Below are 72089 nucleotides of genomic sequence, written 5' to 3'. Positions count from 1 at the left end.
GGTTCTGTAATGTAGAGTCTCTCTGAATACATTCAGATCTCCTATTTATAGGTCACAACTTTTCATTTAGGCATTCCACCACATGCTTGGAGAAAGGTGGAAGGAGGCCATCCTTCACTGTTGGAGTGTTCAACAACATGCATAGATTGTCCTTCATATTGCAGAGCACCCATGGGTCAACATATTAACAAACATTCAAACATTGTGCCTTTGTTACCCAATGATAGTAGAACAATACTAGGACTGCAATACTAGGACAGATATATTTGGGAAATAAGTATTTAATCAGCCACCAATTGTGCAAGTTCACCCACTTGATGAGAAAGGCCTGTAATTGACATCATAGGTAGACCACAACTATGAGAGTCAAAATGAGAAAACAAATCCAGAAAATCACCTTGTCTGATTTGGCAAGATATATTTAGTTGTCAATACTTTGTAATATATCCTTTGTTGGCAATGACAGAGGTCAAACGTTTTCTGTAAGTCTTCACAAGGTTGGCACACACTGTTGTTGGTATGTTGGCCCATTCCTCCATGCAGATCTCCTCTAGAGCAGTGATGTGTTGGGCCTGTCGCTGGGCAATACGGACTTTCAACTCCTTCCAAAGGTTTTCTTTGAGGTTGAGATCTGGAGACTGGCTAGGCCAATTACAGGTCTGTGAGAGCCAGAAATCTTGAATGTTGTCTATGGCATTTATTTTTCTTATTTTACTCATGGCCTGCAGCTAACATCTGGCTGCATAAAAAAATGAAAGGAAAATCTACCCCCCAAAATGTTTTTTTTCAAAGTGATATGGTAAGAGTGGGTGCACACATATTATTTGGTGACATGCATATAACCTGCTGCATGACCAGCTCTACCCTCGCCTATTGTATCCTCATCCAACCCTTGTAGATTGTGAGCCCTCGCCGGCAGGGTCCTCTCTCCTCCTGTACCCCTGTGACTGGTATTGTACTGTACTTGTTTTTATTATGTATACCCCTCCTCACATGTAAAGCGCCATGGAATAAATAGCGCTATAATAATAAATAATAATTATAATAATACATATGGCTCATTGTAACCTGATCAGGCAAACAATTCTGATCCAAAACATCAAAGTGAAGAGAAGGCAGAAAGCAACAGAGTTGATTTTATGCATCTTTTACACGAACATTCAAATGTAAGACATTTTAAATTCAATATCTATACCAAGGCCAAGCAAGAACTTGCTTTATTACTCAGGGTGAATGGCACGCAGCTCTCAGCATGAGATGTGCGCTACTCCACATTTAAGATCTCTGTTGATATCGTACAAGGTTCAAGTCAATGACATAAAAAATGATGTTTTATTCATCAATGTGTAAACTGAATCACAAAATGACAGTCCAGGGAAAAATAACAGCAAAAGAAATATGAAACTGCATAGAAATTTCAGATGAGGCTTTATAACAAGTTGCTTAAAGTTTGGAGATTCAATCACTGATTATTCAATATATTAAAATATCTTACTATTTCCAGTACACTGCTGTTGGCGAGAGTATGTAACAGAATGGTGTGACTTTTATAACAGAATTTTTTAAATGTGTGCATTAATTGTCTCAATAATAAAATGTATAATAATAATTAGAATGCAATCATTTACAGCAGTACATAGTTGTATCAACAGCATGAGTATGAGCACATTCAAGAAATCAGTAGGAAATGTGCTGAAATTTCTGCATTAAATCTGCTGCTTGCTACTTGCCTTCTTCACAAAGTGTCTTTTTTGCAGCCTTTTAGGTAAGAATTTGATGTATTTTTGCAGCAGAGATTAATTCAGGTTTTCCTGCAATTGGGGCAAAAATGTACTATGTCACCCTCCTATACACTGGGTAGTTATCATGTGACCGTTCATGTGCAATTTGCACACTGGGGCACAACACGGACGAGTGCTTTTCGATGTTTTATTTGATAGCATTCAGCCCAGTGTCAATCTATGGGGCAGTACAATCGCAGAATGCAGTGAGTGGCTCTGATAATCGGACCATGCGCACCCATAAAAGTTTATGGGTGGGATTGGAACATCAGACAGCACTCGGATGTCATCTGAGTGCAGTCTGATGTAGGCTCCCAGAGACAATAGAGAAGATGGAGAAATTAAGTTCTACATCATCTCCTCTCCTGTGCAGTGATTCTCTCATGTAAGAGAATCGGATCACACTAAGATGATACTCTTATCAAACTCTGAGAGTGTTTGATCCAAGTGTCAATAGCATAATATGCCCGATTCTCTCTCATGAGAGATTCCACGCCAGTGGCAACATAATTATCCATGTCAGTATGATTACGGCAATACCAAACTTGCACATTTTTTTTTTCTTTTTAGATTAAGTGGAGTAAAAATCTACTATATAATTGTCTAAGGGTCACTTCCGTCTGTCTGTCTGTCACGGATATTCATTGGTCGCGGCCTGAAAACGCCCTCGACCATTGCCACGACCAATCAGCGACGGCCATAATCTGGCAGCGAAATGGCCGCTGCTTTACTGCCCTGCACTCAGCGCTGAGCGCTCACACAGGATTAATGCCAGAGTTAACGGACCGCGGTGTTGTGAATTCTGTTGTCAAGCTCCCTCCTGTGGTCATGAATGGTACTTCGGCTGGTTCTGTCCATGGGCTTCCTCTGTTGGTTGTGAGTGGGGCTGCGGCTTCTGAGTTTCCTTCCACAGGTGACGAGGTTAATTCGTTAGCTGGCTGCTCTATTTAACTCCACTTAGATCATTGCTCCTTGCCACCTGTCAATGTTCCAGTATTGGTCTAGTTCACTCCTGGATCGTTCTTGTGACCTGTCTTCCCAGCAGAAGCTAAGTTCCTGCTTGTTTTTCTTTGTTTGCTATTTTTCTGTCCAGCTTGCTATTTTGATTTTTGTCTTGCTTGCTGGAAGCTCTGGGACGCAGAGGGAGCGCCTCCGCACCGTGAGTCGGTGCGGAGGGTCTTTTGCGCCCTCTGCGTGGTCTTTTTGTAGTTTTTTGTGCTGACCGCAAAGTTACCTTTCCTATCCTCAGTCTGTTCAGTAAGTCGGGCCTCACTTTGCTAAATCTATTTCATCCCTGTGTTTGTATTTTCATCTTTACTCACAGTTATTATATGTGGGGGGCTGCCTTTTCCTTTGGGGATTTTCTCTGAGGCAAGGTAGGCTTTATTTTTCTATCTTCAGGGCTAGCTAGTTCCTTAGGCTGTGTCGAGTTGCATAGGGAGCGTTAGGAGCAATCCACGGCTATTTCTAGTGTGTGTGATAGGATTAGGGATTGCGGTCAGCAGAGTTCCCACGTCTCAGAGCTCGTCCTGTATTATTTGTAACTATCAGGTCATTCAGTGTGCTCTTAACCACCAGGTCCATTATTGTCCTTACCACCAGGTCATAAAAGTACAGGTGGCCCAAAGTATTAATGCATCTCAATAGAGGGATAAGAGAAGTTCTGAGACCATTTTTTTTTCTTTGCAGTGTGTTTTGTTTCTCTTTTCCCCTTTACCTCTGGGTGGTTCAGGATACAAGTGTAGATATGGACATTCAAGGTCTGTCCTCTTGTATGAATAATCTCACTGCACGGGTACAAAACATTCAAGATTTTGTGGTTCAGAATCCGATGTTAGAGATTTGGATTCCAATTCCTGATTTGTTTTTTGGGGATAGATCTAAGTTTCTGAATTTCAAAAATAATTGTTAATTGTTTCTTGCTTTGAAACCTCGCTTCTCAGGTGACCTGTTCAACAAGTGAAAATCATTATTTCTTTGTTACGTGGCGACCCTCAAGACTGGGCATTTTCCCTTGCGCCAGGAGATCCGGCATTGCGTGATGTTGATGCGTTTTTTCTGGCACTCGGATTGCTTTATCATGAACCAAATTCAGTGGATCAGGCAGAGAAAATCTTCCTGGCTCTGTGTCAGGGTCAGGATGAGGTAGAGATATATTGTCAGAAGTTTAGGAAGTGGTCTATACTCACTCAGTGGAATGAATGTGCCCTGGCAGCAATTTTCAGAAAGGGTCTCTCTGAAGCCCTTAAGGATGTCATGGTGGGTTTTCCCATGCCTGCTGGTCTGAATGAGTCTATGTCTTTGGCCATTCAGATCGATCGACGCTTGCGTGAGCGTAAAGCTGTGCACCATTTGGCGGTATTATCTGAGCATAGACCTGAGCCTATGCAATGTGATAGGACTTTGACCAGAGCTGAACGGCAAGAACACAGACGTCGGAATGGGCTGTGTTTTTACTGTGGTGATTCCACTCATGCAATCTCCGATTGTCCTAAGCGCACTAAGCTTTTCGCTATGTCTGCCACCATTGGTACGGTACAGTCGAAATTTCTTTTGTCCGTTACTCTGATTTGCTCTTTGTCATCCTATTCTGTTATGGCATTTGTGGATTCAGGCGCTGCCCTGAATTTGATGGACTTGGAGTTTGCCAGGCGCTGTGGTTTTTTCTTGGAGCCCTTGCAGTATCCTATTCCATTGAGAGGAATTGATGCTACGCCTTTGGCCAAGAATAAGCCTCAGTACTGGACCCAATTGACCATGTGTATGGCTCCTGCACATCAGGAGGATATTCGCTTTTTGGTGTTGCATAATCTGCATGATGTGGTCGTTTTGGGGTTGCCATGGCTACAGGTCCATAATCCAGTATTGGATTGGAAATCAATGTCTGTGTCCAGCTGGGGTTATCAGGGGGTACATGGTGATGTTCCATTTTTGTCTATTTCGTCATCCACCCCTTCTGAAGTCCTGGAGTTTTTGTCGGATTACCGGGATGTATTTGATGAGCCCAAATCCAGTGCCCTACCTCCTCATAGGGATTGCGATTGTGCTATCAATTTGATTCCTGGTAGTAAGTTTCCTAAGGGCCGACTGTTCAATTTATCTGTGCCAGAGCACGCCGCTATGCGGAGTTATGTAAAGGAATCCTTGGAGAAGGGTCATATTCGCCCGTCGTCGTCACCATTGGGAGCAGGGTTCTTTTTTGTGGCCAAGAAGGATGGTTCTTTGAGACCTTGTATTGATTACCGCCTTCTTAATAAGATCACAGTCAAATTTCAGTATCCTTTGCCGCTGCTGTCTGATTTATTTGCTCGGATTAAGGGGGCTTGTTGGTTCACCAAGATAGATCTTCGTGGTGCGTATAATCTTGTGCGTATTAAACAGGGCGATGAATGGAAAACAGCATTTAATACGCCCGAGGGCCATTTTGAGTACCTGGTTATGCCATTCGGGCTTTCCAATGCTCCATCAGTATTTCAGTCCTTTATGCATGACATCTTCCGAGAGTACCTGGATAAATTCCTGATTGTATATTTGGATGATATTTTGGTCTTTTCGGATGATTGGGAGTCTCACATGAAGCAGGTCAGAATGGTGTTCTAGGTCCTTCGTGCGAATTCTTTGTTTGTGAAGGGGTCAAAGTGTCTCTTTGGAGTTCAGAAGGTTTCATTTTTGGGTTTCATTTTTTCCCCTTCTACTATCGAGATGGACCCTGTTAAAGTCCAGGCCATTTATGATTGGACTCAGCCGACATCTGTGAAGAGTCTGCAAAAGTTCCTGGGCTTTGCTAATTTTTATCATCGCTTCATCAGTAATTTTTCTAGTGTTGCTAAACCGTTGACTGATTTGACCAAGAAGGGTGCTGATGTGGTCAATTGGTCTTCTGCGGCTGTGGAAGCTTTTCAGGAGTTGAAGCGTCATTTTTCTTCTGCCCCTGTGTTGTGCCAGCCAGGTGTTTCGCTCCTGTTTCAGGTGGAGGTTCATGCTTCTGAGATTGGAGCAGGGGCTGTTTTGTCGCAAAGACGTTCTGATGGCTCGGTGATGAAACCATGTGCCTTCTTTTCTAGAAAGTTTTCGCCTGCTGAGCGCAATTATGATGTTGGCAATCGAGAGTTGTTGGCCATGAAGTGGGCATTCGAGGAGTGGCGTCATTGGCTTGAAGTAGCCAAGCATCGCGTGGTCTTGACGGATCACAAGAATTTGACTTATCTCGAGTCTGCCAAACGGTTGAATCCTAGACATGCTCGTTGGTCGCTATTTTTCTCCCGCATTGATTTTGTGGTTTCGTACCTTCCAGGCTCTAATAATGAGAAGGCTGATGCCCTGTCAAGGAGTTTTGTGCTCGACTCTCCGGGTGTTCCTGAGCCGGCGGGTATTCTCAAAGAGGGGGTAATTTTGTCTGCCATTTCCCCTGATTTGCGGAGGGTGCTGCAAAAATTTCAGGCTGATAGACCTGACCGTTGCCCAGCGGAGAAACTGTTTGTCCCTGATAAATGGACTAGTAGAGTTATCTCTGAGGTTCATTGTTCGGTGTTGGCTGGTCATCCTGGAATCTTTGGTACCAGAGATTTAGTGGCTAGATCCTTTTGGTGGCTGTCTTTTTCGCGGGATGTGCGTTCTTTTGTGCAGTCCTGTGGGACTTGTGCTCGGGCTAAGCACTGCTGTTCTCGTGCCAGTGGGTTGCTTTTGCCCTTGCCGGTCCCGAAGAGGCCCTGGACGCATATCTCTATGGATTTTATTTCGGATCTCCCTGTCTCTCAAAAGATGTCGGTCATTTGGGTGGTTTGTGATCGCTTCTCTAAGATGGTCCATTTGGTACCCTTGTCTAAATTGCCTTCCTCCTCTGATTTGGTGCCATTGTTTTCCCAGCATGTGGTTCGTTTACATGGCATTCCGGAGAACATCGTTTCGGACAGAGGTTCCCAGTTTGTTTCGAGGTTTTGGCGAGCCTTTTGTGCTAGGATGGGCATTGATTTGTCTTTTTCCTCGGCTTTCCATCCTCAGACAAATGGCCAAACCGAACGAACTAATCAGACTTTGGAAACATATCTGAGATGCTTTGTTTCTGCTGATCAGGATGATTGGGTGTCCTTTTTGCCTTTGGCTGAGTTCGCCCTTAATAATCGGGCCAGCTCGGCTACTTTGGTTTCGCCGTTTTTCTGCAATTCTGGTTTCCATCCTCGTTTCTCTTCAGGGCAGGTTGAGTCTTCGGACTGTCCTGGTGTAGATACTGTGGTGGATAGGTTGCAGCAGATTTGGACTCATGTGGTGGACAATTTGACATTGTCCCAGGAGAAGGCTCAACGTTTCGCTAACCGCCGGCGCTGTGTGGGTCCCCGACTTCGTGTTGGGGATTTGGTTTGGTTGTCATCTCGTTATGCTCCTATGAAGGTTTCCTCTCCTAAGTTTAAGCCTCGTTTCATTGGTCCGTATAGGATTTCTGAGGTTCTCAATCCTGTGTCGTTTCGTTTGACCCTTCCGGCTTCTTTTGCCATCCATAATGTATTCCATAGGTCGTTGTTGCGGAGGTACGTGGCGCCTGTGGTGCCATCCGTTGATCCTCCTGCCCCGGTGTTGGTTGAGGGGGAGTTGGAGTATGTGGTGGAGAAGATTTTGGATTCTCGTATTTCGAGACGGAAACTCCAGTACCTGGTCAAGTGGAAGGGTTATGGTCAGGAAGATAATTCCTGGGTCTTTGCCTCCAATGTTCATGCTGCCGATCTGGTTCGTGCCTTTCATTTTGCTCGTCCTGGTCGGCCTGGGGGCTCTGGTGAGGGTTCGGTGACCCCTCCTCAAGGGGGGTATTGTTGTGAATTCTGTTGTCAAGCTCCCTCCTGTGGTCATGAATGGTACTTCGGCTGGTTCTGTCCATGGGCTTCCTCTGTTGGTTGTGAGTGGAGCTGCGGCTTCTGAGTTTCCTTCCACAGGTGACGAGGTTAATTCGTTAGCTGGCTGCTCTATTTAACTCCACTTAGATCATTGCTCCTTGCCACCTGTCAATGTTCCAGTATTGGTCTAGTTCACTCCTGGATCGTTCTTGTGACCTGTCTTCCCAGCACAAGCTAAGTTCCTGCTTGTTTTTCTTTGTTTGCTATTTTTCTGTCCAGCTTGCTATTTTGATTTTTGTCTTGCTTGCTGGAAGCTCTGCGACACAGAGGGAGCGCCTCCGCACCGTGAGTCGGTGCGGAGGGTCTTTTGTGCCCTCTGCGTGGTCTTTTTCTAGTTTTTTGTGCTGACCGCAAAGTTACCTTTCCTATCCTCAGTCTGTTCAGTAAGTCGGGCCTCACTTTGCTAAATCTATTTCATCTCTGTGTTTGTATTTTCATCTTTACTCACAGTCATTATATGTGGGGGGCTGCCTTTTCCTTTGGGGAATTTCTCTGAGGCAAGGTAGGCTTTATTTTTCTATCTTCAGGGCTAGCTAGTTCCTTAGGCTGTGTCGAGTTGCATAGGGAGCGTTAGGAGCAATCCACGGCTATTTCTAGTGTGTGTGATAGGATTAGGGATTGCGGTCAGCAGAGTTCCCACGTCTCAGAGCTCGTCCTATATTATTTGTAACTATCAGGTCATTCAGTGTGCTCTTAACCACCAGGTCCATTATTGTCCTTACCATCAGGTCATAACACCGCGGTGTAATGCACTCCATTAACGCAGCTATTAACCCTGTGTGACCAACTTTTTACTATTGATGCTGCGTATGCAGCATCAATAGTAAAACGATCTAATGTTACAAATAATAATAATTTTAAAAAAAAGGTTATTCTTACCCTCCGACGTGGGGCGCTGTCCTCAGCAGTGCTAGCGGCAGGTTCTGGTGCCAAGGATGCTATGCAAGAAGGACCTGCCATGATGTCACGGTCATGTGAACGCGACGTCATCACAGGTCCTGCGCTCATACCAACCCTGGGACCAGAAGCTGCCGCGTACACCGCACACAGGCGCCAGGACTACAAGGGGCCTTCGGAAGGTGAGTATATGTTTATTTTTTATTTTAAGTCTTCTTTAACCACGCATATAGTGCCCACATGGCTATATACTACCTGGGCTGTTTTACATACTGCGTGGGCTCTGTTATATACTAAAACGAATAAAAGAGAGAAAATAGCATATGGACGGCACTGCCCCAACTAAATCCATAATCTTCAGGAAAGCCGGTACTAGAAAGCTATATCATGTCAGCAACAGCCATGGCAAAAAAGATATCAGGTGCAAAACCATGAAATAACATATGTGTCCCAGGTAGCAAAAGAAAAAAAGCAGGATGCACTCACCAATCTTCAAAGTAGCAAATTTTATTGAGTCTTCACAATTAAAACTTCATGGCCAGGGGAGAAGAAAAGGAGCTCGTGCAAGCAGGGGAGACGACGGCCGTTTCGCGCGGTCCTTGCGCTTCAACGGGTCTGCATGAGTGAGGGCAGAGTGGTGGATGGGATATGGTGGCCAATAAGCCCACCCCCAACATGAACCCGCCCACACACCTACAACCTCACTCATGTCAAGAAATACAAACTAAAAACATGCACTCGGGTGACATCCGAGTGCAGCCTGAATAAAAACCAGATAAGTTATATACTATTAATCCACATAAATTATGTTTAGGGAAAGAAGAAAAGTTTTTTACAAAAAACAGCAGCGATAAATTTACTTTTTGTTTCCGTTTTAGCACAATGGACAGTCATATTCGTTCCTCTATCAGGAAAAATTGGCACTTGTTGAAGCGCGATAAAGACATAGCTGATATCGCCACAAAAGGTCCCCTAATCGCTAATAAACGCAGCATACGACTGAGAGATAAATTAGTCAGAAATAGAATTGTTCCTAACAATAATAAGAATTGGCTAAATTTCAGTATCCCCAAGGGAAATTTTAAATGTGGACATTGTTCTTTTTGTAGTCAGCATAACACGGAGCGGTTACTGCATATGGGAGGCATAGATCATTGTGTAAAAGATTTTATAACCTGCAAAACCGATCACGTTGTCTATGTTATTTTTTGTCCCTTCAAGTTGTTTTATATAGGGAAAACTATTCGTTCCCTATATATCAGATTTCGTGAACATTGCAGGTCGATAATTACCGGGAAAGGTGTTCCTAGGCTGATTTCACATATCAAAGATGTACATGGAGGTAACGCCGCTGTACTTACATTTGCAGGAATTGAACGAGTGAATGCTCCGGCCAGGGGAGGTAATTGGGACAATCTCCTTCTGAGGCAGGAAGCCAAATGGATTATGCGAACCAACGCTGTGGGACCATTAGGATTCAATGATAGGATAGATATGTCCATTTTTCTGTGAAGGCCCTTTATTATTTATTTTAGAGAGTGAGTTATTGTGTTGCATATATTTATATAAAAAAATCTTTTTTGCATAAAAAAATCTTTTTTGCATAAAGCTTAAAATACCGACTGTAGGATATCTTACAATTGTTTATATCGCTGCTGTTTTTTGTAAAAAACTTTTCTTCTTTCCCTAAACATAATTTATGTGGATTAATAGTATATAACTTATCTGGTTTTTATTCAGGCTGCACTCGGATGTCACCCGAGTGCATGTTTTTAGTTTGTATTTCTTGACATGAGTGAGGTTGTAGGTGTGTGGGCGGGTTCATGTTGGGGGTGGGCTTATTGGCCACCATATCCCATCCACCACTCTGCCCTCACTCATGCAGACCCGTTGAAGCGCAAGGACCGCGCGAAACGGCCGTCGTCTCCCCTGCTCGCACGAGCTCCTTTTCTTCTCCCCCGGCCATGAAGTTTTAATTGTGAAGACTCAAAAAAATTTGCTACTTTGAAGATTGGTGAGTGCATCCTGCTTTTTTTCTTTTGCTACCTGGTACACATCTGTTATATACTACATCTCTGTGCTGTATAATATGAAGCTGGGTAATATACAACGTGACTGTGCAATATACAACGTGACTGTCCAATATACTATGTGGCTGTGCAATATACTACGTGCTCTGTGCTATATACTACGTAGCTGTGCAATATACTATGTGGCTGTGTCGGTTCTGTTATATACTACGTTGACTGTGCAATATATTATGTGGCTCTGTTATATACTACGTGGCAGTGCAATATACTACGATATACGACGTGGCTATGTTATATACTACGTGTCTCTGTTATATACTACGTGGCTGACCAATATACTACGTGCCTGTGCAATACACTACGTGACTGTGCAATACACTACGTGGCTATGTTATATACTACTTGACTGTGTTATATACTACGTTGCTCTGCTATATACTACGTACGCTGTGTTACATACTACGTAGCTCTGTTATATACTACATAATGCTGTGTTACATACTACGTAGCTCTGTTATATACTACATATGCTGTGTTACATACTACGTAGCTCTGTTATATACTACGTCGGTTGTGTTATATACTACGTCACTATGCAATATAGTACGTAGCCTGTGCTATATACTACCTACATATTCTAGAATACCCGATACGTTAGAATCGGGCCACCATCTAGTTTACAATAAGGCTGGAGTCACATGAGGGTATGAAAACATCAGTCCAATGTTGATACAGAAAAGTAGGACGAGTGTCATTCGAGTACAATGCAATTTTTCTCAACTAGCATCCTTATCACACCCATATGAAATGTGTTTTTAACATCTTTTACATACAGTAATTCTGTAAATAATTTAATGCTAGTTCTCTAAGTAATAAAGTAATCTTATACACACCAGAAAAAAATAAAAATAAACATACTAGCGCTTACAAGCTGCAGGTGACTAAAGCTGCTGGTAATTCAACAGCCTGTGTGTATTAGAATATCTCTACAGTAATTGGAAAAATAGCAAAAGAAAACTACAACACTACTGGAAAATGGTAAGTATATAATGCTCCTATAGTGTGAAGCAGTATGTGATAGAAATCAGAAGTGTGGATAGATCATATAGGATTTTGCTTAATATTCAGCTCTGGCAAAAATGAAGAGACCACTGCAAAACGTTCAGTTTGTCTGATTTTTCTCTTTATGGGTATATTTTTGAGCAAAGTGTAATTTTTCTTTTATTCGATAAAATATTGACAACATGTCTCCAAATTTCCAAGCAATAAATTTTGCATTTATTTTCTGAAAAGGAAAAATGGTCAGAATTAAAAAAAAAACAGTGCTTTCAGACCTCAAATAATGTAAAAAAAAAAGGTCATAATCATTTAGAAACAACAATACTAATGTTTTAACTCAGGAAGAGTTCAGAAATCAATATTTTGTGGAACAACCATGATTTTTAATCACAGCTTTCATGCGTCTTGGCATGCTTTCCACCAGTCTCACACTGCTTCTGTCGCAAAAATTTAAGGGTTCTTCTTTGTTTGATGGCTTGTGACTATTCATCATCCTCTTGATTACATTCCAGAGGTTTTTAATGGGGTTCAGGTCTGAAGATTGGGCTGCCCATGACAGGGTTTTGATGTGGTTGCCTCTTAATTTTTTCGAGAGCTGTATGCTGATAGGTAGCTGATGCAATGGCTGCTTATATGACTCTCTATGCTAATGGCAGTAGGTGACATCAATAGCGATAGAAGCTCACAGCACAAAGTGAATGAAGTAAACAAGCATAAAAAGATTCAGAGTGCCCAAAGAGGTCCTCAGACCAATCACAGAGAGGACCATCAGCTGCTAGATCTTATATAGGAGTTGGCGACAAGATGGCTATTGAAATTGCTATGAGTGCAGTACGTATTGTGGTAAAGATCTTGCAGCTTCCATCATGGCACTGACTGTTGACAAGGTCCTGATTGAGCAGGCGGTATTTTGCGGGAAAGTCCTTCCATTGTATCGCAATGCATAAAGCGAGGACTCGGCTGCTGTGGTGAGCAGAGACGTCAGTAAGATTATCACAGTTCCCAACTGCTGACAGATCAGCACTTGAATCTTGAGAACCGCTTATCCGATTCTCACAGACAATCGCAGCATGCTGTGATTTTTTTTCGCAGTCCGATCCGAGCTGAGAAAAAACTTGCAGATGAGCACTGACCCATTTACTAACATTGGGCAGAGTGCACTGTTTTCTCACATTGCACTCGTCTGATTCATACGCTAGTGTGAGAGATCCCTAAAAAAATATCTTTTGTCACCGCTTTCTAGGACTGTTTTAATGTTGTTTTATTTTTTACAGTGTTCATTTTTTAAAAAAAATTATATTTTAACATATTGAACTTTTGATATGCCACAGCACAAAAATAAAACATTTTTTTTTTATTTCATAATTTTAAAATACAAAAAATCTATTTTTTCATTTCATAGTTTTAAAACAGGTATAAGTGGGGGTGTTCTGCATATTTTGGGGGGATTTTGGTGATATCTTTAAAAACTCTCACTTTTCACTTTACTTTTGAGTTCTGACTGAGGACTTGAACCCGTGTTCAATCACTTGCTCTTTGCAGTATATCAGTATATATACAGTAATGTAATATAAAGTGAAAATAAACTGTTCCAATATTACATCAACAAAAGCTACATTAAATTGGTAAGCCAAGGAGATCATGTCAATGAAATGCTGCTGTCAGTGTCTGTTAACAGCAATTTAAAGTATACACAGCAGTAATTGGAGCTAGTTCTGATCACTCTTGTTAACACTTTTTTGTGACTCTGTAATGAGTTCAGCATCCTGTGTATGTAGTGCACTCATGTGCTCGCTACATATGTTACACCCAACATGCACTGTATATGGCATGGTGGAAGTCAGAAAAGGAATAAATAACTGATCCTTTAATTCTCAGGGAAATAAGTCTCTGCTTGGCTATCCTTCTCTGCTCTCCCCATAGAAAATATTGTATTTGTAGCAAAAGTTAAGTTGAATGGACAACAGATTGTGCCATATTAACTGTCAGTTGACTTACCAGTTTTGTTATGCGTCATTACTAGTGTTGAGCGATACCTTCCGATATTCGGAAACATCGGTATCGGATTGGATCGGCCGATATTCAAAAAATATCGGATATCGCCGATACCGATACCCGATACCAATACAAGTCAATGGGACAAAAATATCGGAATTAAAATAAACCCTTTCTTGCCTTGTAGGTTAATTCTATATGAAGGAATACAACTAAGAATAATGTATGATGTATTGGGGAGGTGGAGGAGACATTAAAGGCATAGAGGTTTAGCCCAATCAAATGGAATAGCAGGAATTTTTTTTTTTAAGACGTTCGGAGTTACAAAAATATTGACTATGTTAAGATTTTTTATATTTTGTCAGATATTTATGTTTCACTAATTCCATGCTCTTCACCTTCTTTTTTACTTCTCCCACACTTTCTTCTTCATCATCCTCAGCAGCAGCATCTTTTCCATCAACTTCTTCTTCACCTTATTCATCTTCTTCTTCACCTTCTTCCTATTATTCTTTTTTTTTCATTCTTCATATTCTTTTTATTCAACTATTATTATTCTTCTTCATATTCTACTTCTTCATTTTCTTCATATTCTACTTCTTCTTCATCATATTCTTATTTGTGACAGGCATTCTTGTAGTTGTTATCTATAAAAGTTTGAAGATTACACCTTCCGTTCAGCCTGTCACAAAAGAGTTACAACAGGATTTGTTCGCATTCAGTTTGGCCTGCAGCAGCAGGCTTTTTCCAGGGGCACCACGAGGAGGAACGGACTCACCCCCATACACTGCTTAGTCATCTTCTGCTTACAATTTAGATAATATATTTTGCTCTGATTTTTAGTCTTAAGCTTAATGTTCTTCTGCTCTTTGTTCTGCAGCTTCTCCGGGGTCGTCATCTTCTTCGGGGTGGTCTTCAGGGTCGTCGTCTCCGGGGTCATTGTCTCCAGGATCGTCGTCTTCTTCGGGGTGGTCTTCAGGGTTGTCGTCTTTAGGGTCTTGAACTTTGAAATGTAGCAGAAGGTACAAGAAGGCTGAGGAACTGCCGAGAACCAGCTGACGGTACTGGAACCCGGATGGCTACCCGAAGATCCAAGAGCCTATGGAATTACCGAGGACCAGCTGACGTTACTGGAACCCGGTTACTAAGCAGGAGGTACCCGTGCCAGAAAGCACTACCAAGGACCACCAGATATTGGTGGAACTTGGATACTCAGAAGGAGGCACCTAAGCAAAAGACTCTGCCCAGAACCAGCTGACGGTACTGGAACCAGAGGGACCTATTCAGGTTGTCTTCCTAAGAACCAGCTAATGGTGCTGGAACTCAGATAGGTAGCAGAAGGTCCACAGGAAAAAACAAAATTGCTAGGCCGCGAGCCGGCCGTAGTTACCAAAAACCCACAGTCCTACAGGGGGAGCTTGTCCTATTGGCACTACGGAACCAGCTTTGATTGCCAGTTCCTGCAGCCCACATAGGAAGCACCTAAACTGCAGGCACCATAGAGTTGGCTAACCCGACCGCAATTGGAGGCAAAGTAACCTTGACACTACCCGGAAACAGCTGGCGTGCTGAAACCAGGCTGGGCAGGAGGGAGAACCCGTGCCAAAGAATCTTCTGAGCAGCAACTAGCTGTGTTGGAGCCCAGGGATTACATGACAAACAGAGTGTAGGCAGAGGCCTAATTGGAGCAAGTTGAAAGGGAACCTTTAACCCCCCAGGCGTTTGCAGCTAAAAGAGCCACCTTGTGCAGCTCTAATGCTGCAGAAAGTAAAGGTGGCTCTTTTAATTATGCTCCTTGCACACGCTGAAGTTAAAACTTATAAAATGGGCGGGACTTTCCTTCTTAATGAGACGCAGCACAGCCATCATTCATACCCCCTTGGCGCCGGGTGCAGCCTTCAGAGTGTTATTTGTTTATGTCTCGGAGCCTGCGCTGTTATGTTATCCCTTGGCCATGCGCAGTTAGTGCTGCCCGTCTTCTGATATCATTTGATGTCAGGCTGACTGCGCCTGTGCGGTCGCGCTGCCCAAGATCCCGCCCTGCAGTGTCTTCTGATTTATTGACACTGCGGGGCCGGGATTCTTGGGCATGCACAGTGCATATCTTCGCCTCTTACTCATCTCCTTCCGCCTTCTTCAGACTAGGCAGCACCAGCTGATCCCCAATCACATGCCACGGCCGTGATGCCGCATAGTCTGAAGAAGGCGGAAGAAGATGAATGAGAGGCAAAGATATGCACTGCGCATGCCCATGAATCCCAGCCCTGCAGTGTCTTCTGATTTATTCCCACTGCGGGGCTGGGATTCATGGGCATGCGCAGTGCATATCTTTGCCTCTCACTCATCTCCTTCCGCCTTCTTCAGACTGTGCAGCATCAGCTGATCCCTAATCACATACCACGGCCATGATGCCGCACATTCTGAAGAAGGTGGAAGGAGATGCGTGAGAGGTGAAGATATGCATTGTGCATGCCCATGAATCCCAGCCCCGCAGTGTCTTCTGATTTATTCACACTGCCGGGCTGGGATTTATGGGCATGCGCAGTGCATATCTTTGCCTCTCACTCATCTCCTTCCACCTTCTTCAGACTGTGCAGCATCAGATGATCCCTAATCACATGACACCACTGACGCCGCACAGTCTGAAGAAGGCGGAAGGAGATGAGTGAGAGGTGAAGATATGCACTGTGCATGCCCATGAATCCCAGCCCCACAGTGTGAATCAATCAGAAGACACTGTGGGTCATGATATCGGGAAGCACGGCCGCACAGGCGCAGTCAGCCTGACACCAAATGATGTCAGAAGAGCGGAAGCACTAACTGCCCAAAGTTTAACATAACAGCGCAGGCTCCGGGCCAGGTTCCAACAATGCTTCTCAGGCAGCGCAACCGCAGAGGGCAGTCAGCCTGTCATGAAATGATGTCAGAAGACGGGCAGCACTAACTGCGCATAACCAAGGGATAACATAACAGTGCAGGCTCCGGGACAGAAGCAAACCACGGTCAGGAGGCGGTGCATGGCACCAAGGGGGTATGAATGACGAGTGTGCCGCATCTGATTAGGAAGGAAAGTCTCTGGCACTTTCACGGTATGAGTGGGCACATTTTATAAGTGTTTAGTTCAGCGTGTGCAAGGAGAATAACTAAAAGAGCCACCTTGTCCAAATGCAGCATTAGTGCTGCACAATGCAAAAAAAGAAGAAAATGCGGCAGCACTCACCAATGTGTGTGGTCCAATCCTTTATTAAGACATGATTAAAACGGCGTCTTCACGGCTCGGGAGAGGGTACAAGGGAGTGAGCAGGGACGACGACGATCGTTTCGCGCTATCACAGCGCTTCAACAGGTCTGAGGCAATGGGAGATGACGCCGGCAGAAGTAGGTGAGTCAAGACAAACCACTCCCATCGAACGCCCATATCACCTGTGCCACGGTACAATTAAGACTCATACAAAACATGCAAGTAGTGAGTTAAAAACAAAACCAAAAACAGAGCAAACCAGAATATAAAACAAGGCCGAACCAAAAACAGAAACTGAGAAGCGCATAAAGATTACATTATAATAAATGTCCACGGGAAAACCTATGTACGCTAATGACCTAAACTTAAAAGGAAAATTGGTACCCGAGTCATCTAAATACATCGCATGAGTGAGTTAGATATGGAATCAAAGTGCAGCCAAAAAAACATAAGTAAAAAAGAGAGGGGAGAGGAGAAGAACATTCATAAGGGCCCGCTTGAAAAATCACAAAAAAACAGACATATCAAGACGGTCATTAAAGCCGGCAGGACCCATAGCCTGTGTGCGTATTATCCACCTTACTTCCTGTCTTAGTAATAATTTCTGTAAATCTCCTCCTTGTACTGGTACAGATACCCTCTCTATGCCTGCAAAAGTGAGAACTGCAGATTTACCCTCATGAAAATCCCTGACATGACTAATAAGTCTGGGAACACCCTTCCCTGTCCGAATGGATCTGACATGTTCCCTGAAGCGTACATACATCTGACGTATCGTTTTACCTACATAGAACCTCTTGCAAGGGCAAAAAAGCACATAAACGACATAGTCAGTTTTGCATGAAATAAAATGTTGAACCGTATGTTTCACAGGACCTATATTCAAAGCCCGTCCAGTAACATGATGTGTGCAAAAGTTGCAATGCCCGCAACGAAAGTTGCCCTTTAGAGTCGATTGATCCAGCCATCTTACCTGTGGACCTGAGGTCCTATTTCGAACCAGCACATCTCGAATACGCGTGCTGCGCCTGTTGGAGATCAGAGGACCTCCAGCCGCCCTGTACAAGAGATCCATCGGACCAAACCGAATACAGAAAATAAAACGCGGTGCCAGCGGAGTATTACTACCAGAATCCTGTGCATAAGGAGAGCCGCTAACCCGACTCAACGCCATCTGTAATATTGTATTGTCACTGTTCTGAATTGTGACCAGTACATCTAAAAATTCTAAACTCTCACTCCCAAAAAGAGAAGTAAAACGCATCCCCATAGTGTTGTCTGTATTCAAGTAGTCAACAAAAAGTTTAAACTCCTCCTCCGTTCCGTCCCACACCAAGAACACGTCATCAACGTACCTTAAAAAAAGTCTAATTCAGAACGGTGACATTTGTACATCCATTCATCGTAAGCCCACAGCTACGAATTCGGTCTTACATTTCAATAGTTTCCACCCCCCTCACACTAAACGCTCCCTCCCATACAGTCAATTGCTCCGCACACATAGAGTTAACAGTACTCGGGGAGGTTTTGAGCGACAGTCTAGAGAACTACGTCAGAGATTATGGGACAGAGGCTACCCTAATACAATATAACAGACGGCGTTGAGTCGGGTTAACGGCTCTCCTTATGCACAGGATTCTGGTAGTAATACTCTGCTGGCACCGCGTTTTAATTTCTGTATTCGGTTTGGTCCGATGGATCGTGAATTAAGGGCCTCAATTAGGTGGCATTGGCACGTCCTAGAGAGAGACAAGGATCTCTCGGTCAGGGCGGCTGGAGGTCCTCTGATCTCCAACAGGCGCAGTACGCGTATTCGAGATGTGCTGGTTCGAAATAGGACCTCAGGTCCACAGGTAAGATGGCTGGATCAATTGACTCTAAAGGGCAACTTTCGTTGCGTGCATTGCAACTTTTGCACACATCATGTTACTGGACGGGCTTTGAATATAGGTCCTGTGAAACATACGGTTCAACATTTTATTTCATGCAAAACTGACTATGTCGTTTATGTGCTTTTTTGCCCTTGGAAGAGGTTCTATGTAGGTAAAATGATACGTCAGATGTATGTACGCTTCAGGGAACATGTCAGATCCATTCAGACAGGGAAGGGTGTTCCCAGACTTATTAGTCATGTCAGGGATTTTCATGAGGGTAAATCTGAAGTTCTCACTTTTGCAGGCATAGAGAGGGTATCTGTACCAGTACAAGGAGGAGATTTACAGAAATTATTACTAAGACAGGAAGTAAGGTGGATAATACGCACACAGGCTATGGGTCCTGCCGGCTTTAATGACCGTCTTGATATGTCTTTTTTTTGTGATTTTTCAAGTGTGCCCTTATGAATGTTCTTCTCCTCTCCCCTCTCTTTTTTACTTATGTTTTTTTGGCTGCACTTTGATTCCATATCTAACTCACTCATGCGATGTATTTAGATGACTCAGGTACCAATTTTCCTTTTCTGTTTAGCTCATTAGCGTACATAGGTTTTCCCGTGGACATTTATTATAATGTAATCTTTATGCGCTTCTCAGTTTCTGTTTTTGGTTCTGCCTTGTTTTATATTCTGGTTTGCTCTGTTTTTGGTTTTGTTTTTAACTCACTACTTGCATGTTTTGTATGAGTCTTAATTGTACCGTGGCACAGGTGATATGGGCGTTCGATGGGAGTGGTTTGTCTTGACTCACCTACTTCTGCCGGCGTCATCTCCCATTGCCTCAGACCTGTTGAAGCGCTGTGATAGCGCGAAACGATCGTCGTCGTCCCTGCTCACTCCCTTGTACCCTCTCCCGAGCCGTGAAGACGCCGTTTTAATCACGTCTTAATAAAGGATTGGACCACACACATTGGTGAGTGCTGCCGCATTTTCTTCTTTTTTTGCATTACGTATAGCTTTTTTCATGCGAGCACCTCCATTTTTCCACGTCAGGCTCTCCATTTATACCGCACTTGGACTGTGGTCCGCTCTAGGTCAGGCAGGCTGTGCAGCACTACTTTTTTTTGATACTACATTAGTGCTGCACAAGGTGGCTCTTTCAGTTACAAATGCCTGGGGGGACAGATTCACTTTAATTTCTGTAGAAGTGTGAGTTTGGAGGGAGCAGGAGCAATTGCTGGATGCACAGCAGGGGAATAGCTGGTGTTACTGACCCCCAATAACAGAGGAGCAACTGTTGACTGTGCTGACAGCACTTCCGGGCAGCAACTGGCGGAGGTGGAGCCCAGGGTCAATGCAAGAAACTGTCAGGAGAACTTCCTGCATACACAGCAGGGGAGCAGCTGGCGTTACTGAACCCCAATAACAGAGGAGCAACTGTTGACTGTGCGGATAGCATTTCCGGGCAGCAACTGGCGGTGTTGGAGCCCAGGGTCAATGCAAGAAACTGTCAGGAGAACTTGCTGCACACACAGCAGGGGAACAGCTGGCATTACTGAACTCTAATAACAGAGGAGCAACTGTTGAATGTGCGAACAGCGCTTCCGGGCAGCTACTGGCGGTGTTGGAGCCTAGTGTCAATGCAAGAAACTGGCAGGAGAACTTGCCACACACACAGCTGGGGAGCAGCTGGCGTTACTGAACCCCAATAACAGAGGAGCAACTGTTGACTGTGCAAACAGCGCTTCCGGGCAGCTATTGGCGGTGTTGGAGCCCAGGGTCAATGCAAGAAACTGGCAGGAGAACTTGCCGCACACACAGCAGGGGCACAGCTGGCGTTACTGAACCCCAATAACAGAGGAGCAACTGTTGACTATGCGGACAGCACTTCCGGGCACCAACTGGCGGTGTTGGAGCCCAAGCAATCAAGGAGAAGCAGAGTGTAGGCCGAAGCCTGCAATCTAGGCAGTTTAATAACTGTTGTGTCAGCGTGGAGGTAGCAGGAGCTATTGCCGGATACACAGCTGGGGATCAGCTGACGTTACTGAAACCCAATAACACGGCAGCAAGTGTTGACTGTGCAAACGGAACTTCCGAGCAGCAACTGGTGGTGTTGGAGCCCAGGGAATCGAGGAGAAGCAGAGTGTAGGCCGAGGCCTAATTGGAGCAATTTAACAGGGAACCTTTAACCCCCCCAGACATTAGTAACTGAAAGAGCCACCTTGTGCAGCAGTAATGCTACACAATGAAAAGGTGGCTTTTTAGTTATGCTCCTTGCACACGCTGAAGTAAACACTTATAAAATGTGTCCCCTCATACCGTGAAAGTCCTGGAGGCGGGACTTTCCTTCCAAATCAGATGGGGCACAGTTTTTGTTCATAACCCCTTGTCGCCGGGTGCCGCCTCCTCAGCGTTGTCCCGGAGCTTTCGCTATTATGTTAAACCTTGGGCACACGCAGTTAGCGATGCTCGTCTTCTGACATCATTTGTTGTCAGGCTGACTGCACATGTGCAGGCGCTCTGCCCGAGATCCCGCCCTGCAGTGTCTTTTGATTGATTCACACTGTGAGGCTGGGATTCATGGGCTTGCGCAGTGCATATCTTCGCCTATCACCCATCTCCTTCCGCCTTCTTCAGACTGTGCGGCGTCACAGCCGTGGCACATGATCAGGGATCAGCTGACGGCGCACAGTCTGAAGAAGGCGGAAGGAGATGAATGACAGGCAAAGATATGCACTGCACATGGCCATGAATCTCAGCCCCTCAGTATGAATAAATCAGAATACACTGCGAGGCTGGATCTCGGGCAGCGCGGCCAAACAGGTGCAGTCAGCCTGATACCAAATGATGTCCGAATACGGGCAGCGCTAACTGCCCATGCCCAAGGTTTAACATAACAGCGCAGGCTCCAGAACAGACTCAAACAACACTGAGGAGGCGGTGTCCAGAGACAAGGGGGTATGAATGACAGCTGTGCTGCGTCTCATTACGAAGGAAAGTCCCACCTCCGGGATGGTTTTACGGTATGAGGGAACACATTGTATAAGTGTTAACTTCAGCATGTGCAAGGAGCATAATTAAAAGAGCCACCTTTTCCTTGTGCAGCATTAGTGCTGCACAAGGTGGCTCTTTCAGTTACAAACGCCTAGGGGAGACAGTTTCCCTTTAATTTCTGTAGTATTGTGAGTGTGGAGGTAGCAGGAGCAATTGCCAGATACACAGCTAGGGATCAGCTGACGTTACTGAACCTCAATAACACGGCAGCAAGTGTTGACTGTACAGACAGCACTTCAGGCCAGCAACTGGTGGTGTTACAGCCCAGGGATTACAGTAGAAACAGAGTCTAGGCCGAGGCCTAATTGGAGCAAGTTTCAAATCTGTAGTAGTGTGAGTGTGGAGGTAGCAGGGGCAATTGCCAGATACACAGCAGGGGAGAAGCTGATGTTACTGAACCCCACTAACACAGGAGCGAGTGTTTTTCTCTGTGCAGACGGCACTTCTGAGCACCAACTGGCGGTGTTGGAGCCCATGGTCAGTCAGGGTGTAGGCCAAGGCCCAATTGGAGTGAGTTTAATATCTGAAGTCGTGTGAGTGTGGAGGTAGCAGGAGCTATTGCCGGATACATAGCAGGGGGGCAGCTGACGTTACTGAACCCCACTAACACAGGAGCGAGTGCTTTTCTCTGTGCAGACAGCACTTCCGAGCATCAATTGGCGGTGTTGGAGCTCAGGGTCAATCAGGGTGTAGGCCGAGGCCTCATTGGAGCAAGTTTCAAATCTATAGTAGTGCGAGTGTGGAGGTAGCAGGAGCAATTGCCGGATACACGGCAGGGGAGCAGCTAACGTTAATGAACCCCACTAACACAGGAGCGAGTGTTTTTATCTGCGCAGACAGCAATTCCGAGCAACAACTGGCGGTGTTGGAGCCCAGGGTCAATCAGGGTGTAGGCCGAGGCCTAATTGGTGTGAATTCAATATCTGAAGTCGCGTGAGTGTGGAGGTGGCAGGAGCTATTGCTGAATACACAGCAGGGGAGCAGCTGACGTTACTGAACCCCACTAACACAGGAGCAAGTGCTTTTCTCAGTGCAGATGGTACTTCCAAGCACCAACTGGCGATGTTGGAGCCCAGGGTCAATCAGGGTGTAGGCCGAGGCCTAATTGGAGCAAGTTTCAAATCTGTAGTAGTGTGAGTGTGGAGATAGCAGGAGCAATTGCCAGATACACAGCAGGGGAGAAGCTGATGTTACTGAACCCCACTAACACAGGAGCGAGTGTTTTTCTCTGTGCAGACAGCACTTCTGAGCAACAACTGGCAGTGTTGGAGCCCAGGGTCAATCAGGGTGTAGGCCGAGGCCTAATTGGAGCAAGTTTCAAACCTATAGTAGTGTGAGTGTGGAGGTAGCAGGAGCAATTGCCGGATACACAGCGGGGGAGCAGTTGACGTTACTGAACCCCAATAATATGGCAGCAAGTTTTGACTGTGCAGACGGCACTTCCAAGTAGCAACTGGCGGTTTTGGAGCCCAAGGAATCCAGGAGAAGCACAGTGTAGGCCAAGGCCTAATTTGAGCACTTTGAAAGGGAACCTTTAACCCCCCAGGCATTAGTAACTGAAAGAGCCAACTTGTGCAGCAGTAATGCTGCACAAGGAAAAGGTGGATCTTTTAGTTATGCTCCTTGCACACACTGAACTAAACACTTATTAAATGTGTCCCCTCATACCATTAAACTGTCCCAGAGGTGGGACTTTCCTTCATAATGAGATGAGGCAGAGCCGGCATTTATACCCCCTTGGCGCCGGACGCCGCCTCCTCAGCATTGTTGGAACCTGGCCCGGAGCCTGCGCTGTTATGTTAAACTTTGGGCAGTTAGTGCTTCCGGTCTTCTGACATCATTTGGTGTCAGGCTGACTGCGCCTGTGCGGCCGTGCTTCCCGATATCACGACCCACAGTGTCTTCTGATTGATTCACACTGTGGGGCTGGGATTCATGGGCATGCGCAGTGCATATCTTCGCCTATCACTCATCTTCTTTCGCCTTCTTCAGACTGTGCGGCGTCACAGCCGTGGCATGTGATTAGGGATCAGCTGACGGCACAGAGTCTGAAGAAGGCGGAAGGAGATGAGTGACAGGCAAAGATATGCACTGCACAAATGTCATCTGCAACAGTGTCAAAAAATGACCAGGCACTGCAAGTCTTGGGAGCACCCATTTTGGCTTTTGGAAGAGGCATGCTCCTAATGGGTGCCGAAGTGGAGGCTACAGGCAACGCAGTCTTCCCCCTCCCTCTCCCTCTTTGGGTCGTTCGGGGAATCTCTTCCTCAGAGCTGCTCCCACCACCTTCCTGTACCTCACACCTTGATAGGTCAAGGACCTCATCATCTACACTACCCTATTCCACCAACTGCTTCTCCTGGGTAGTCTCTGCAGCACAGTATGCACCAGAAAGTGGCACTGAGTCTCATCATCAGATGCATACTGAGGTGTGCTGACCGGAGGCACTGGCCCACCCACCTCTTCAGATTCAGAGAGACAAATTGTTGGGCATCACTGCAAACTGCCTCTTCCATTTCTCGAATGCTGCTTGGCTGGCCCCCTCTTTCCAAGCCAAGAGATTCAGAGAACAGAAGAAGAGATGGCTTCTGTCCTGGGCTTTCTGACTGCCTGGGCAATTTGGCAGGTGGTGAAGAGACAGATGGGTGCTCTTCAGTGCTCTGTGCCTGAGAGGATGTGCCAATTGAAGTCTATGCATTAGCTGCCATCCATCCGACAATGGCTTCAATTTGTTCATCCCGCAGCAGCGGGGTACGGCGATCTCCTACAAAGCTGCACATGAAGGACTGTTCCCTGCTGAAATTGGGATGATGAGTCACCGGTGCCCACAGCAGGCACAGAATCCCCACGTCCTCTCCCTGCTCCACGCCCACGACCACGTGCCTTACTCCCTGCCTTCTTCATCTTGGTAGACTGATAAAGATATGCAGAAAAGTACTAATGGCTTAGTGTGCTTATTCCTGAACAGCTCCTAACAGGTATTAGAAACACTAATTTTCTAAAGAGTGGACTAGACTTTAATATGAGCTAATGTGGCCTACACAACTGTAAAGTGGAGTGTTTGGTGAACTTTATTAACTTTTTGTTTTTTTCGCAGAACAGACTACAGAGTGAGCTGCACTCTCACACAGACCATGCAGACAGCCGTGAACGGCGCTGCAAGGCCAAAAAATGCTCCTCTATGTACTCCTATATAGTGTTTTTCCACAATCTAGCAGGATATGGATGGAAACCCACTAATAGGATAAATTTGAAAAAATGTGCAGCAGGCAGCACTAATTGAAAAAGGGACAATGGAACAGTATGAGGCAGTGATGAACCCTGAGCTGACTACAACTGGCTGTGGCAGCAGAACAGACAACAGCATGAGCTGCACTCACACAGAGACCTTGCAGACAGCTGTGAACAGCGCTGCAAGGCAAAAACAAGGTTCTCTCATAGCGCTTGCTAAATTAGCCTGGGTAAAGCACAATGAAGCAAATTGCTATCTCAAAACTGGCCCTCCGTCAGAACACAGCATCCTATCCCTAACTGAATTCACAGCAGAGTGATCCCAAAATGGCGGCAGCGACTTTTGTAGTGCATTATGACATTTCAGCAGCCAATCACAGCCATGCCAGTAGCTACATGTCTAAAATGCAGAACAGGATGTGCCCATACTTCTAATTATTCATCATTGGCTGAGTTTTGGCTCTTTGAATTATGGAAACTTCCGATTCCGGTATCCGATATACTGAAAGTATCAGAACTCGGTATCGGAATTCCAATACCGCAAATATCGGCCGATACCCGATACTTGCGGTATCGGAATGCTCAACACTAGTCATTAATCTTCCTGTAATCCTTCATGTTGTGATGAATAATACGACAATTGCTTTATTTCTCAAGCAAAACAGTTAGTTCTCCTACTATGTCTGGGACATGATGATTCTGCTGAAAGCTGAAGTCTGTAACAGGAAACACAAACATACTTGATCACGTCAAGAGTTCATGTTTAAGTCCAATCGTAGGAGATAGCTGATAGCGATCACTTATCTCATGGGTTTGAAACACTGGGGTGCCAAAGTTTTATAAAACAATAATGATGTGTAGTTTTAGCTCAGTTTTGGAAGGCAAAAGCAGGACTAACTGCAATAAAGATAAAGTGGAGGAAATAAGTATTTTATCCCTTGCTGATTTTGCAAGTTTGTCCACTGACAGACATGAACAGTCTATAATTTTAAGGGTAGGTTAATTTTACCATTGAGAGATAGAATATCAAAAATAAAATCAAGAAAATCACATTGCATAAATTATATAAATTTATTTGTACTTTACAGTGAGAAATAAGTATTTGATCCTCTACCAACCATTAAGAGTTCTGGCTCCTACAGACCAGTTAGATGCTCCTAATCAACTTGTTACCTGCAGTAAAGACAGCTGTGTTACATAGTCACATTTATAAAAGACTCCTGTCCACAGACTGAATTAATCAATGAGACTGTAACCTCTACAACATGGGCAAGACCAAAGAGATTTTTAAGGATTTCAGAGACAAGATCATAGACCTGCACAAAGCTGGAATGGGCTACAAAACCATAAGTAAGATGCTGGGTGAGAAGGAGACAACTGTTGATGCAATAGATCTGGGGCACCATGCAAAATCTCACCTCAAGGGGCAACCTTGATCATGAGGAAGGTGAGAGATCAGCCTAAAAGTACAGGGGGAGGGACTTGTTAATGATCTCAAGACAGCTGGGACCACAGTCACCAAGAAAACCATTGGTAACACATTACATCACAAAGGTTTAAAATCATACAGTGCCTGCAAGGTCCCCCTGCTCAAGAAGGCACATGTACAGGCCCCTGTGACGTTTGCCAATGAACACCTGAATGATTCTGTGAGTGACTGGGAGAAGGTGGTGTAAGGTCTTTGGCATTAACTCAACTTGCCGTATTTGGAGGAACAGAAATGCTGCCTATGACCCAAAGGACACCTTCTCCACTGTCAAGCATGGAGGTGGAAACATTATGTTTTGAGGGTGTTTCTCTGCTAAGGGCACAGGACAACTTCACTGCATCAATGGGAGAATGGATGGAGCCATGTACAGTAAAATCCTGAGTGACAACTTCCTTCCCTCCACCAGGACATTAAAATTGGGTCGTGGCTGGGTCTTCCAGCAAGACAATGACCCAAAACATACAGCCAAGGCAAAAAAGGAGTAGCTCAAAAATAAGCACATTAAGGTCACGGAGTCTCCAGACCATAATCCCATAGAAAACTTATGGGGGGGAGTTGAAACTTCTCCTAGTTGCTAAGCGACAGCCTCAAAATCTTAATAATTTAGAGATGATCTGCAAAGAGGAGTGGACCAATATTCCTCCTGAGATGTGCACAAACCTCATCATCAACTACAAAAAATGTCTGACTGCTGTGCTTGCCAACAAGGGTTTTGTCACCAAGTATTAAGTCTTGTTTGCCAGAGGGATCAAATACTTATTTCTCACTGTATGCAATGCAAGTAAATGTATACAATTTGATTTTCTTGATTTTATTTTTGATATTCTATCTCTCAATGTTAAAATTAACCTACCTTTAAAATTAAAGACTGTTCATGTCTTTGTCAGTGGGAAAACTTACAAAATCAGCAAGGGATAAAATATTTACATCCCCCACTGTATACATTTGTAATGATTGTCTAATTCATCTGCTCATCTCAACTCATCTTTGAAGATCTGAAGCTTTTAGCTCTGATTACAAAGGCATATGCTGCAGGTGAAACAATTCCATAGGAGAAAGCCTGTTGTTTTCCAATCATGCAACGTCTAGAGAGTAACATCCCTCACTGTGGTGTCCTTGAAACAAATAGTTTGATTCCTTCTTGCATATTTTCACATATAATATAGCACTCAGGGTGCCATTTTAAAGAAGTCAGTTTTGTTTTAAAGCACAATTTCACCGCTATCATTTTTTATTTGAAAAGTATCAAAACACATAACAGTGAAATAAAAATCTTCAAGTCCCCTGGTGGGACAAATAAAAAATAAAATTATGGTTCACAGAGTTTAAAAAAAAGCTTGCTGCTTCCTTAAAAATGGAATTGAATGTATTTAAATATGACTGTTCAATGTAAGTACCCCATAAAAAAAAAAAATATATATATATATATATATATATATATATATATATATATATATATATATATATATATATATATATATATATATTATTAATATAATCAAAACAACCAGTAAAAAAAAGTTAACATTAAATGTAACCCAAATGAATTAAATTCACCTTGATTTTTTTGACATTTCTAAAAAATTGGGATGTTTTGTAATTAACTTCATGTAACTCCAAGAAAATGGTGGCTGACCAGCGTGACAAACACTTTTTGGGGATTCTAGATGGGTGGGAAAGAAGTAAAAATATTCATATTTTCCTTTCTCTTCCCTCTACTCACTCCTGTGTCTGCTTCTGTCAACATAGGATCCATCAACGCCCGAGGGATGAATGTCCCTCAGAAAAGGTCCCAGATAGAGTTGAGCGACTTTTACTTTTTTCGGATTGAGTCGGGTTTCGCGAAACCCGACTTTGTCAAAAATCAGGTTGGGTGAAATCGGCCGATTATTGCGAAAAGTCGGGGGCCGACTGAAACACGAAACCCAATGCAAGTCAATGGGGAATCAAAGTTGGCAGTGAGTGGAGGATAGGAAAACACCTACAGTGCCCATTTTAATGCCAAAAACATCAATTCGTATTACTTAAGCTTGTCAATCTTAATTAACTTTATAATAATTGTTAGGCATTGAAAACTGGTGGACATTTCGCTAAAGTTGTAGGGGGGTAGGGCTAGCTCAAGATTTTCATGGGCCCAAGAAACGCAGAATACGTCATGGCGGTGGAGCAGGGAGAGGTAAGTATTTCAACTTTGTAAGTGCTATGATCCAGAGTAAGCAGGGGGGGCCACTCGATGGCACTGGCACAGGGCCCCTCATAGTACGGCAGTGTGTTTGACGGCAGGTGGCGCCTCCCACTGGCAGAGACACTTTTACGCACTATGAGGGGCCCTGTGCCAGTGACATCGCCAACGCGTATGCCCCTCCACCTGATGAAGGAACCTGCACTTTCATCTGCACCTTCCTCTTTGTCCCCATGTGAGGTGGTATAGTATGCGGGAAGAGGAACCTGACTTTCAGCAGGGTCAGATTCTGGCTGTGTAGAGTGCAAGGGGAATGTAGTGGTCTGGGTCAATGTACCAGCAGACTCATCTAGCAGTGGCTGGGCAATGGGCAGGATGAGGAGGAAACACAGATATAGGCCCAAATAATAAAGTGGGCTAAATGCAGTTCAAAATTGGTAACAGGACTAAACAGGTGGCATAGCTAGGTACAGGGGTGGGCTCCTCTGCTGAGTAGCAGACAGTGGTAGTAGGCGCAAAGTATTAACTGGTCTAAATGGAGGCCAGGGCCCCTGTATATTTTAACTATCATCTATCATTTCAACAAATTTGTATTGGCTGTGCCATTGAAGGATTTAACAGCTCAGACTACACAGTGATGGAGCAGGGAGAGGTAAGCATTGCAAGTGGTAGAGCACTGTTCGAGCTGGGGGGAACACTCTTGTGGGCGGCGGTACTGGCACAGGGCCCCTCATATTATGATGGTGTGTCTGACGTTGGTTGTGCACCACCACCGTCAGAGACACTTCATTGTACTATGAGGGGCCCTGTGCCAGTGCCGTCGCCCAAGAGTGGGCACACCCACTGGGGGGAGACTGAACCAAAACTCAGGCCCAGTGTATATAACAACACAATGTAAGTGGCAGAAAGTGGCTGGCTGATATACGACAAACTAACAGGACTGCAGTATATCCACTTTGCGAGAATTTGATTCTCACTTTTTTGGGGGGAGACTGAACCAAAACTCAGGCCCAGTGTATAAAGCAACACAATGTAAGTGGTAGAAAGTGGCTGGAATATATATGAAAAAATACTGTAGTACAATTTCAATCTCCCTACAATGATCTCAGGGAAACCATGTATAAGTATATAAGGGGACAATACAAATATCTAGCTGAGGGTCTGTTTATACCAAGGAAGGTGACGGGCACAAGGGGGCATTCTTTGCGTCTGGAGGAGAGAAGGTTTTTCCACCAACATAGAAGAGGATTCTTTACTGTTAGGGCAGTGAGAATCTGGAATTGCTTGCCTGAGGAGGTGGTGATGGCGAACTCAGTCGAGGGGTTCAAGAGCGGCCTGGATGTCTTCCTTGAGCAGAACAATATTGTATCATACAATTATTAGGTTCTGTAGAAGGACGTAGATCTGGGGATTTATTATGATGGAATATAGGCTGAACTGGATGGACAAATGTCTTTTTTTGGCCTTACTATGTTACTATGTTACTATGTTAAAGTATGGAAGCAATAAAAAGGACTGCTGCACTCAAAAGTGTGGACAAATAAACAAGATAACTGTGCAGAAAGGAGCAACAGGATTTTTGCTTTCAAAAAAGCAATTGGTTTGCACAGCGGCGTGCAAACAGCAATGCAGCTATCAGGGAGCCTTATAAGGCAGCCTAATAAGCTACAGAGCTGATGCACAAAAATATAGCCTCCACTGTCCATGCAAAAAAATGTTGGTGTTGGGCAGTGGAAATCGCTACAGCACAAGCAGTTTTGGGCTTAATCTTCCCTCCCTAACTATATCCCTTCTTCTGATGAAGCTGCAGCAACCTCTCCCTATGCTAAGATTGGCAGAAGTAAGATGGCGGCCGGCGTGCATGCCCCTTTATAGCCCCTGTGATACCGCAGAAAGCAAGCCAATCACTGTCATGCCCTTCTCTAAGATGGTGGGGACCGAGACCTATGTCATCACGCTGCCCACACTCTGTGTCCTCCTTCATTGGCTGAAAAATTGCGCTGAAAGCATCATACGAAACACGACATTTGTGTGCAGATCGCCGACCTCATGGCCGATCCCACACTAGGATCCGCATATTCATGACTGTAATTGGCGGCCCCACGTGACCGCTTATACAGTAGAAGGTGCGGCCAGGACAGGAAGCAGCGCCAGCCAGCGAGGGAGCTGGGTGAGTATTTTAAGAACAGCGGGCGGGCGCACAGGGGGTGGGAAGAGGGTTGGGATCATGGATATTTATTTTAAACACGAGAACCCCCCAAAAAAAGTATTATTCATATCTTCTCTACAGCAAATGCTGCTGCAGGGAAGATATAAATGGGGCTTCAGCACCAGTGGGGGGGACAGCGCTTACTGTAGCGCTGTCTCCTGCACAGCACATGGACGGCACACGGACAACGTCCGTGTGCGGTACGTGTTTTACACGGACCCATTGACTTTAATGGGTCCGTGTAATCCGTGCGCTCCCATGAACACTGACATGTCTCCGTGTTTGGCACACGGAGACACGGTCAGCAAAAAATCAATGACATCTGCACAGATGCATTGATTTCAATGTGTCTACGTGTGTCAGTGGCTCCGGTACGTGAGGAAACTGTCACCACACGTACCGGAGCCACTGACGTGTGAAACCGGCCTAAGGGTATGTGCACACGTTGCGGATTCTCTGCGGATCTGCAGCGTTTTTTGAGGTGCAGAAACACTGCAGATCCGCAATTGATTTACAGTACAATGTAAATCAATGAGAAAAAAAAAATGTTGTGCACACTTTGCGGAAAATCCGCTGCGGAAAGGCTGCGGTTTAAAAGAAGTAGCATGTCTAGGTTAAGTCCAGTTTAGGCTATGTGCATACGTTGCTGATTAGGCTTAGGAATTTCTGGTTCGGATTCTGCCTCTCCTGGCAGAAAACGCACCTGCCGTTCCGTAGCGTTTTTTGTGTGTTTTTGCTGCAGTTTTCTTGCGGATTTGCTGCGGTTTTTACCCCTGCGGTTTTCTGGAATGGTACTTTTTGTACCCATTCCATTACAAAAAACCGCAGGGGTAAAAACCGCAGCAAATCCGCAAGAAAACTGCAGCAAAAACACACAAAAAACGCTACGGAACCGCAGGTGCGTTTTCTGGCAGGAGAGGCAGAATCCGCACCAAAAATTCCTAAGCCTAGTCAGCAAAGTATGCACATAGCCTAAACTGGACTTAAACTAGATAATGTACTACATAATATATACAGCTCCGGCAAAAATTAAGAGACCACTGCAAAATGTTCAGTTTGTCTGATTTTTCTCTTTATAGGTATATTTTTAAGTAAAATGTAAATTGTTTATTTATTATATAAACTTTTGACAACATGTCTTTGAATTTCCAAGCAATAAATTTTGTATTTTTTTTCTGAAAAGGAGAAATGGTCAAAATTACCAAAACCTCAAATAATGTAAAGAAAACAAGTTCATAATAATTTAGAAACAACATGTAAGTTGGAATAGCATCACACGTAGTGAAGCTGCAGTGACCCATGAAGTTCCAACACAAAAGTCTCTTTAACCCCTTTCTGCTATTGGACATACTATTCCGTCCATGTGGGGTGGGCCCTAATTCCCAAGGACGGAATAGTACGTCTAGAGCGATCAGCCGCGCTCACGGCGGGGAGCGCGGTCGATCTCAAGCGGGTGTCAGCTGACTATTGCAGCTGACATCCGGCAGACCGCCCCCGGCACATTAACCCCCAGCGGTATAGGGAAGCATCACGCAGGGAGGGTCTCTTACCTCCTCCTTCCTGCAACAGCCCCGGATTCAAAATGGCCATGGCATCCGGGTCCTGCAGGGAGGTGGCTTCATAGTGCCTGCTCAGAGCAGGTGTCGGGAAGCCTCCCTGAGTGCACGTCAGATCGCTGATCTGACACAGTGAACACCAAAGTGTAGATCAGCGATCTTACACTGTAACATGATTCCCCCCCGGGGCAATGTTATAGTGTAAAAAAAAAATATTCACGTGTTTGAAAAAAAAAAAAAATAAATCCTAAAAAAAATCATAAAAAATATATATATATTGTTCCTATAAATGCATTTCTTTATCAAAATAAGAAAACAATAAAAGTACACATATTTAGTATCGCCGCGTCCAGAACGACCTGACCTATAAAACTGTCCTACTAGTTAACCCCTTCAGTGAACACCGCAAAAAATAAAAATAAAAAAACACAATAAAAACAACGCTTTATTATCACACTGCCAAACAAAAAGTGGAATAACACACAATCAAAAAAGACGAATATAAATAACTATGGTACCTCTGAAAACGTCATCTTGTCCCGCAAAAAACTAGCCGCCACACAGCATCATCAGCAAAAAAAAAAAATTATAGTCCTCAAAATAAAGCGATGCAAAAATAATTATTTTTTCTATAAAAAATGTTTTATCGTATAAAAGCACTAAAACTTAAAAAAATAATATAAATGAGGTATCGCTGTAATTGAACTAACCCGAAGAATAAAACTGCTTTATCCATTTTACCAAACGCGGAACGGTATAAACGCCTCCCCCAAAAGAAATTCATGAATAGCTGGTTTTTGGTCATTCTTCCTCACAAAAATCGGAATAAAAAGCGATCAAAAAATGTCACGTGCCCGAAAATGTTACCATCAAAAACGTCAACTCGTCCCGCAGCAAACAAGACCTCACATGATTCTGTGGACCCAAATATGGAAAAATTATACCTGTCAAAATGTGGTAACGCAAAAAATATTTTTTGCAATAAAAGCGTCTTTCAGTGTGTGACGGCTGTCAATCATAAAAATCCGCTAAAAACCCACTATAAAAGTAAATCAAAACCCCCTCATCACCCCCTTAGTTAGGAAAAATAAAAAAAATTAAAAAATGTATTTATTTCCATTTTTCCAATAGGGTTAGGGCTAGGGTGAGGGCTAGGGTTAGGGCTAGGGTTAGGGTTAGGGGTAGGGTAAGGGTTAGGGTTAGGGCTAGGGCTAGGGTTAGGGTTAGGGCTTGGGCTTGGGTTAGGGCTAGGGTTAGGGCTACGGTTTGGTCTAGGGTTAGGATTAGGGCTAGGGTTAAGGTTACAGTTAGGGTTGGGGCTAAAATTAGGGTTAGGGTTGGGGCTAAAGTTAGGGTTAGGGTTTGGATTACATTTACGGTTGGGAATAGGGTTGGGATTAGGGTTAGGGGTGTGTCAGGGTTAGGGGTGTGGTTAGGGTTACCATTGGGAATAGGGTTACGGGTGTGTTTGGATTAGGGTTTCAGTTATAATTGGGGGTTTCCACTGTTTAGGCACATCAGGGGCTCTCCAAATACTCAATTCTAGCCAATTTTGCGTTGAAAAAGTAAAACAGTGCTCCTTCCCTTCCGAGCTCTCCTGTGCACATAAACAGGGGTTTACCCCAACATGTGGGCTATCAGCGTACTCAGCGTACTCAGGACACATTGGACAACAGCTTTTGGAGTCCAATTTCTCCTGTTACCTTTGGGAAAATACAAAACCTGGGGATTAAAAATATAATTTTTGTGGAAAAAAAAAAGATTTTTTATTTTCTCGGCTCTGCGTTATAAACTGTAGTGAAACACTTTGGGGTTCAAAGTTCTCACAAAACATCTGGATAAGTTCCTTGGGGGGTCTAGTTTCCAATATGGGGTCACTTGTGGGGGTTTCTACTGTTTAGGTACATTAGGGGCTATGCAAACGCAATGTGACGCCTGCAGACCAATCCATCTAAGTCTGCATTCCAAATGGCACTCCTTCCCTTCCGAGCTCTCTCATGCGCCCAAACGGTGGTTCCCCCCAAATATGGGGTATCAGCATACTCAGGACAAATTCGAAAACAACTTTTGGGGTCCAATTTCTCCTGTTACCGTTGGGAAAATACAAAACTGGGGGCTAAAAAATAAAAATAATTTTTCTGGAAAAAAAAAGAATTTTTATTTTTACGGCTCTGCATTATAAACTGTAGTGAAACACTTGGGGGTTCAAAGCTCTCACAACACATCTAGATGAGTTCCTTAGGGGGTCTACTTTCCAAAATGGTGTCACTTGTGGGGGGTTTCAATGTTTAGGCACATCAGTGGCTCTCAAAACGCAACATGGCGTCCCATCTCAATTCCAGTAAATTTTGCAATGAAAAGTCAAATGGCGCTCCTTCCCTTCCGAGCTCTGCCATGCGCCCAAACAGTGGTTTACCCCCACATATGGGGTATCAGCGTACTCAGGACTAGAGTTGAGTGACTTTTACTTTTTTAGGATCGAGTCGGGTTTCGCGAAACCCGACTTTCTCAAAAGTTGGGTCGGGTGAAATCGGGCAAATATTACGAAAAGTCGGGGGTCGGCCGAAACACGAAACCCAATGCAAGTCAATGGAGAATCAAAGTCAGCAGTGAGTGGAGGACAGGAAAACACCTACATTGTCCATTTTAATTCCAAAAACATCAATTCGTATTACTGAAGCTTGTCAATCCTAATTTACTTTATAACAATAGTTAGGTATTGAAAACAGGGGCTCATTTGGCTAAATTTGTGGGGGGGTAGGGCTGGCTCAAGATTTTCGTGGGCCCGGGAAATGCGGAATACATCACGGTGGTGGAGCAGGGAAAGGAAAGTATTTCAACTTTGCAAGTGCTGCGGTCCTGAGCAAGCAGGGGGGCCCCACTAGTTGGCACTGGCACAGGGCCCCTCATAGTACAGCGGTGTGTCTAACGGCGGGCGGCGCCTCCCACTGCAAGAGACACTTTTGTGTACTATGAGGAGCCCTGTGCCAGTGCCAGCGAGTTTGCCCCCCCACCTGATGAAGAAACCTGCACTTTCATCTGCACCTTCCTCTTTGTCCCCGTGTAAGTTGGTATCGTATGCGGGAAGGGCAACCTGAATTTCAGCAGAGTCAGATTCTGGCTGTGTAGAGTGCAAGGGGAATATAGTGGTCAATCTACCAGCAGACTCATCTAGCAGTGGCTGGCCAATGGGCAGGATGAGGAGGAAACACAGATATAGACCCAAATAATAAAGTAGGCTAAATGCAGTTCAAAAGTGGTAACAGGACTAAACAGGCAGCATTGCTTGGTTCAGTGGAGGACAACTGTAATGAGTGGCAGACACAGTTAGTAGGCCCAAGTAATAAAGTGGGCCAAATGCAGTTTAAAATTGGTAACAGGAGTAAACAGGCTGCTCAGCTTTGTTCAGTGAAAGAGAAAAGCAAGGAGCGGCAGACACCGTTAGTAGGCCCAACCAAACAAGTAGGCCAATGCAGTTTAATATTTGAAAAATGAGTAAACTGGCGGCTCAGCTTTGTTCAGTGGAGGACAACTGTAATGGGAGGCAGACACAGTTAGTAAGCCTAAATAAGGCTAAATGCAGTTCAAAATTGGTAACTGGAGTACACAGGCGGCATAGCTTTGTTCAATGGAGGACAGCTGTAATGAGTGGTGCAGACAGACTTAGTAGGCCTAAAATAAAAAAGTAGGCTCAAAGCTGTTCAAAATTGGTAACAGGAGTTATCAGGCGGCTTAGCTTTGTTCAATGGAGGACAGCTGTAATGAGTGGTGCAGACAGACTTAGTAGGCCTAAAATAAAAAAGTAGGCTAAAAGCAGTTCAAAATTGGTAACAGGACTAAACAGGCAGCATTGCTTGGTTCAGTGGAGGACAACTGTAATGAGTGGCAGACACAGTTAGTAGGCCCAAGTAATAAAGTGGGCCAAATGCAGTTTAAAATTGGTAACAGGAGTAAACAGGCTGCTCAGCTTTGTTCAGTGAAAGAGAAAAGCAAGGAGCGGCAGACACCGTTAGTAGGCCCAACCAAACAAGTAGGCCAATGCAGTTTAATATTTGAAAAATGAGTAAACTGGCGGCTCAGCTTTGTTCAGTGGAGGACAACTGTAATGGGAGGCAGACACAGTTAGTAAGCCTAAATAAGGCTAAATGCAGTTCAAAATTGGTAACTGGAGTACACAGGCGGCATAGCTTTGTTCAATGGAGGACAGCTGTAATGAGTGGTGCAGACAGACTTAGTAGGCCTAAAATAAAAAAGTAGGCTCAAAGCTGTTCAAAATTGGTAACAGGAGTTATCAGGCGGCTTAGCTTTGTTCAATGGAGGACAGCTGTAATGAGTGGTGCAGACAGACTTAGTAGGCCTAAAATAAAAAAGTAGGCTAAAAGCAGTTCAAAATTGGTAACAGGACTAAACAGGCGGCATAGCTTTGTTCAGTGGAGGACAACTGTAATGAGTGGCGCAGACACAGTTAGTAGGCCCAAATAATAAAGTAGGCTAAATGCAGTTCAAAATTGGTAACAGGACAAACCAGGCGGCATAGCTAGGTACTGGGGTGGGCTCCTCTGCTGAGTAGCAGACAGTGGTAGTAGGCGCAAAGTATTAACTGGTCTAAATGGAGGCCAGGGCCCCTGTATATTTTAACTATCATCTATCATTTCAACAAATTTGTATTGGCAGTGCCAATGAAGGATTTAACAGCACAGACTACACAGTGGTGGAGCAGGGAGAGGTAAGTATTGTAAGTGGTAGAGAACTGTTCGAGCTGGGGGGACCACTCTCTCATGTGCGGCGGTACTGGCACAGGGCCCCTCATATTCCGACGGTGTGTCTGACGTTGGGTGTGCACCACCACCGTCAGAGACACTTCATTGTACTATGAGGGACCCTGTGCCAGTGCCATTGCCCAAAAGTGGGCAGACCCACCTGTCCAGGCAAACGGCACTCACACAGGTGCTTGCGCCAAGTGGTGACCACGGTCCTGTGGGGGGAGTCAGCCAATTTAGGGAGGTATAAAAATGGCCTGTGGTGGACATTCAGCAGCTGCAAATGGAGGAATTGGAGCAGTCAGTAAAAGGAGGCCAAAAGCAAGACATTTTTCAGGCAAGCTACGTGTCAACAGGGGAAGGTGGGGCAAAATAATTTGAAATCCATGATTGGCTCATTTTAATGAAGGTTAGATCATCAACATTTCAGGTAGCCAGACGTGTCCTTTTTTCGGTCAGTATTGAACCAGCAGCACTGAAGACTCTTTCTGATAGCACACTAGCAGCTGGGCAAGTGAGCTCCTGTAATGCATATTCTGCCAATTTTAGATGCCCAGCAATCAAAGGGGAATGATCTGTGAGGGAGAACATCGGTAAGGGAGGAAAAATAGTTGGTAACCATACTGGACAAATGCTGTCTCCCGTCACTTTCAATTGATGCAGCAGTACCTGTCGTGTCTGCGGTCATTGCGAAATCACTCCACAACCTGGTCACAAAACCCCTTTGTCCAATGCCACTTTGGATTTGTGCACCTTTAACACCTCTGCCATGTTGCCCACTACAGCTCGTGTGAGAACCATCACCGCCTCTGTGTGATGGGAATGCCTGAACCAAACGGTCTACAAGAGTGGCTTGTTGGGTAGCCAATATTTGCTCCAGGTTCTCTTGTGGCATGATATTTTGTAATTTTCCTTTGTATCGTGGATCCTTGAGGCAGGCCAACCAGTAATCTTCATCGGTCATCATTTTGATAATGCGGGGGTCCCTTTCTAGGATACACAAGGCATACTCTGCCATGTGGGCCAATGTTCCAGGTGTCAATTCACTGCTTGTGCTGGGTTGAGGAGCACTTTCTTGCAAATCAACATCACTTGTGGCCTGCAAAAACCCTGTACCTGACCTTGCAACGCCACCAGTTTCTATTTTCCCCTGAGAAGCATCCTCCTCCCATAAATATTCATCCCCATCATCCTCTTCCTCCTCCTCTTCGTCCGCCACCGCATCCAAAAGAGTTCCCTGACCAGACAATGGCTGACTGTCATCAAGGCTTCCCTCCTCCTCGGCTGCAGATGCCTGCTCCTTGATGTGCGTCAAACTTTGCATCAGCAGACGCATTAGTGGGATGCTCATGCTTATGATGGCATCGTCTGCACTTACCAGCCGTGTGCATTCATCAAAACACTGAAGGACTTGACAGAGGTCTTGGAGCTTCGACCACTGCACACCAGACAACTCCATGTCTGCCATCCAACTGCCTGCCCGTGTATGTGTATCCTCCCACAAATTAATTACAGCACGCCTCTGAACCATGTGCAGTGTGGAGTTCCACCTTCTTGTAATGTTGATTATTAGGCGGTGCTGGGGAAGATTCAGCGATCGCTGATGGTTCTGCATACGGCTGGAGTGTACGGGTGACCGGCGGATGTGCGAGCAAAGACTTTGCACCTTCAGGAGCAGGGCTGGTAACTCCGGATAATTTTTCAGGAAGCACTGCACCACCAGGTTCAAGGTGTGAGCCAGGCAAGGAATGTGTTTCAGTTCTGAAAGGGCTATGGCAGCCATAAAATTTCTTCCGTTATCACTGACTACCTTGCCTGCCTCAAGATGTACACTGCCCAGTCATAACTGAGTTTCTTGCTGCAAGTACTCGGCTAGTACTTCCGTGGTGTGTCTGTTGTCGCCCAAACACTTCATTTGTAGCACAGCCTGCTGACGCTTACCACTAGCTGTTCCATAATGGGACTACTCGTGTGCAACAATGGCAGCTGTGGATGGAGTGGTTGTGCGACTGCACTCTGTGGACGAGCTTTCACTCCTGGAGGAGGAGGAGGGGTGTTAAACGCCTACAGCAAAATGTTTCCTAGACCGTGGGCTAGGCAGAACTGTCCCACTATGGCTGTCCCCTGTATCCACCACATTAACCCAGTGTGCCATGATGGACACGTAACGTCCCTAGCCATGACTACTGGTCCATGCATCTGTTGTGAGGTGCACCTTTCTACTGACTGATTGCCTCAGTGCATGGACAATGTGGTCTTTGGCATGCTGGTGGAGGGCTGGGATGGCTTTTCTCTCAAAGAAGTGTCGACTGGGTAGGTCATAGTGTGGTACTGCGTAGGCCATCAGGGCTTTGAAAGCTTCGCTTTCAACCAAACGGTAGGGCATCTTCTCTAACGAGATTAGTCTAGCAATGTGGGCTTTCAAACCCTGTGTACGCAGATGACAGGAAGAGTACTTTCTTTTCCTAGCGAGAGTCTCTTGTAGGGTGAGCTGGACTGGAGAGCTGCATATGGTGGAACTAGCGCTGGAGGTGGTGGACATGGCAGATTGAGAGAGGGTTGGTGATGGTATTCTTGATGTTGCCCTACCTACAGTGTTTCCTACCAAGAACCTTGGGATTCCCTGACTGCTTTGGCCTTGCGACGATACCTCCACATTTGCTGCTGGTGGTGTCCTAACCGATGGGCTTACTGTGAGGGAAGCAATGTAGCATTGCTGACTACCTTCATTCTGAGCAGGTGCACCAACGGTACTGGACGTTTGGTAGTTAGTCCAGGCTTGCAAGTGCATGCTGGTTAAATGTCTACGCATGCACGTTGTATTTAAACTTTGGAGATTCTTCCCTCTGCTAAAGGTCTTTGAGCATTTCTTACAGATAACTTTGCACTGATCATTCGGACCTTGGTTAAAAAATGCCCACCCTGCACTCTTCCTACTCTGGATTACCTTTTCAGGCATTGCACGCTGTGCTACTTTCACCAGATGGCCACGGTGTCCTAAAACTGTTTTTGGACTTGACAAACATTTTTGGCCAGATACAGGCCTGCCAGATGAAAGATGCTGCGAAGTAGATGGCTGCTGCGGATCATCCTCCTCCACTTCGGAGCTACTGGCAGCGGCACCCTCTTCCCCCAAAGGCTGCCAATCTGGGTCAACAACTGGGTCATCTATCACCTCCTCTTCAATTTCATGTGCACCTTCGTCTGTGTCACCGTGTAAGGTGCTATAGCGTTCTTGACGGGGCACCATAGTCTCATCAGGGTCAGATTCTGGCTCAGTACACTACGAGAGCAATGTAGTGATCTGAGTCAATGGAACAGCATAATAATCCAGCTGTGGCTGTGCATCTGTGCTCTCCATGTCCGATTCATCTTGTAATGGGCTTTTAACAATTTCCCTCTCTAACCCAGGCATGGTATGTGTAAAGAGCTCCATGGAGTAAACTGTAGCTTCGACTGCCGCCTCCTTTACTTTTGGTTTGGGTGAAGGACACAAGGAAGCGACTTGTTCCTGACCGGGAGCATCCACTGACAACTCGCTGCTTTTAGATTTCGAACCTTCTGAAGAGGATGCGAAAGAGCTAGAGGCTGAGTCAGCAAGGAAAGCCAAAACTTTTTACTGCTGCTCCAGCTTTAAAAGCTGTTTTCCTACTCCCAGATAAGTGTGCCTTCGAGGCCTTGTGTAGCCAGACGATGACGCTGGCTCAACACCTCGAGCCTTTGGTGCTATTTTGCTTTTCCCACTACCACCAGATGCTCCACCACCACCAACACCACCATCAGTACCAGCTGGCAACGCCCGCCCACGACCTCTTCCACCAGACTTCCTCATTTTTGGAAAAATCTAACCAAAATAACAAACGTTACATGGTACTGTGAAACAAGGTAGAAGGTGTATATAAACTTGTGGAGAATTTTAATCTCCCTTTTTTTGGGGGGGAGACTGCAACAAAACTCAGGCATAGTGTATTATACTACACAATGTAAGTGGCAGAACGTGGCTGGAAGATGTACGACAAACTAACAGAACTGTGATGTAGGTCCACTAAGTGCCAATTTAAATCTCCCTTTTTTTGGGGGGAGACTGCAACAAAACTCAGGCTGTTGTGAATTCTGTGGCAGAGCTCCCTCCTGTGGTCACAAGTGGTACTTCGGCTGATTCTCTCTGGGAGCTTCCGTTTGTGGAGGAAACTGGTACTGCTGCTTCTGAGTTTCCTCCCTCAGGTGATCTGGTGAGGTCGTTAGGTGCTTCTCTACTTAACCCCACCTGATGCTTTGATTCATGCTTCCTGTCAATGTTCCAGTGTTGGACTTGTGTTTCTCTGGATCATTCCTGTGGCCTGCTGCTCTGCATAGCTAAGTGCTTCTTTGCTATTTGTTGCTGTTTTTTCTGTCCAGCTTGTCTATTTGTTTTGCTGGAAGCTCTGGGACGCAAAGGGTGTACCTCCGTGCCGTTAGTTCGGTACGGAGGGTCTTTTTGCCCCCTTTGCGTGGTTTTCTTTAGGGTTTTGTGTAGACCGCAAAGTTATCTTTCCTATCCTCGTTCTGTCTAGAATATCGGGCCTCACTTTGCTGAATCTATTTCATCCCTACGTTTGTCTTTTCATCTTACTCACAGTCATTATATGTGGGGGGCTGCCTTTTCCTTTGGGGTATTTCTCTGAGGCAAGGTAGGCTTATTTTTCTATCTTCAGGCTAGTTAGTTTCTCAGGCTGTGCCAAGTTGCATAGGGAGCGTTAGGCGCAATCCACGGCTGCCTCTAGTTGTGTTTGGAGAGGATCAGGGATTGCGGTCTGCAGAGTTCCCACGTATCAGAGCTCGTTCCGTTATTTTGGGTTATTGTCAGATCACTGTGTGTGCTCTGACCTCCATGTCCATTGTGATTCTGAATTGCCTTTCATAACAGTACAGGAAGCCAAAAATACTAATGATTCTCAATAGAGGGAAAAAAGAAGTTCTGAGACCATTTTTTTTTCTTGGCATTGTGTTTTGTCTTTTTTTTCCCCTAGACATTTGGGTGGTTCAGTACACAGGTGTAGCGATGGACATTAGAAGTCTGTCTTCATTTGTGGATCAGCTCTCGGCAAGAGTACAAAAGATTCAAGACACTATTGATCAGAAATCTATGTTAGAACCAAGAATTCCTATTCCTGATTTGTTTTTTGGAGATAGAACTAAGTTTCTGAGTTTCAAAAATAATTGTAAGTTGTTTCTGGCCTTGAAACCTCGTTCCTCTGGTGATCCAGTTCAACAGGTTTTGATTATTATTTCTTTTTTGCGCGGCGACCCTCAGGACTGGGCATTTTCACTTGCGCCAGGAGATCCTGCATTGGGTGATGTCAATGCGTTTTTCCTGGCGCTCGGATTGCTGTACGATGAGCCTAATTCAGTGGATCAGGCAGAAAAGAATTTGCTGGCTCTTTGTCAGGGTCAGGATGAGATAGAGGTATATTGCCAGAAATTTAGAAAATGGTCAGTGCTCACTCAATGGAATGAATCTGCGCTGGCAGCTATGTTCAGAAAGGGTCTCTCTGAAGCCCTTAAGGATGTCATGGTGGGATTTCCTATGCCTGCTGGTTTGAATGAGTCTATGTCTTTGGCTATTCAGATCGGTCGACGCTTGCGTGAGCGTAAATCTGTGCACCATTTGGCGGTATTACCTGAGCTTAAACCTGAGCCTATGCAGTGCGATATGACTTTGACCAGAGTTGAACGGCAAGAACACAGACGTCTGAATGGGCTGTGTTTCTACTGTGGTGATTCCACTCATGCTATCTCTGATTGTCCTAAGCGCACTAAGCGGTTCGCTAGGTCTGCCACCATTGGTACGGTACAGTCAAAATTTCTTCTGTCCGTTACCTTGATCTGCTCTTTGTCAACATATTCTGTCATGGCGTTTGTGGATTCAGGCGCTGCTCTGAATTTGATGGACTTGGAATATGCTAAGCGTTGTGGGTTTTTCTTGGAGCCCTTGCAGTGTCCTATTCCATTGAGAGGAATTGATGCTACGCCTTTGGCCAAGAATTAGCCTCAATACTGGACCCAGCTGACCATGTGCATGGCTCCTGCACATCAGGAGGTTATTCGCTTTCTGGTGTTGCATAATCTGCATGATGTGGTCGTGTTGGGGTTGCCATGGCTACAAGCCCATAATCCAGTATTGGATTGGAAATCCATGTCGGTGTCCAGCTGGGGTTGTCAGGGGGTACATGGTGATGTTCCATTTTTGTCAATTTCGTCATCCACCCCTTCTGAGGTTCCATAGTTCTTGTCTGATTACCGGAATGTATTTGATGAGCCCAAGTCCGATGCCCTACCTCCGCATAGGGATTGTGATTGTGCTATCAATTTGATTCCTGGTGGTAAATTCCCAAAAGGTCGACTGTTTAATTTATCCGTGCCTGAGCACACCGCTATGCGCAGTTATGTGAAGGAATCCCTGGAGAAGGGGCATATTCACCCATCGTCGTCGCCATTAGGAGTAGGGTTCTTTTTTGTAGCCAAAAAGGATGGTTCGCTGAGACCTTGTATAGATTATCGCCTTCTTAATAAGATCACTGTTAAATTTCAGTACCCCTTGCCTTTGTTATCTGATTTGTTTGCTCGGATTAAGGGGGCTAGTTGGTTCACCAAGATTGATCTTCGTGGTGCGTATAATCTGGTGCGTATCAGGCGAGGTGATGAATGGAAAACTGCATTTAATACGCCCAAGGGTCATTTTGAGTATCTAGTGATGCCATTCGGACTTGCCAATGCTCCATCAGTGTTTCAGTCTTTTATGCATGACATCTTCCGAGAGTACCTGGATAAATTCCTGATTGTGTACTTGGATGACATTTTGATCTTCTCGGGTGATTGGGAGTCTCATGTGAAACAGGTCAGAACGGTTTTTCAGGTCCTGCGAGCTAATTCTTTGTTTGTAAAGGGATCAAAGTGTCTCTTTGGTGTGCAGAAGGGTTCATTTTTGGGGTTCATCTTTTCCCCGTCTACTATCGAGATGGATCCTGTTAAGGTCCAAGCCATCCATGATTGGACTCAGCCGACATCTCTGAAAAGTCTGCAAAAGTTCCTTGGCTTTGCTAATTTTTATCGTCGCTTCATCTGCAATTTTTCTAGTATTGCCAAACCATTGACCGATTTGACCAAGAAGGGTGCTGATTTGGTCAATTGGTCTTCTGCTGCTGTGGAAGCTTTTCAAGAGTTGAAGCGTCGTTTTTCTTCTGCCCCTGTGTTGTGTCAACCAGATGTTTCTCTTCCGTTCCAGGTCGAGGTTGATGCTTCTGAGATTGGAGCAGGGGCTGTTTTGTCGCAGAGAGGTTCTGATTGTTCAGTGATGAAACCATGCGCTTTTTTTTCCAGGAAGTTTTCGCCTGCTGAGCGGAATTATGATGTGGGCAACCGAGAGTTGCTGGCCATGAAGTGGGCATTCGAGGAGTGGCGTCATTGGCTTGAAGGAGCTAAGCATCGCGTGGTGGTATTGACTGATCATAAGAACTTGACTTATCTCGAGTCTGCTAAGCGTTTGAATCCTAGACAGGCTCGTTGGTCGCTGTTTTTCGCCCGTTTTGACTTTGTGATTTCGTATCTTCCGGGCTCTAAAAATGTGAAGGCGGATGCTCTGTCTAGGAGTTTTGTGCCCGACTCTCCGGGTTTATCTGAGCCGGCGGGTATCCTCAAGGAAGGAGTAATTGTGTCTGCCATCTCCCCTGATTTGCGGCGGGTGCTGCAAAAATTTCAGGCTAATAAACCTGATCGTTGTCCAGCGAAGAAACTGTTTGTCCCGGATAGGTGGACAAATAAAGTGATCTCTGAGGTTCATTGTTCGGTGTTGGCTGGTCATCCTGGAATCTTTGGTACCAGAGAGTTAGTGGCTAGATCCTTTTGGTGGCCATCTCTGTCGCGGGATGTGCGTACTTTTGTGCAGTCCTGTGGGATTTGTGCTCGGGCTAAGCCCTGCTGTTCTCGTGCCTGTGGGTTGCTTTTGCCCTTGCCGGTCCCGAAGAGACCTTGGACACATATCTCTATGGATTTTATTTCAGATCTTCCCGTCTCTCAAAAGATGTCAGTCATTTGGGTGGTCTGTGATCGCTTTTCTAAGATGGTCCATCTGGTACCCTTGTCCAAGTTGCCTTCCTCCTCTGATTTGGTGCCATTGTTCTTCCAGCATGTGGTTCGTTTGCATGGCATTCCGGAGAATATTGTTTCTGACAGAGGTTCCCAGTTTGTTTCGAGGTTTTGGCGAGCCTTTTGTGGTAGGATGGGCATTGACTTGTCTTTTTCCTCGGCTTTTCATCCTCAGACTAATGGCCAAACCGAACGAACCAATCAGACCTTGGAAACCTATCTGAGATGCTTTGTTTCTGCCGATCAGGATGACTGGGTGTCCTTTTTGCCTTTGGCTGAGTTCGCCCTTAATAATCGGGCCAGCTCGGCTACCTTGGTTTTGCCATTTTTCTGCAATTCTGGGTTCAATCCTCATTTCTCTTCAGGACAGGTTGAGTCTTCGGACTGTCCTGGTGTGGATACTGTGGTGGACAGGTTGCAGCAGATTTGGACTCATGTAGTGGACAATTTGACCTTGTCCCAGGAGAAGGCTCAACGTTTCGCTAATCGCAGACGCCGTGTGGGTCCTCGACTTCGTGTTGGGGATCTGGTTTGGTTATCTTCTCGTCATATTCCTATGAAGGTTTCCTCTCCGAAGTTTAAACCTCGTTTCATTGGTCCTTATAGGATTTCTGAGGTTATTAATCCTGTGTCTTTTCGTCTGACCCTCCCAGATTCTTTTTTCATATATAACGTCTTCCATAGGTCATTGTTGCGAAGATACGTGGCACCTATGGTTCCACCTGCTGACCCTCCTGCCCCGGTTTTGGTGGAGGGGGAATTGGAGTATATTGTGGAGAAGATTTTGGATTCTCGTGTTTCAAGACGGAAACTCCAGTATCTGGTTAAATGGAAGGGTTATGCTCAGGAGGATAATTCCTGGGTTTTTGCGTCTGATGTCCATGCTCCCGATCTTGTTCGTGCCTTTCATGTGGCTCATCCTGGTCGGCCTGGGGGCTCTGGTGAGAGTTCGGTGACCCCTCCTCAAGGGGGGGGTACTGTTGTGAATTCTGTGGCAGAGCTCCCTCCTGTGGTCACAAGTGGTACTTCGGCTGATTCTCTCTGGGAGCTTCCGTTTGTGGAGGAAACTGGTACTGCTGCTTCTGAGTTTCCTCCCTCAGGTGATCTGGTGAGGTCGTTAGGTGCTTCTCTACTTAACCCCACCTGATGCTTTGATTCATGCTTCCTGTCAATGTTCCAGTGTTGGACTTGTGTTTCTCTGGATCATTCCTGTGGCCTGCTGCTCTGCATAGCTAAGTGCTTCTTTGCTATTTGTTGCTGTTTTTTCTGTCCAGCTTGTCTATTTGTTTTGCTGGAAGCTCTGGGATGCAAAGGGTGTACCTCCGTGCCGTTAGTTCGGTACGGAGGGTCTTTTTGCCCCCTTTGCGTGGTTTTCTTTAGGGTTTTGTGTAGACCGCAAAGTTACCTTTCCTATCCTCGTTCTGTCTAGAATATCGGGCCTCACTTTGCTGAATCTATTTCATCCCTACGTTTGTCTTTTCATCTTACTCACAGTCATTATATGTGGGGGGCTGCCTTTTCCTTTGGGGTATTTCTCTGAGGCAAGGTAGGCTTATTTTTCTATCTTCAGGCTAGTTAGTTTCTCAGGCTGTGCCGAGTTGCATAGGGAGCGTTAGGCGCAATCCACGGCTGCCTCTAGTTGTGTTTGGAGAGGATCAGGGATTGCGGTCTGCAGAGTTCCCACGTCTCAGAGCTCATTCCGTTATTTTGGGTTATTGTCAGATCACTGTGTGTGCTCTGACCTCCATGTCCATTGTGATTCTGAATTGCCTTTCATGACATCAGGCCCAGTGAATTACACTACACAATGTAAGTGGCAGAACGTGGCTGGAAGATGTACGACAAACTAACAGAACTGTGACGTAGATATACTTATTGCCAATTTAAATCTCCCTTTTATTTGGGGGAGACTGCAACAAAAATCAGGCCCAGTGTATTACACTACACAATGTAAGTGGCAGAACGTGGCTGGAAGATGTATCAAAAATACAAGAGCTGTAGTACAATTTCAATCTCCCTACAATGATCTTAGGCAAGTATGGCAGCAATAAAAAAGGACTGCTGCACACAAAAGTGTGGACAAAGAAACAAGAGAACTGTGCAGAAAGGAGCAACAGGATTTTTGCTTTTAAAAAAGCAGTTGGTTTGCACAGCGGCATATAAACAGCAATGCAGCTATCAGGGAGCTTGATAGGGCAGCCTAATAAGCTACAGAGCTGATGCAGAAAAAAAAAACTCCACTGTCCCTGCAAAGAAAAGATGGTGTTGGACAGTGGAAATCGCTACAGCACAAGCAGTCTTGGGCTTAATCTTCCCTCCCTAACTTTATCCCTTCTTCTGATGAAGCTGCAGCAACCTCTCCCTATGCTAAGATCGGCAGAAGTAAGATGGCGGTCGGCGGGAACGCCCCTTTATAGCCCCTGTGACACCGCAGAAAGCAAGCCAATCACTGTAATGCCCTTCTCTAAGATGGTGGGAACCGAGACCTATGTCATCACGCTGCCCACACTCTGCGTCCTCCATCATTGGATGAGAAATGGCGCTGAAAACGTCATACGAAATGCGACTTTGGCGCGAAGATCACCGACCTCATGGCCGATCCCACACTAGGATCAGGTCAGGTTTCATGAAACCCGACTTTTCCGAAAGTCGGCGACTTTTGAAAATGTCCGATCCGTTTCGCTCAACCCTAGTCAGCACTGATCAGCAGTGAGTAGGTCTTTCTGGGATTAAGTCCTGCTTTTCCCATACTAAGCATGCCCACGGTACGACCTCCCATTGGAGGTCGGGGGTCACATGCTCAGGTTCTGTTGCGGCTCCTATTGGACCATCTGGAAGGTCCAGTAGCACTGCTGTTATAAAAGGTTCACTAGTTTATACTTGAAAACATGTGTGTAGATGTGTGACTGTCGCTCTTTAATCTTCCCCCTTACTAGTTTTGTTGACTGCTCATGAATGGTGGATGCTTGCTATCTAGCACCCGACAGTGCTACCTGCACCTATCACACGATACCGCATCTGTTTGCAGTGACCGCCATTGCAGCGCAGTGTGCTAATAGAGCGCTTTCCTGACCCTAATCTGGGTGGCTAGTGGGGTCCCCCAGAGCGGCACTGCACGCATTCTTCTGCATTTAATTATTGGTTCTGCTTAACTCTGACACCCCAGTAGCGGTGTCGAGCACAAGAGGTCTAGTTGTTCTCTTTCCCTGAGTCTTGGGATAGAGTTCTGTGACTCCTTGCTTGCTCTCTTTGTGCTGAACTGCGGCCCTGTTCGCTTCCTTCATACCGGGTGAAGCTAACCTGTTTGTGCATCCACATTATACCGCCATATAGTCCTTCATTACTCAGCAACAGTTTCCATCTTTGCATAGTGGACCCCGGGCTGCGAACGCACCTTATACCATCTTCCTAATTATTTGGTGCGTTCCGCTAGCCCTATCATTTTGGTGTGCCTAAAAAGTGAAAAACAACCCTCAAGTGACACTACTTTAAATCTTGACCACTCAAGGAACTTATTTAGATGTGTTATGAGCACCTTGAACCACCAGGTGCTTCACAGAAATTTATAACGTTTAGCTATGAAAACAAAAAATCAAATTTTTTCCACAAAAATATTCTTTTAGCCACTTTTTTGTTTTGTTTTGATAATGGTTAGAGGAGAAAACGATCCCCAAAAATTATTTAGCAATTTCTCCTGAGTACACCAGCAGAGTTTGGAAAGGAAGGCGTTACAGTTTGGAATGCAGACTTTGATAGAATGGTCTGCCAGTGTCATGTTTCATTTGGAGAGCTCCTGATTTGTCTAAACAGTAGACACCCCCCAAAAGTGGCCCCATATTGGTATTGATCTAGTGTTTTTCTGGTATGTGAATTTTATAATATTTTGGCATAAGTAAATTGTGCAGTGTGCATCAGGTTGGCATGCTTGAGTTGTGTAGTGTACGTCAAGTTGGCATGCGTGAGTTGTGTAAGTCACTCTTTTATACACAAGTCAGGTTTGTTAGGGCAGGTGTCACATTTCCAATTGGTGTCCTTGCGTATCCCCCTTCTGTTAACACATTTGGCACTTCTTTTTCAACCTTTTTTCCTTAAGTTTAAGGAAATGTTGACTTGGTATGATATGAGAACCTTCAGCTCTGGAAGTACTGTGTCTTGCTCCTGTATGTGTATACACATATGAGTGTATGCCTCCTGAATACCGTGATTGATACAAGCAGGACTTTTTTAACATATGCGGTGTGAAAAAAGATAAAAATAAAATAAATGCAATATAAAACTTTGGTAAAATAAGAAACAAACTTACTAAACGGGCATGAGTAAAAAAAAATTACTGAGTGCCTGCAACTATCTGACACTAACCCTGACTATATTCAGTAAAAAGTACTGTAGTATATTTTTTCTATGCCTAATCTAGTCATATCAATTAATCTAAATATGTTTCTTTAATTATTTTTCATATACACAAAAAAAACAAAAACCAGATGCCAATCAGCGATGTGTCACTATAAGTGATGAGCGCGTATACTCGTTGCTCGGGTTTTCCCCAGCACGCTCAGGTGGTCTCCGAGTATTTGTTAGTGTTCGGAGATTTAGTTTTCATCATGGCAGCTGAATGATTTACAGCTATTAGCCAGGCTGAGTACATGTGGGGGTTGCCTGGTTGCTAGGGAGTCCTTACATGTATTCAAGCTGACTAATAGCGGTAAATCATGCTGATGAGGCGATAAAAACGTAATCTCCGAGCAGTCATAAATACTCGGAGACCACCCGAGCGTGCTTGGGAAAACCTGAGCAACGAGTACACTCGCTCATCACTAGTCAGTCACTAATCAGCGCTCGACGGTTGCAGGACGCATGCACGAATGTGATTCTTTTTTTTCCCACACTATCTGAAACTAAGGACTCAAACTTATTTGTAAGAAAAACAGACGAATGCAATCTGATAAAAAATCTGATTGATCTCTGCCTAATGTTATTTTGTGATTACCTGCACAGCTAGTAACATAGTTAGTAACATAGTTAGTAAGGCCGAAAAAAAGACATTTGTCCATCCAGTTCAGCCTATATTCCATCATAATAAATCCCCAGATCTACGTCCTTCTACAGAACCTAATTGTATGATACAATATTGTTCTGCTCCAGGAAGACATCCAGGCCTCTCTTGAACCCCTCGACTGAGTTCGCCATCACCACCTCCTCAGGCAAGCAATTCCAGATTCTCACTGCCCTAACAGTAATGAATCCTCTTCTATGTTGGTGGAAAAACCTTCTCTCCTCCAGACGCAAAGAATGCCCCCTTGTGCCCGTTACCTTCCTTGGTATAAACAGATCCTCAGCGAGATATTTGTATTGTCCCCTTATATACTTATACATGGTTATTAGATCGCCCCTCAGTCGTCTTTTTTCTAGACGAAATAATCCTAATTTCGCTAATCTATCTGGGTATTGTAGTTCTCCCATCCCCTTTATTAATTTTGTTGCCCTCCTTTGTACTCTCTCTAGTTCCATTATATCCTTCCTGAGCACCGGTGCCCCAAACTGGACACAGTACTCCATGTGCGGTCTAACTAGGGATTTGTACAGAGGCAGTATAATGCTCTCATCATGTGTATCCAGACCTCTTTTAATGCACCCCATGATCCTGTTTGCCTTGGCAGCTGCTGCCTGGCACTGGCTGCTCCAGGTAAGTTTATCATTAACTAGGATCCCCAAGTCCTTCTCCCTGTCAGATTTACCCAGTGGTTTCCCATTCAGTGTGTAATGGTGACATTGATTCCTTCTTCCCATGTGTATAACCTTACATTTATCATTGTTAAACCTCATCTGCCACCTTTCAGCCCAAGTTTCCAACTTATCCAGATCCATCTGTAGCAGAATACTATCTTCTCTTGTATTAACTGCTTTACATAGTTTTGTATCATCTGCAAATATCGATATTTTACTGTGTAAACCTTCTACCAGATCATTAATGAATATGTTGAAGAGAACAGGTCCCAATACTGACCCCTGCGGTACCCCACTGGTCACAGCGACCCAGTTAGAGACTATACCATTTATAACCACCCTCTGCTTTCTATCACTAAGCCAGTTACTAACCCATTTACAAAGCTGCAAATTTTTTCTCAGTGTTGACCGGACTGTCTATGGGTGAGAGAAAAAAATCGTGCAGCATAAGGACCATGCGTGCACCATCCAATTTTTATGCATTCATCTAGAAAAGGTCAACATCTCATCAGCCAAATACAGAAAGATCACAGTGTGAGAAGTCAGGAAAGAATATATATATATATATATATATATATACATATATATATATATATAAATATATATATATATATGTATATATATATATATATATATATACTTGTATAATAGATACAGCTGTCTGCCTAAGCTTTGCAGGTTTTCATTATAGGGGGCTACATGTCATTTTTTTGCGGGTCCCCCTTTTTAATAACCAGTAAAGGCTCAGTTTACAACTGATATTAGTAGCCTCGGAAGCTCCATGTTTTTTACCCCCTTATTATGCTATAAAAATCAGCCCCCAGCTGTCAGCTTTCCCTCTGCTGCTTTACAAAATTTATTACAGGCCATTTATTTCTGTAATTTATTGATTTATTACTTAACCCCTTCCCGACCCATGACGCCACGTAGGCGTCATGAAAGTCGGTGCCAATCCGACCCATGACGCCTATGTGGCGTCATGGAAAGATCGCGTCCCTGCAGATCGGGTGAAAGGGTTAACTCCCATTTCACCCGATCTGCAGGGACAGGGGGAGTGGTAGTTTAGCCCAGGGGGGGTGGCTTCACCCCCTCGTGGCTACGATCGCTCTGATTGGCTGTTGAAAGTGAAACTGCCAATCAGAGCGATTTGTAATATTTCACCTATTATAACTGGTGAAATATTACAATCCAGCCATGGCCGATGCTGCAATATCATCGGCCATGGCTGGAAATACTAATGTGCCCCCACCCCACCGATCGCCCCCCCAGCCCCCCGATCTGGCCGGTACACTGCTCCGGCTCCCCTCCATCCAGTGCTCCGCTCCCCCCCGTGCTCTTGTCCGCTCCCCCCGTGCTCCAATCACCCCCCGTGCTCCAATCACCCCCCCTGCATTCCGATCCACCCCCCCGTGCTCCGTTCCACCCCCCCGTGCTCCGTTCCAGCCCCCCCGTACTCCGTTCCACGCCCCCCGTGCTCCGTTCCACGCCTGCCACGCTCCGATTCCCCCCCCGTGCTCCGATCCCCCCCCCGTGCCCCCCCCACCCATCATACTTACCGATTCTGCCGGGGTCCCGTCCGTCTTCTCCCCGGTCGCCGCCATCTTCCAAAATGGCGGGCGCATACGCAGTGCGCCCGCCGAATCTGCCGGCCGGCAGATTCGTTCCAAAGTGCATTTTGATCACTGAGATAGATTATATCTCAGTCATCAAAATAAAAAAAATAATACATGACCCCCCCCCCCCCCCCCCTAGGTAGGGACAATAAAAAAATAAAGAAATTTTTTTTTTCCCACTAATGCTAGAATAGGGTTAGGGTTAGGGGTAGGGTTAGGGTTAGGGGTAGGGTTAGGGTTAGGGGTAGGGTTAGGGGTAGGGTTAGGGTTAGGGTTAGGGTTAGGGTAGGGTTAGGGGTAGGGCTAGGGTTAGGGGTAGGGTTAGGGGTAGGGTTAGGGTTAGGGGTAGGGTTAGGGCTAGGGTTAGGGGTAGGGGTAGGGTTAGGGCTAGGGTTAGGGCTAGGGTTAGGGTTTCGGTATGTGCACACGTATTCTGGTTCTCTGCGGATTTTTCCGCTGCGGATTTGATAAATCCGCAGTGCTAAACCTCTGCGGATTTATGGCGGATTTACCACGTTTTTTTCTGCGCATTTCACTGCGGTTTTACAATTGCGATTTTCTATTTGAGCAGTTGTAAAACCGCTGCGGAATCCGCACAAAGAAGTGACATGCTGCGGAATGTAAACCGCTGCGTTTCCGTGCAGTTTTTCCGCAGCATGTGTACAGCGATTTTTGTTTCCCATAGGTCTACATTGAACTGTAAACTCATGGGAAACTGCTGCGGATCTGCAGCGTTTTCCGCAGTGTGCACATACCTTTAGAATTAGGCTATGTGCACACGGTGCGGATTTGGCTGCGGATTGGCCGCTGCGGATTCGCAGCAGTATTCCATCAGGTTTACAGTACCATGTAAACATATGAAAAACCAAATCCGCTGTGCCCATGGTGCAGAAAATACCGCACGGAAACGCTGCATTGTATTTTCCGCAGCATGTCAATTCTTTGTGCGGATTCCGCGGCGTTTTACACCTGTTCCTCAATAGGAATCCGCAGGTGAAATCCGCACAAAAAACACTGGAAATCCGCGGAAAATCCGCAGGTAAAACACAGTGCCTTTTACCCGCGGATTTTTCAAAAATGGTGCGGAAATATCTCACATGAATCCGCAACGTGGGCACATAGCCTTAGGGTTAGGGTTGGAATTAGGGTTGTGGTTAGGGTTGTGATTAGGGTTATGGCTACAGTTGGGATTAGGGTTAGGGGTGTGTTGGGGTTAGTGTTGGAGGTAGAATTGAGGGGTTACCACTGTTTAGGCACATCAGGGGTCTCCAAACGCAACATGGCGCCACCATTGATTCCAGCCAATCTCGTATTCAAAAAGTCAAATGGTGCTCCCTCACTTCCGAGCCCTGACATGTGCCCAAACAGTGGTTTACCCCCACATATGGGGTATCAGTGTACTCAGGATAAACTGCGCAACAATTACTGGGGTCCAATTTCTCCTGTTACCCTTGTGAATCTAAAAAAATGCTTGCTAAAACATCATTTTTGAGGAAAGAAAAATGATTTTTTATTTTCACGGCTCTGCGTTGTAAACGTCTGTGAAGCACTTGGGGGTTCAAAGTGTTCACCACATATCTAGATAAGTTCCTTGGGGGGTCTAGTTTCTAAAATGTGGTCACTTGTGGGGGGTTTCTACTGTTTAGGCACACCAGGGGCTCTGCAAACGCAATGTGACGCCATCACACAACATATAACATGTAACACAATTGGTGTGGTGTATTATGCCAGCTGCCCATGTGGCAAAATTTATGTGGGTTTAACCTCAAGGCCACTGAAAATTCGTGTTAGGGAGCATTACAGAGATATCTTGAATGCACGAGAAGTTTCTGACATGTCAACTCTAAAGCCAGTAGCGAGACATTTTAAAAAATATCATGATTGTGAAGCCAAATTGTTGAGAGTATCTGGTATAGATAAGGTATTCATAGACCAAAGAGGTGGGAACTGGAAGAAAATCTTAGCACAGTTAGAGACCAGATGGATAAAGAAGATTGATTGTGTTTACCCAAAAGGCTTAAATGAGAAGCTTAGTTTTGCCCCTTTTCTTTAGGTACCTATTTATGTGTGTGTTTTTTTGTTTTGTTCTATTCGTTATTCACTGCCTTTAGTATTTTAGCTTGGATTTTAATAACATTCTTTCTTAGTTTATATATAGATATTCCTTTATGGATGAGTACCTGGTTGGTGGTTTGATCGGTGGCACCTCTGTTGGAGGGACTGTTCGGACTGGAGAAGGAGTATGATATCCACATCTTGTTGTATACGAGGAAGAAGAAATGAGAAGATTTGCATCACTGAATAATTAAAAGACGAGGGGAACACCATATTCCTATATCACTTAGTATATGTTGTCACTATACTGTTATATGTGTAACCTATCGTACATAGTTATATTTTTTAGTAATATTAATGGGGTCCATATATTGGATCCTAGCACATGTGCACTTTATGTACTTAAATATTTTATAGATAATGGTATATACTATAAGCACTATGAACAAGTCACACAGGAGAATAATTAGATTATGGGGACACTATATTTGAGGTCATTTAATATATGCCACATCTATGTTGATATATGTGAAATTTACATTTCACATCAGTGGGCCCAACATATTGGATCCTATGTACATCTGCATTTGATCTTTATAAATATTCCTGTTGCTAAATGATATATTTCATAAGCAATAGGAACAATTTGCACAGGTATTCCTTTGAAGTAACATTTATTTATTATTATTTTTTATGTTTATTAAGTTCAGGCTGTCTCTGTACATACTACTGCGTATCTGTTGCGTCTGGGTGATATGCGACCTGCAGCAGACACACCAACTATGCACTTATCAGCTTGGTATGATACATTCAGCCCCACTATGCACTTTGTAAGGTATCTTGCATTTATCTAGATATCCCCTCCTATTCACACTTGCCCCTTAATACTATCCGCACAGTCTTTTCATTATTACCATCAGCACACCACAGAGCGGTGAGTGCGCTCCGCCTCTGGGCTGTTTCCTCGCGCTGCTGTGGCAACGCGTCTGGTACGTTGCTGGCTCCGCCCCCCGTCTTGACGCGTCAGATGGGGAAGTGGAACAGTGACGAGGACGCCGACCTGCGCATGCGCTGGGACTCGGCACAGGGAAGCGAGCGCCATTACCACGCCGCCCCCACCAATGTAGGCAGAACTATTTAAACCCCACATCTTAACACCTACAACAGCAACCCCCGGACGAAGCTAACGCGAAACGCGCGTTGGGGCTCTTCACAGCGTGTGCAGGTCACGTATCACCCTTATTTTACTTATATATAACATAGAGATGGGCTTAAATGTGTATTATGTGTGCGGCAGCACTGATTGACTACCAGCATTGGGCTAACACTTGAGAGACAGACCTGATAGGGCTCTATGAGAACTTCATCTGTGTGCACTGGCATATAATGTGATGAGGCACAGCATTGTTCTGGCCTCATTTGCAGATGTAGATGAGATGTTGATATAGCCTATATATATCATTCAGTTCAACTTTTTGTATTTATTTTGGATGGTATGTGTAATAACTCTATATTCTCTATGTATACTTATATTGAGACTCACCAATAGATGTGATACTGTTTCTGTACCTGCTGTGATGTTGCATGTGCATCTCCATATTTTAATACTATTTTTTACCATTTGTGGATAAATTTGTTATCCTTAATAAAATTATTTTTTGGATTATATTTATGACTAGTGCTTCCGTATTTGGTACATGTTGGATTTCTATGGCTTGTTTTGGGAGCGTCATACAGATAGTCCGTTGTTCTTTTCTTTTGGGTTTAATGTGACGCCCGCAGACCATTCCATCAAAGTCTGCATTTCAAAAGTCACTACATCCCTTCTGAGCCCCGACGTGTGCCCAAACAGTGGTTTACCCCCACACATGGGGTATCAGCGTACTCAGGAGAAACTGGACAACAACTATTGGGGTCCAATTTCTCCTGTTACCCTTGGGAAAATAAAAAATTCTGGGCTAAATAATTATTTTTGAGGAAAGAAAACCTATTTATTATTTTCACGGCTCTGCATTATAAACTTCTATGAAGCACTTGGGGGTTCAAAGTGCTCACCACATATCCAGATAAGTTCCTTTCGGGGTCTAGTTTCCAAAATGGGGTCACTTGTGGGGGGTTTCTACTGTTTAGGCACATCAGGGGCTCTGCAAACGCAACGTGACGCCCGCAGAGCATTCCATCAAAGTCTGCATTTCAAAACGTCACTACTTCACTTCCGAGCCCCAACGTGTGCCCAAACAGTGGTTTACCCCCACATATGGGGTATCACCGTACTCCGGAGAAACTGGACAACAAATATTGGGGTCAAATTTCTCCTGTTACCCTTGGGAAAATTAAAAAATTCTGGGCTAAATAATTATTTTTGAGGAAAGAAAACGTATTTATTATTTTCACGGCTCTGCATTATAAACTTCTATGAAGCACTTGGGGGTTCAAAGTGCTCACCACACATCTAGATAAGTTCCTTTCGGGGTCTAGTTTCCAAAATGGGGTCACTTGTGGGGGGTTTCTACTGTTAAGCCACATCAGGGGCTCTGCAAACGCAACGTGACGCCCACAGGGCAGCACGGTGGTGCAGTGGTTAGCACTGCAGCCTTGCAGCGCTGGAGTCCTGGGTTCAAGCCCCACTAAGGACAACATCTGCAAAGAGTTTGTATGTTCTCTCCGTGTTTGCGTGGGTTTCCTCCGGGCACTCCGGTTTCCTCCCACATTCCAAAGACATACTGATAGGGAATTTAGAGTGTGAGCCCCAATGGGGACAGCAATGATAATGTGTGTAAAGCGCTGTGGAATATGTTAGCGCTATATAAAAATAAAGATTATTATTATTATTATTCCATCAAAGTCTGCATTTCAAAACGTCACTACTTCACTTCCGAGCCCCGGCATGTGCCCAAACAGTGATTTACCCCCACATATGGGGTATCAGCGTACTCAGGAGAAACTGGACAACAACTTATGGGGTCCAATTTCTCCTGTAACCCTTGGGAAAATAAAAAATTCTGGGCTAAATAATTATTTTTGAGGAAAGAAAACGTATTTATTATTTTTACGGCTCTGCATTATAAACTTCTATGAAGCACTTGGGGGTTCAAAGTGCTCACCACACATCTAGATAAGTTCCTTTGGGGGTCTAGTTTCCAAAATGGGGTCACTTGTGGGGGGTTTCTACTGATAAGCCACATCAGGGGCTCTGCAAACGCAACGTGACGCCCACAGAGCATTCCATCAAAGTCTGCATTTCAAAACGTCACTACTTCACTTCCAAGCCCCGGCATGTGCCCAAACAGTGGTTTACCCCCACATATGGGGTATCAGCGTACTCAGGACAAACTGGACAACAACTTTTGGGGTCAAATTTCTCCTGTTACCCTTGGGAAAATAAAAAATTGCAGGCTAAAAGATCATTTTTGAGAAAATATATATATTTTTTTTTTTCATGGCTCTGCGTTATAAACTTCTGTGAAGCACTTGGGGGTTCAAAGTCCTCACCACACATCTAGATTAGTTCCTTTGGGGGTCTAGTTTCCAAAATGGGGTCACTTGTGGGGGAGCTCCAATGTTTAGGCACACAGGGGCTCTCCAAACGCGACATGGTGTCCGCTAACAATTGGAGCTAATTTTCCATTCAAAAAGTCAAATGGCGCGCCTTCCCTTCCGAGCCCTGCCGAGTGCCCAAACAGTGGTTTACCCCCACATATGAGGTATCGGCGTACTCGGGAGAAATTGCTCAACAAATTTTATGATCCATTTTATCCTACTGCCCATGTGAAAATGAAAAAATTGAGGCGAAAAGAATTTTTTTGTGAAAAAAAAGTACTTTTTCATTTTTACAGATCAATTTGTGAAGCACCTGAGGGTTTAAAGTGCTCACTAGGCATCTAAATAAGTTCCTTGGGGGGTCTAGTTTCCAAAATGGGGTCACTTGTGGGGGAGCGCCAATGTTTAGGCACACAGGAGCTATCCAAACGCGACATGGTGTCCGCTAACGATGGAAATAATTTTTCATTCAAAAAGTCAAATGGCGCTCCTTCCCTTCCGAGCCTTACCATGTGCCCAAACAGTGGTTTACCCCCACATGTGAGGTATCGGTGTACTCAGGAGAAATTGCCCAACACATTTTAGAATCCATTTTATCCTGTTGCCCATGTGAAAATGAAAAAATTGAGGCTAAAAGAATTTTTTTGTGAAAAAAAAGTACTTTTTCATTTTTACGGATCAATTTGTGAAGCACCTGGGGGTTCAAAGTGCTCACTATGCATCTAGATAAGTTCCTTGGGGCGTCTAGTTTCCAAAATGGGGTCACTTGTGGGGGAGCTCCAATTTTTAGGCACACGGGTGCTCTCCAAACGTGACATGGTGTCTGCTAAAGAGTGGAGCCAATTTTTGATTCAAAAAGTCAAATGGCGCTCCTTCCCTTCCAAGCCCTGCCGTGCGCCCAAACAGTGGTTTACCCCCACATATGAGGTATCAGCGTACTCAGGACAAATTGGACAACAACTTTCATGGTTCTGTTTCTCCATTTACCATTGGGAAAATAAAAAAATTGTTGCTAAAATATAATTTTTGTGACTAAAAAGTTAAATGTTCATTTTTTCCTTCCATGTTGCTTCTGCTGCTGTGAAGCACCTGAAGGGTTAATAAACTTCTTGAATGTGGTTTTGAGTACCTTGAGGGGTGCAGTTTTTAGAATGGTGTCACTTTTGGGTATTTTCAGCCATATAGACCCCTCAAACTGACTTCAAATGTGAGGTGGTCCCTAAAAAAAATGGTTTTGTAAATTTCGTTGTAAAAATGACAAATCGATGGTCATATTTTAACCCTTATAACTTCCTAACAAAAAAAAATTTTGTTTCCAAAATTGTGCTGATGTAAAGTAAACATGTGGGAAATGTTATTTATTAACTATTTTGTGTCACATATCTCTCTGGTTTAACAGAATAAAAATTCAAAATGTGAAAATTGAGAAATTTTCAAAATTTTCGCCAAATTTCCGTTTTTATCACAAATAAGCGCAGAATTTATTTACCTAAATTTACCACTAACATGAAGCCCAATATGTCACGAAAAAACAATCTCAGAACCGCTAGGATCCGTTGAAGTGTTCCTGAGTTATTACCTCATAAAGGGACACTGGTCAGAATTGCAAAAAACGGCAAGGTCTTTAAGGTCAAAATAGGCTGGGTCATGAAGGGGTTAAATACATGTACTGTAAGCTACACACACACTGCTCTACATACAGTGCCTACAAGTAGTATTCAACCCCCTGCAGATTTAGCAGGTTTACACATTTGGAATTAACTTGTCATTGTGACATTTGGACTGTAGATCAGCCTGAAAGTGTGAAATGCACTGCAGCAAAAAAAATTTTTATTTCTTTGTTTATTTTTTTTTTAAATTGTGAAAAGTCTTTTCAGAGGGTCATTTATTATTCAACCCCTCAACGCACCAGAATTCTGTTTGGTTCCCCTAAAGTATTAAGAAGTAGTTCAGGCACAAAGAACAATGAGCTTCACATGTTTGGATTAATTATCTCTTTTTCCAGCCTTTTCTGACTATTTAAGACCCTCCCCAAACTTGTGAACAGCACTCATACATGGTCAACATGGGAAAGACAAAGGAGCATTCCAAGGCCATCAGAGACAAGATCGTGGAGGGTCACAAGGCTGGCAAGGGGTACAAAACCCTTTCCAAGGAGTTGGGCCTACCTGTCTCCACTGTTGGGAGCATCATCCGGAAGTGGAAGGCTTATGGAACTACTGTTAGCCTTCCACGGCCTGGACAGCCTTTGAAAGTTTCCTCCCGTGCCGAGGCCAGGCTTGTCCGAAGAGTCAAGGCTAACCCAAGGACAACAAGGAAGGAGCTCCGGGAAGATCTCATGGCAGTGGGGACATTGGTTTCAGTCAATACCATAAGTAACGTGCTCCACCGCAATGGTCTCCGTTCCAGACGAGCCCGTAAGGTACCTTTACTTTCAAAGCGTCATGTCAAGGCTCGTCTACAGTTTGCTCATGATCACTTGGAGGACTCTGAGACTGACTGGTTCAAGGTTCTCTGGTCTGATGAGACCAAGATCGAGATCTTTGGTGCCAACCACACACATGACGTTTGGAGACTGGATGGCACTGCATACGACCCCAAGAATACCATCCCTACAGTCAAGCATGGTGGTGGCAGCATCATGCTGTGGGGCTGTTTCTCAGCCAAGGGGCCTGGCCATCTGGTCCGCATCCATGGGAAGATGGATAGCACGGCCTACCTGGAGATTTTGGCCAAGAACCTCCGCTCCTCCATCAAGGATCTTAAGATGGGTCGTCATTTCATCTTCCAACAAGACAACGACCCAAAGCACACAGCCAAGAAAACCAAGGCCTGGTTCAAGAGGCAAAAAATCAAGGTGTTGCAGTGGCCTAGTCAGTCTCCTGACCTTAATCCAATTGAAAACTTGTGGAAGGAGCTCAAGATTAAAGTCCACATGAGACACCCAAAGAACCTAGATAACTTGGAGAAGATCTGCATGGAGGAGTGGGCCAAGATAACTCCAGAGACCTGTGCTGGCCTGATCAGGTCTTATAAAAGACAATTATTAGCTGTAATTGCAAACAAAGGTTATTCCACAAAATATTAAACCTAGGGGTTGAATAATAATTGACCCACACTTTTATGTTTAAAATTTATAAAAATTTAACTGAGCAACAAAACTTTGTGGTTTGTAAGATTTATGCATCTGTTAATAAATCCTGCTCTTGTTTGAAGTTTGAAGGCTCTAACTTATTTGCATCTTATTAAACCTGCTAAATCTGCAGGGGGTTGAATACTACTTTTAGGCGCTGTATATTCACTTAATTCGCTCAGAATTAATTATGTATGTCACGTAAAAAAAGGCTGGATGATTTCCTCAGTACACATAACATTGTGGGTTATAGTTAAATTAATGACAAAGTGCACAATTGGTTGAGAAAGCTTGAACTTGATTGACTTAGTCCCTTTTTTCATCCTATGTAACTATTAGGCTAGTTTCACATTTACGTTTAAAAACGCAGCGTTAAAAACGCAAACGCAGGTGGTGAAAAAACGCATGTAAACGCGTGCAAACGCTGCATTTTTTAGACGCATGCATTTTTGTCTGCGGTAAAAAAAGCAGCGTTTTGACGCGTTTACATGCGTTTTTTCCTGCGTTTGCGTTTTTGAAACGCATGATGAGAAGTGTGTGACAGCTGCCAATCATCAAAATCAACTATAAAACCCACTATAAATAGAAATAGCTAGGGTTAGGGTTAGGGTTTGGATCCCTAGGGTTAGGGTTAGGGTTTGGATCCCTAGGATTAGGGTTAGGGTTTGGATCCCTAGGATTAGGGTTAGGGTTTGGATTCCTAGGGTTAGGGTTAGGGTTAGGGTTAGGGTTTGGATCCCTTTATCACCTTGATGGTGGGGGGTGGCTTATCAGTGTGTAGACTTGCTTTTTTCTATGGAAACGCATGCATTTAAAAAGGCAACCAAACGCATGTGCTTAAAAACGCATGCATTTACATAGACAGCAATACGTTTTTTTGCTGCATAAAAACGCCTCTAGAAATTACTACATGTTGCATTTCTGCAACAAAACGCAAGCAGAGAAACGACGAATGCGCCGCCAAACGCGGCAAAACGCATACAAAAAAACGCATGCGTTTTTAATGTTAAATATAGGGAAAAAAACGCATGCTTTTTTTGCGCTAAAACGCAGCGGCAAAAAACGCAAATGTGAAACCAGCCTTACTCACATATTTCTATCTATCTATTGAAGAATATTTACTTGGAAAACCATCTTTAAATCACATGGAGACTAACTATGTAAAAGCTAATGTTAAAATCACATTGCATATGAATCACATATACTTGCCATTCAGATGTCATATGGGTGCTAAATGAGAAAAAAAGTCACATTTTACTCGCATAAAAATCGCATGCTACTTGAATGGCACACGCCTGACTTTGAAGGAACAACACTGGGCCTAGTTTCTTCATGAAAAAATACTGTAGTAGACATCACAGATTACTAAGGCATATTTTTACTGTCTCTAATCTAGTCCTATCAACTAGGGTGGTTTCACACTTGCGTTTTTGTCTGCAGCGTTTTTTGCAAAAAAAAAAACGCATGCGTTTTTTTTTCCCTATATTTAACATTGAAAACGCATGCGTTTTTTGGTGTACGCGTTTGCATACGTTTTTGAACGCATGCGTTTTTTTCTGCATGCGTTCATTTTCAGAAATGCAACTTGTAGTATTTTTGAGAGGCGTTTTTTGGACCAAAAAAAACGCATGCGTTTTTTTGGGTCAAAAGATACATTGGAGTCAATGTGGACGCATGTGTTTTTTTGTGCATGCGTTTTTTGCATTAAAAACGCATGCGTTTTTATATTAAAAAAACCAGAACACACTCTGATATGCCACCCCCAAACATAAAGGTGATAAAGGGATCCTAACCCTACCCCTAAACCCTACCCCTAACCCTACCCCTAACCCTAATCCTACCCCTAACCCTAACCCTACCCCTAACCCTAACCCTAAGGGATCCTAACCCTAACCCTACCCCTACCCCTAACCCTACCCCTAATCCTAACCCTACCCCTAACCCTAACCCTAACCCTACCCCTAACCCTAACCCTAAGGGATCCTAACCCTACCCCTACCCCTAACCCTAACCTTACCTCTAACCCTAAGGGATCCTAACCCTAACCCTAACCCTACCCCTAACCCTAACCCTACCCCTAACCCTAACCCTAATCCCTTTAGGGTTAGGGTTAGGGGTAGGGTTAGGGTTAGGGTTAGGATCCCTTAGGGTTAGAGGTAAGGTTAGGGTTATGATCCCTACCCCTAACCCTAACCCTACCCCTAACTATTTCTGTTTATAGTGGGTTTTTTACTTTATTTTGATGATTGGCAGCTGTCACACATTTCTCATCATGCGTTTAAAAAACGCAAACGCATGAAAAAACGCATGGAAACGCGTCAAAACGCCGCATTTTTTTCACCACATGCAAAAACACATGCGTCAAAAAAACGCAGCGTTTGCACGCGTTTACATGCGTTTTTTCACCATGCTTTTTTGCGCTTTTTACCGCAAAAACGCACCCAAAAAAACGCAAATGTGAAACCAGCCTAATCTAAAATATTTTTTATTCAATTCTTTCTTCACAGAAAAACGAACAAACAGCATCCAGAGGCCGATCAGTGATTTGTGTCACCAATAAGCGCTCGACAACTGTAGGTCGCATGCACCGATGTGGTGCAATATTTGGATATAAAAAAAATAATTCTGGCCAAAAGCAAGTGTGGGTGTTAATCAGTAATGTGCATCTCATCCGCAGCTCAGCAGCTGTAGGACGCACGCAGGGAATAGTGCAAAGATGTGTGTGCTGGAATTAGGGAAAAAAGTCCTGGAAAACTGCGAGCACAAATTCCAATCAGAGATTTGTGTGGCTGATCAGCACACCGTGGCTGCAGGACACATGCAATGAGATGGTGCAAAGGGGGAGAGAATTAGACAGGCATGAAATAAGACCTGGAAAGCAGTAAGCACAGATGTTAATCAGCATTCAGGATATACAAACAAAAAAACTGCCTAATATTGAGTGACCAAGCCCTGATCAGCGCTCAGCGACAGAGGGGGAAGTGTGGAGGGGGTTTAGGGAGAAAGGGAGAGGGGAAAAAAGGGGGAAAAGTACTGTAGCAAATGTCAGAGAGGGGAATTAGGGTGGGTTGGTAAAAAGCTAGGGATCAGGACCAGACTTCTTCTTTCTTCTTTCAGGAATTGCAGGAACATCAGCAGCAGTGATGACACAGGTCATGCCATGTGCCAATGTCCAAAGCTAAATTGAGGAAGTACAGGCCTGTCATACTGATGTCAGATTGGCTCTGTGCACTCTGATTGGTGAAATTGGCATCATCATCCGATATCACCATTAAGAGCTGGCCCTACTGACGCCGACATCACTAGGCTCCAGGCTATGATCAGTTCTGTTACAGCACGAATCATAGGCTGGATATCAGTGTTGTCATGGCCTGAAACACTCAAAATCAGTGCTTCTCAACTCTAGTCCTCAAGAGCCACCAACAGGTCATGTTTTCAGTATTTCCTTAGTATTGCACAGGTGATAATTTCATCGCCTGCTCAAGCATTAATTCCATCGCCTATGCAATAGTAAGGAAATCCTGAAAACATGACCAGATGGTGGGTCTTGAGGACTGGAGTTGAGAAACACTGCTCAAAATGCTTTGAATGACTGTTCAGAATTAAACAGCCAATCACAATGATTGTAATTGCGGGGGCATCAAAACCCCCTGTGACAATGAGCCAACGTTCCCTTCTGTTATAAACAGCAGGCACCTTAACGCAATCACCGTGACTGAGGTCGCGGGGCCGCATTTTAGCCATGACGTACCCATTACATTGGAGGTACCACAATGATTCACAATCAATTTCTGTTTTCATATAATTTGTATATTGAGCTGGTTCTTTCACTCCACGTATTGCACAACATAATATATTCAGCGTCAGCTGCCTGGGGAATAAGCCAATATTTAAGTATTGTTTCTTTTTATCAATAAAGGTCAGCATGAACTATGAAGCTAATGAATTCTTGTTATAATAGGGTAAATAGCAGATCACAAAATTATCTTTCTTCTCCCAGGCTAAAATCCTAAAGAAATGGACAATGAAAACTATCAAAATCTAATTTTACTAATTTTATTTGTATGCAATTTTGTCCTGCTTCACTAATCTATTGCCACCACATGATAAAATTGTATACCACTGTTTGGTGGTTATTGCAGCAAAATTTGTGTACAAATACACCATGGTGAAGGTGCGAGAAATGGAACTGCTCGTGTACCATCACCATCACTATGCTGGTAGTAACTAACAGCCTAAATAATCCTTTAGGCCTCTTTCAATTCTGATATTTAAAGATTTCCAGTACTGGAAAAACAGTATCAGTGCTATTTGTGACCATGTGTAACATTCATGTGTAATCTGTCTGCTGTCTATGTGCACCATCAGTGTGACACATACCAGCATCTGGGAAAAGCAGTACAGTTAGCGCTGTTCCCAGGAGCTGGATGCTGAAACAAATTCTCATTATCAGTGCCTGGTCTCCCTGCAATTAGTGTGATCAGGCGATGCTGATGAGAGTTGTAGTCAAAACCTGCCGTCTTTGAATAGCGCACATTAAATAAATAAATTAAATTAAAAAAAGGCGTGATGCCCCCTTCATTTTAATAACTAGCTGAGGAAAACTGAAAGCTGGGGGCTGGTGTTAATATTCTGGGATATGCCGATTGCCCTAAAGGTTCCTAGCCTATTAGTAACAATTCACAGCTGTTTGCTTAGCCTTTACTGGGTATTAAAAAGAGGGACCCAAAAATAAAATGACATGGGATTTCCCCTATTTTTTATAACCAGAAAAGACTAAACAGACAGCTATGGACCGATATTAAAAGGGTGAGAAGACTAATAACACCAACCCTAAGCTGCCCCAGAAAAAGGCACAGCCATTGGATGCGCCAATGCTGGCTCTGAGCCACGGCTCTTCCCACTGCAATGGTGCATTGGCAAGGGGGATAATAGTATTGGGGTTGATGTCAGCTGTTGTATGTCCTTTGACATCAATCCCTGGTGTTAGTAATGGAGAGGTGTCTGTCAGACAACCCAATTACTAACCCTGTAGTCAAAAGTAATAAAGACACACCGATAAAAATCCTTTAATTGAAAAAATCACTCCCTGTGCCTCTTTTAGCCATTTGTTCCCTTAGAAATCAACTCTGCAATATTAGCATGATGTGATGAGCGGTGACATCAGTATTGTGACCGCTCAGCACGTCTGCTGGACCACAGTAAGAGTACCTTGAGAAATTTCCCACTGCAGTGATGAGCAGTAATGTAATTAAGGTAATTTCAGGTCACAGGCAGCAGTTCCCACAACATTTCCTGAAATCTCAATCTGTGCATGCTCCGCCTCCGGCGGCCATTTTCTCAAATTCCGTCGCAAAGATATATACGTAAAAGAGAACCTTTGCTCACCGAGGCCGACATCTAATGAGCGCCCAGGCACCACAGAATGACTGCACTCCTACCGCTACCTGCCTCCTGTGACCCTGCACCACCACCGCCAACCCGCCCAGTAAGCTCACTTTGGCATATAAGACACACCCTCATTTTCCTTACAAATTTAAAAAAGAATAAGTGCTTCTTATAATACAAAAATACTGTATATCCTGATTGTGAAATCAGCAGCATAAGTCAGTTTTCTGCTCAGTTCACCTCCTCCACTGTCAATGCTGTCAGTGACACGTGTTTCTGTTTCATCCTTTAGTACTTTAACCTAGATGGCTGAAGAACATACTACACAAGCACAACTTATTGTAGTTCATTTATTGGAACAGATGAACAGTCTGACTTTGCACTATGATGACATGGTGTCGAAGTGGATTGAAAACACAATTATAATGCCTAGTTGTTTTGCTTGCTGTGTATGCTGTGTTGGAAGAAGAACTGGCATTGATAGTAGCACTTTGAGTCATGGCAAATATCAAGGTGGGTATTAGGTGCGAGTCCAAAGAGCTCAGGCCATTTCCCATATGGAGTCAACTTTCAAACGAATCAGGAAAGATAATAATGATGATCAACTCATCTCTAGTAACCTGTGTTAAGTATCAAGCTATTTCAAAACACCCTGCAGTATCAGACTTGTTAAGATATTTAACTTTTTGAAATCATCCAAAATTAATACCTCTCTGTGGGTGGGTTCGGGGGTAGATACCTACCTTAATGGTGTTTTTACACAGGCTGTGCAAACAAAATAAATTATCAGTTCATGGGCAGTTACAGTGGACGGGCAGGAGATGTGTAGCTTTGCAGTGGCAAAAGCAGCAGCTGTTGAAGGGACAGAAGCCCAATCAAAAAAATTAGAGCAGGGCAGACAAGGAGATGTATGGTAGTGTAAGGCTAGTATCAACAACCATCGCAACAGAAGTACAGTTTATCATTATAAAACAGAGAGGGCAAGCAGGAGACGTGGGGCTGGCATGACTGTGCAGTGGCAGGGGTAGAAGCCACACAATAGATAATTAATACAAAGCACAAAAGGAAATATTTGACCATTTAGGTTCAGAAATGATGGCCCTAGAAGTAGCACTACAGTATAGATGACTTGATGGACAGGGAGTAGATTCCCGCTGAGTGTGGGTCATTGGCATTGTTGGCAGGGGAACTATGTAGAATACAGTCAGTGGACAATAAAGGGAGTAGAGAATATGCTCAATATAATCATTGCCATCAGCTACAAGGGAGTCAATGAGGATGATGATGAAGTTGATGACAACAACAAGGCAACACTTGTGGGAGCAGACTGGTCACAAAAAATGGTTACCAAGAGAAGACGGCGGACAGTTTCAGCCTTACTCAACTGACTGGTCTTAGGTAGGGGAGGGGGCCTCAAACTGTCCCTGGAACTGGAACATTAACTATTTCTGCCCCTGGGGTACTCTTGATGGTAGAGAGATCCGAGTAAAAGACTTCACTATGCTTCAGCGAATCCATGTTTTGTCCCCTCCCCCATCCAATGGAGCCTGGGACAGAAATGTAACGTGAACAAGACACAAAAGACAAAACAGGAATAACAGAAACCCTCTATCATACAAAAGCACCAACAACAATAGGAAGGGGATAGGGATAAGGACGGGGAGGAATAAACTAAATGGGAAAAGAGACCAGGAGATAAATACACATATACTACAAAACACCTCTTCATCAACTTCTCTCCAAAACGCTTAGCTTAAGCACACCACATAGGAAGACGAATCTCCAATAGCAACAATGAACTCGTATTCAGCACAGCGTGAGAAGAAGAGCAGAGAAGCAGAGCTTTACTGGCAAGACACAGAGGGTGTGGCCAGGTTATATAGGAAAAGTTAAATATCAGATCAGAAGCATGGAGCTGCTTGTTTTTTCACCAGCAAACAAAGGGTCATTAATCTATTCAGCACCAAAGGAAACCAAATTAATTTAACATGGGATCCAAACACCCAGGCAAATGGAAAATCTGTGGTTCACAATATGCAGTGATTTTCTACCCCCAGATCTCCCAGGTTGGTGTGACACACTCGTGACATGTAGTTTTATAGTTCATGTGTGCCAGAATGTAATAGTCTTTATTTAGAACGCTACTGCCTGCACACTGCAGTAGATCTAGTCTTCTCACAATGGGAAAAATAATTTCCACAAGTGAAATGTTCTCACATAGGAACAACCGCCATTATCACCACACCACAGTTTTTAGGCACTGTTGAGCCTCCTCCAACAACGGCATCACCTGCTTTAGAGATGACCACTGAAAATATATACACTGCTCAAAAAAATAAAGGGAATACTAAATCCCACATCCTAGATATAACTGAATGAACTAATCCAGTTGTAAATCTTTATTCATTACATAGTGGAATGTGTTGAGAACAATAAAACATAAAAATGATCAACGTAAATCACATCTAGTATCCCACTGAGGTCTGGAGTTGGAATGATGCTCAAAATCAAAGTGGAAAACGAAGTTACAGGCTGATCCAACTTCTGTGGAAATGCCTCAAGGCAAGGAAATGATGCTCAGTAGTGTGTGTGGCCTCCACATGCCTGTATGACCTCCCAACAATGACTGGGCATGCTACTGATGAGGCGGCGAATGGTCTCCTTCCAGACCTGGACTAAAGCATCTGCCAACTCCTGGACAGTCTGTGGTGCAACATGACATTGGTGGATGGTACGAGACATGATGTCCCAGATGTGTTCAATCGGATTCAGGTCTGGGGAATGGGCAGGCCAGTCCATAGCTTCAATACCTTGCATGAACTGCTGGCAGTCAGGCTACTAATGGCAGTCAGGCTACCTCTGGTGAGCACATGGAGGGCTGTGTGGCCTTCCAAAGAAATGGCACCCCACACCATTACTGACCCACTGCCAAACCGGTCATGCTGTAGGATGTTGCAGGCATCAGATTGCCCTCCATGGCATCTCCAGACTCTGTCACATCTGTCACGTGCTCAGTGTGAACCTGCTTTCATCTGTGAAGAGCACAAGGCGCCAGTGGCGAATTAGCCAATCCTGGGGTTCTGTGGCAAATGCCAAGCATCCTGCATGGTGTTGGACTGTAAGGACAACCCCCATCTCTGGATGTCGGGCACTCAGACCAACCTCATGGAGTCTGTTTCTAATAGTTTCTGCAGACACATGCACATTTGTGGCCTGCTGGAGGTCATTTTGCAGGGCTATGGCAGTGCTCCTCCTATTTCTCCTTGCACAAAGGCTGAGGTAGCGGTCTTACTGCTGGGTTGTTGCCCTCCTATGACCCCCTTTCATGTCTCCTGGTGTACTGGCCTGTCTCCTGGTAGTGCCTCCAGCCTCTGGACACTACGCTGACAAACACAGCAAATCTTTTTGCCACAGCTCACATTGATGTGCCATCCTAGATGAGCTGCCCTACCTGAACCACTTGTGTGGGTTGTAGAGTCCGTATCATGCTGCCACGAGTGTGAAAGCACAACCAATGTTCAAAAGTGACCAAAACATCAGCCAGAAAGCATTGGCACTGAGATGTGGTCTGTGAACACCACCTGCAGAACCACTCCTTTATTGAGTGTGTCTTAACAATTGCCAATAATTTCCATCTGTTGTCTATTCCATTTGCACAACAGCATGTGAAATTGATTGTCAAACAGAGTTGCTTCCTAAGTGGACAGTTTGATTTCACAGAAGTTTGATTTTCTTGGAGTTATATTCTGTTGTTTAAGTGTTCCCTTTATTTTTTGAGCAGTGTATTTTGCCCCACAGCATCTTTTGACCACATGTCACTGAGGCAAAAAACCCTGCTCCTCTGATGACTACATCTCCCCGGCACATCTGTGTGATTTACAGGTCCTGTCCACCATAGAATCACCATTATCATCCTAAATTTCAACTGATACGAAGAGATGGAGGATGCTTCAACCTAAAAGCCACCAGATTAACCACATCCAGAATCTCTTTGGGACCAATAAACCTTGGACCCAAATTTCCCAACAGTACTTTAAGATTAATTTTTTGGGATAATAACCAAACCTTATCACCTACTTAAAAGACAAGACCTGCCAAAAGTTTTCCACCAGCCTTCCTTTTTTTGTGAATCTGAGCAGCCCTAATATTCTTTAGTACCTGTCAGACATCCCCAAGTTTCTGTGCGGCTACCTCCACCCCAGGACATATAGAACTTGTTCTGGAATATTTGCCAAAGAGCGGATGAAAACCATAATTACAAAAAATGGAGAAACTCCAAAAAAACACATAACCCTGAGGAAAAATGTTAAATTGTGATTCTGGAGGGGAACCTGAATCAAAACTTTGTGATAATGTATCAGCCTTCATATTCTTGGACTCCAGCCTGAACATGATAGAGAAAATTAATCTAGAAAAAATAAAGGCCCGTTTGGCCTGTCTGGTAGTTAAACATTTGGCTGATTCAGGGTAAGCTAAATTCTTTTGAACAGTAATTACATTGACATGATGAATCCCCCAACCGCAAAAAAAAGTCTACTTACCTCAAAAGCGAATTTTATGGGAAGTAACTTATGATTCCCAAAATAATCATTTATTTTGGCTTATGGACATTTTCTAGGAATAAATGCACATGGCCGCAGATAGGTCAGAGTTTTAGGCTCTTGAGATAATTCGGCCTCTACCCGACATTCGAAGCATCCACCTCCACAATAAATGGTACTTTGAGATCCGGTTGGATTAGGACTGGAGAAGTCATAAAACACTCTTCTAATGTTTTAAAAGCTCTAGTTGCATCCGGTGATCAAACCTTGAGATTCGACCCTTTATGTATGAGATCAGTAAGAAGTTGAAAAACCCTAAAAAGTTGCTGTAACACTTTAAGATAATTGCCTACACCTTCCCAAAATACGTCTTTGGCCGGCATCACACTCAGCGTAGGCAAATACAGTCCGTTTTTTACGTCCGTAAAACTCGCTAGTGTGACGCCGGCCTTAAACCCTTCATCCAATAAAATGTACTCTAGAAAAGAAATTTCCTGAAAAGAAAAAATACATTTTTTTACCTTAGCCAACAATGAGTTCTCCCTCAACTTGTGTCATGCCTCTTGAACATATTCCTGGTGGGAATGACCACTCTCATATAAACTGGTTTACAGGTTACGAAAGAGTATGCTAATATGGGTAATACATGATGTGCATTAATCTGTAGCCTAATGCGCTGCCTAGCAACCAGCCTGTAATCTGGGAGTGGGTCTCATTAGAACACAGCAT

The sequence above is a fragment of the Ranitomeya imitator genome, chromosome 4 (assembly GCF_032444005.1).
Source record: "Ranitomeya imitator isolate aRanImi1 chromosome 4, aRanImi1.pri, whole genome shotgun sequence".
In the NCBI taxonomy this organism is placed as follows: domain Eukaryota; kingdom Metazoa; phylum Chordata; class Amphibia; order Anura; family Dendrobatidae; genus Ranitomeya; species Ranitomeya imitator.
Note: the sequence above shows the minus strand (reverse complement) of the source record.